At 42.8% G+C, this 72089-nt stretch overlaps 1 protein-coding gene and 1 long non-coding RNA gene across 3 annotated transcripts; one reads left to right on the top strand and one right to left on the bottom strand.

Annotated features, from left to right (window-relative positions):
• The first annotated feature begins 17706 nt into the window (after window positions 1–17706).
• On the top strand, window positions 17707–18669 carry LOC311594075 (ubiquitin-conjugating enzyme E2 N-like). The gene has a single exon (XM_084775469.1). The coding sequence runs from the start codon at window positions 17761–17763 to the stop codon at window positions 18145–18147; it is 387 nt and encodes a 128-aa protein (XP_084631595.1). The 5' UTR covers window positions 17707–17760; the 3' UTR covers window positions 18148–18669.
• A 5688-nt stretch (window positions 18670–24357) lies between these two features.
• On the bottom strand, window positions 24358–39025 carry LOC311594641. 2 transcript variants are annotated; one of them, XR_014778172.1, is made up of 5 exons: window positions 38809–39025; window positions 38564–38719; window positions 32922–33177; window positions 27305–27395; window positions 24358–24774 (listed from the first exon to the last, which is right to left on the bottom strand). It is a non-coding gene; the product is annotated as an uncharacterized lncRNA (long non-coding RNA). The 2 variants fall into 2 exon arrangements; XR_014778173.1 differs by lacking the exon at window positions 38564–38719.
• Window positions 39026–72089: the final 33064 nt, after the last annotated feature.

The following is a 72089-nucleotide window of genomic DNA, read 5'->3' as shown; positions in this document are numbered from 1 at the left end:
AGACCCTGGAGCCTTGCCTCTGCCTCCTGACTCGTGGGATTACGCCATGCCCTGGCCACATCTCAAATTTTCAGACAGATTAAGTTGGTGGTTTCTTGGTAACTGAATTGTCCGCTACTGTCCCATTGATTTTTTAAAAAAATGTGAGAACAAAATATAAACTATTTTAAAACCTAGTATTATTAGTATAATTACTCCTATTACTATAATAGAAACTATATGTGACTCAACCCAAATGAGCTCACTACAATGCTTTTAAAACAGGAAAGAGTGTTTTTAGTTTATTGATTTTGATGGATATTAGCTCAATCATAGTTGTATTGGCTTTCAAATTTCCACGTTTTTCTCTATTTTTTTTTCTGTCCTATTGTCTTCACTGGGCATTGAAGGGTTAAGATTTAATATTTAGATGAAATTGTTTATTTGTAACAAACAGTTCACTGGGCAAATATTTTCCTTATTTAACAAAGTCATATCAAGAACAACAACAACAAAAATTGCACAGAACCATTTGTGAATGCGGTGTTATATCCCATAAACATGATACTCCGGAGATGACACAAAATTCATCACAGGTAGAGAAAATACAATCTCTGCTTTGTGTGAATGCCACCCTCGAGCTCTCGGAGGCATTGTTTTCAATTCTCCTTACATTACTTTCGCCTTCGTGCTGAGACCTGATTTTCCCTCCTCAATACCAAGAATCTCAAACAGAATCTTAAGAACTTACTAGAGAAATTTCTCTTCCTCTGTTAGACCTGCTCCCCCCCCCCTTTTTTTTTTTCCTTTATCTCTTTTCACTCTTGGCATCAAGGGCAGAGCGAGGAAGTGGAGTGTACACAGTGTTGGGCAGTTACCTATGCTAGCCTAGTCAGGCTTGGCCATGCATATGAACTCACACAAGGGTGAGTTCAGTTTGCTAAGCTCACCCCCAATCTTTCTGACGCACTAGGTCAGGTGCTACACTCTATGGAGCCAACAACTTCCACGTTGTTGGAGGATTTAGTATGCTGGCTAATTTCTTTAAATAAACTTAACACAAGCTGAAGTCGCCTGAGAAGAGGGAACGTCAACGGAGAAAATGCCGCTATTAGGTTGGCCTAGAAGCAAGCCCGTGGGGCCTTTTCTTAACTGGTGATTGATGTGGAGGCTCATGGAGGGCAGTCCCATCACTGGGCAAATGGTCTCAGGGTATATGAGAAACCAAACCAGACAAGTTAGTGAGCAATATCCCTCCACGGTCTCTGCTTCAGTTCCTGCTTCAGGTTTCTGTGTTGAGTTCTAGCCTTGTCGTCTTCAGCAATGGAGCGTGGCATGGAAGTGTAAGCCAAATAAATCCTTCCCCTCTCCAAATTGATTTTGGTCATACGTTTGTTTGGGATTTTTTTTTCTTAATCACAATAATAGAAAAAGCAACTAGTACAGCCGGGTTCAAATGTAGACACTTCCCTTTATTAGCTGTGATGTAGGGGATTTCTGGCTAGTTGCCCAACCCTTGGTGTATTGCTTTGAAAGTTGAACTGTCCCATGTTATAAGACCAGCAGCGCACAGAAGAAGGGGAAGCAGGCTATCTGGACGAGGGCCCCCTCTGTCAGAGGTCTAGGGGAGGGGAATAGGGCAAAAGAGGGAAGGAGGGTGAGAACGGGAAGATGCAAGTGAGGGGATAACAATTGGGATGCAATCTGAATAAATTATGATAAAAAATAAATTAAAAAAAAAGACCTTTGCGAGGATGAAATAAAACATTTGTACATTACTTTAAGACCTATTATTACTATTATTGCATAAGAATTTGTAGATTTGCATCATCCCAAACAGGAGCTGAGAGAATTTCACATGGCCTTTCACAAGGGTGAATGCTGTTGTTTACCCCGAGTAAACAACACAGGCTCCAGCAACCAACATGGAACATGGATTGAAGAAGCAAGAAATCTGCTGTCCTCTAAATCTGCATCTGTGTAGTCAGCTCCTGGTTCCATGGGACCTGAGTGTGATTCCTACAGACCAGAAAATGAAGAAAACTTCCAGACTTAATGCAAGCTCTGTTGGAGGTCATGCATTGAAGGAACTACCACAGTGCCTTGGGGTCTCCAATGGAGTCATGGAAACAAAATCCAATACAGAGAATATAAGAGCAGTTTAGTAACACAAGCACATCACATGAGTAGCTGCCCCCACACCCAACTCCAGAGCCCAAACACCATATTCCTAGATGATCTAATTGAACGTCACCAGACTCCAAGGTGATTTCCAAGTGAACTTCTAAAGTGATCACAAAGCAAATGCTTCCAGGCAGTTGACAGCTGGAGTTCTTTTTCCTAGAGGTATTCTGTGGTTGACCTTCTATACTCTTTTTTTTTTTCTGTTACTTACCCATATAATCTTTAAATAACACATTCTGTGATTCCTTTTTAAGCAGAATGCTAACAAGAAGAAGGAGGAGGAAGAAGATGGAGAAAAGGAAGAAGGAGGAGGAGGAGGAGGAGGAGGAGGAGGAGGAGGAGGAGGAGGAGGAGGAGAAGAAGAAGAAGAAGAAGAAGAAGAAGAAGAAGAAGAAGAAGAAGAAGAAGAAGAAGAAGAAGAAGACCACTCAGGTTGCACGGGCAAGTGTTACAGAGCTCCGCATTCTTCTCTGGGTAATGGGACTCTTGATTCAGGCGAAGCATGACAGTACAGTGAGTTCTGCATTCATAAACACCAGATAAGCCCTAGCGATCTGTCCTGAGTAAGTGGAAGTTCCAGGCTTGCAAAACCTTGGAGTTAAATAGAAGCAAGAATCAGAGCAGAGTTGCTGATCTACTTGTCTAACCTGATACCAGGTCATGGGCCTGGAATGTGGCTCATGGTTCCATGCTGGACAGACTTTCCTCTGATACCTCATGTTGATTACCGATTATTCACCCAGTCCTTACCTATTACGTGAACTGCCACTTCACCTGTTCAGCTTGGCACTATGAACCACACAGAGAAACATGGTATCTTTGAGCAACAAGCCTGTTACCATGACAGTAAATGGTTGATTAAATAACGTCGTATTTGTGTAGTTTGTTGTTTTTTTTGTTTTGATTTTTAGGGTTTTGGGGGGAGTGGCAGGGGGTTCTTCTTCTATGCTGTGTTTTAGCAGATTAGGTGAATCCTAGCATAGGTATAACATTTTAAATTACTAGGAATGAAATACCTTTAAGGGCTTTTTAAAAAATATGGAAATCTTTCTTTAGTAGATACCTTATTATTCATTTTGTAACTACTTGTTTCCTCTCGGTGAGCATTAGCTTCTAATTTTTCTGCTTCATATCTTGTTTGCCTCCACTTCTGGGAACTTTTCCTCACTTTCTTTAATGGTTTCAGCCGTATGAAGCCCTGACTTCTTTCCAGTGTAAGGCACTACCAGCTTCCCTGGTGGCTTCCTGGTGATGGTGCAATGTCTCTCCCTGTCACCCTACCCTAGGCCTCACCTCCCAGAGTCCCACCCATCAATAAACAATCTCTGTCCTTTATTAATTCACAAAGGAACTTTAACATGAGTTCATGGGGGAGCGAACCTTACTTAAACTATAGAGACCCCTTTTTCCACCTTTCTCCTCCTAATTTATTTTCTTCTTTACTCGGACCTCCAGCTCATGAGTTTTAGCAGCCTCCATCTTCCTCCTCCTGGATTGTGTGTCTTTGTTTCTGTGCCAGCCTGAACTGACTGGTCAGTCACCTTCCCACTCTGTCCCTTCTGTCTCTCTTCAGGACACTTGCCCAGGTCTCTCACCTAATTCCTACACCTGTCTATCATCAGATCTGTACATAATTCACACTGGTCACGGCCTCCAGGGTATCAAGCGGACACTAACCCTCCGTGAGAGCTGGCTCGGCTTCTCTCCCTTTCTTTCCAGATTCTGCTCTATCCTTCCTTTTTCACTAAATACTCGTTACTTCTGTCCCTGGAAAAACATCAACTGTTGCTCTTAAAGTCTATCTCAAGGAACATGCAGAGAGAGATTCCTCCCGCCTTACCCAATCCACCCTCAGAGCTGTATCCCCGCACCCTCTGTAGGGGTTTTGGTGAGATGCACTATAAAACATCAGTCTTTGTATTTAGAAAGAAATCTGGGCTGACTTCCGAGTGTTATCGCTCACGTGATCTTGGGCAATGTAAACTGAATCTTTGCTGAGGCGGACTTTACTCCTCTGTTTCAGGAGAATGACGCTCTGCCTGGAGGGGTGTTGTGAGAAGTAAAATAGTACTAACTGCCATATAATAGCCGTGCCATAAATGCTATTTATTTTCTCTCCCCTGTGTCCTTAAGACAGATGATGACACTACTCATTTTACATCTTGTAAAGTGACAATTATAGCAAGCTGTCAGTAAAGTTACTGAATTCCCACGTGTTCATCAGGCGTTTTTTTGTTTTTTGTTTTTTGTTTTTTTTTTTTTTTGAGAGCTGCCACGCCAGGTACAAAACATTTTTTACTTGTTGTACATTTCCCCAAATGCCCATTTAAACTGAGTGTGTTAAAAAAGAACATCCTGTGTAGAGAATATTCTTTATGTAGTGAGCAAAGACAGCAGATCTCAGAGTGTCAAAAATCCTGCCTTGCCCATTGAAAATGACGTGTGACTGTGGCATTCCGTGTCTGTCTGGAATAGAAGAGACATTTTTTTTTCTTGACAAATTCAGTAATAATAATGATGTCTGAGGAGCTTCCCCTTCAGGGTATTGATTCAGTATCATGGCTCTCTCCGGCTGTAGGACTAATAGGAAATGTTTCACTCATTCTTCCTGTGTGTGTGTGTGTGAGGGGGGGGGTAATTTGTTTTCTTTTTTAAATATTTTTATTTTATTTTATTGGTTTTTTGAGACAGTATTTTTCTGTGCAGCCTTGGTTGTCCTGGACTCACTTTATAGACCAGGCTGGCCTCAAACTCACAGAAATCGCCTGCCTCTGCCTCCCAGAGTGCTGGAATTGCAAGTATGTGACACTGTGCCTAGCTAGGGGGCGATTCTTAATGAGAAAATCTAACTGCCTCCATCCAATTGTGTTGTTACAACAAAATACCTTTGGCAAATAAGAAAAGGACGAACTCTGGTGCCCTATATTTGACTACATCCCCTGGATGGGGAGGCCTCATGGCACTCAGAGGAAGGATAGCAGGCTACCAAGAAGAGACTTGATACCCTATGAACATATACAGGAGGAGGAGGTCCCCCTCTGTCACAGCCATAGGGGAGGGGAGTAAGGGGAAAATGGGAAGGAGGGAGGAATAGGAGGATACAAGGGATGGGATAACAATTTAGATGTAATATGAATAAATTAATAAAATATATATTTAAAAAAGAAAGAAAGAAAAGGAGCTTATTTGGTTGACAATTCTGGAAGCTGGGAAATCCAAAGAGTGTGACATGTGACATTGGTAGATAATGATGTCCACTTTCTGGCTGTGTTGCAGGATATTGTGTGTGTATGAGAGTGAGAGAGTGAGGGGGGAAGAGGGAGAGAGAGAGAGAGAGAGAGAGAGAGAGAGAGAGAGAGAGAGAGAGAGAGCGAGCCTTAACATACTCCAGCAATAATCCCTTCGTAAAGACATGACCTAAGCATTGCTCATTAGACCCCACTCTAAAAATTCTAAACACTTGGGATTCAACTGTGTTAGTGACCAAAATTCCAGCACATGCATTAAGGAGACAAACCATATCTAAACCATAAACCATATGATTTATACAACATTTTCCATAGTAAGAACACAGGAGGTAGAAACAGCGGAAAGTTAATCCTTAGCATCATTGCAGGTTTGGATACAATGTCCCCCCTACATCTGAGGCATTTGAATACTTGGCCCGCAGTTGAAAGCTCTTTGGGAATGATTAAGAGGTGAGGCCTTGTTAGAGAAAGTTTGCCATTTTGAAGTTTCAAAATATTTGTACCATTTCTAGTTAGCTTTCTGTGTTTCTTATGTGTGGTTTGAGATGTGACCTTTGAGCTACAGCTCCGTTGCTGTGCCTGCCTGCTGCCATAATCCTTGCATTAACAACGATGGGCTCTTATCCCTCTGGAACCATCAACCCATATTAAACTTGCCCTTCTATAAAGTGCTTTGGTCGTGGTGTTTTATCACGGCAATAGAAAAGTAATGAATACAGTATCAAAGGTATCATAGAATCAGCATTTAAATAAATGCTTTTTTAAAAAACATAAAGCTTCAAACTAAATATGTTTATCAAATATATCATGGTGTAGTGAAAAAGGACATGAAAATTGTTGCAGTAGAGAGGCCGTACTTCCTTTTTGACCTTTGCTTCCTATCAGCTGAAGAACCTCATGCAAGTTGGTCAGATCTTTTTTCTACTTTTCTAAAATGATCACACAACTCACAGATCCTGTGAGATCAGCATTCCTGTGGGTATGGCCACTGGAGCCATGACCAAATGTTAGCTTGGAGGGCAAACTTACAGAGAAATTTCTCCTGACAGACCCAGCTCACCTTGGAGATAGACAGTGAAGACAGACACTCACTGTCCTGTCATCACTGTGTGATCATTGTCATGTGTTACCTTGTGTAGGCCAGTGCAGTCTGGGTTTTACTCTGACTTTTTTTTTTTTAGATATGAGTAACATTTAAATCAGCAGACTGAACAAAGCAGATCTCCATCCAAAATACACATGAATCCTTGAAGCCTAAAGACAAAAGCCTAAAGACTTCCTTCACGCTGACTAGAGCTTCAGTGCCAGTTCATCTCGGTATCTAGTCTTGTCTTACAGAGTTTTTTTTAAAAAATAGTTTCATGTATGTTATCCCTGTCTCTGGCTGTCCGTTCATGGGTGTGTATGTTCATGAGTGTGCAAGTACTCATACATGAGGAGGTCAGAGGTTAACTTCAGTATTGTTTCTCAGGCTATCTCCTTGGCCTGAGACTCACTAATTAGGTTAGGCTAGCTGGATGTGAGTGCCAGGTCATCTACCTGGCCACGTTTCCACAGCACTGGAATATAAATCCTGGGCTATGAGGTCTGGCTTGCTGTGGGGGTTCTGGGGCTAAAGCTCAGGTCTTCATAGTTTTGAACACACATTTTTCTGATTGAGATATCCCCCCCATTGTGTTTGTGCAGATTTTACATGAGTCAATTCCTTAAAAATGGGGTATGTGTGTGTGTGCGCGCGCGCGTGCGTGTGTGTGTGTGTGTGTGTGTGTGTGTGTGTGTGTGAGAGAGAGAGAGAGAGAGAGAGAGAGAGAGAGAGAGAGAGAGAGAGAAAGAGAGACAGACAGACAGACAGACAGACAGAGACAAGGAGACAGGGAGACAGATAGACACAGACAGACAGACACAGACAGGGAAACAGGGAGACAGACAGACAGAGATTCCCCATTAGTAAGTTCTGCTTCTCTGGAGAGCTATAATATTCCCTTCCTTCTGCTACATGGCAACTGAATGCCAAGCATACTCATATTCATGCCTTCACTACAAGGCACATTGCCAGGCTCTCAATTAGTACTCACACCTAGTGAGCTGAAGAAGCACACTAGCTTACATCCATGCATCGACTTGTGTTCACTCATGGACCATTTGAGAGAACCCTAGTCCATACCGCTGCACTCAACAGCGATGCTGAACAAAGAAAGCCAGGTAGGCTTCTCACAAGTCAAACACGGGTACAACATAAAAGGCGCAGAAGTGGTGGGCCAACCTGGACCTGGGGAGCTAGGGTTTTTCAAGTGAAACAGACTGGGAGCCTCATGTAAGACTGGGAGGAAGGGGAAGGCATGGACTCAAGATCCATGGGGTGAAAAGAGGAGGAGATGAGAAGCCAGGAACGAAGTGTCTCCCACGAGGTGTCTGGGAACATGGGGGTGGAGACAGAATTTCTCATCCTCTTATCTGATGTTAACATTCCCACGTCACTATCATAAACAGCAGTTCTCTTGTTCTATGGGTAGAGAGAGAAGGAATGTGGGAAGAGCAAATCTTGGCTCTAGTCTTTGTAAACCAGAGCAGCAGAGCAGGTGGTAGAAGCTTCTTTGGCTGGCACTGCCTTTGCTTCAGTGCCCTGCTTTCTACTCTGCTTTGATGCCTGACAAATTCCTAAGGGTGGGGGAGGCAGAGGAGAGAGCCCAAAGAGCCCTGTCACGTCTTGGTGATAGTGGTTTCATTCTTGAGCTATCAGCTGGCTGACCAGGCCGGGTGGAGGCCCCTCTGAATGTGCAGCTGCACTTCATAAATGACCCAGAAGCAACCACTTCCTTTCTCAGTAACTACAAAGAGCTGGCAAATTCGTTGTGCTGTCACGGTGCGGTTCGGGAAGGGAGGGCCCAATTCAAAAGAGAGAGAGAGAGGTGGTGTGTTAATTGGTAAAAGTGAAAGTCCACTTTCTCCAAAAGCTCGAAGTGATCATGTTACTGTTTTCCTCAGAAGTGCCTCCCCCTGGCATGACAGCCAATGCCTCCTTTACAAGAAAAGCAAACCCTAGGAGTGCTGCCCTCTGTTAACTCGCCTGACATATGTCCCTCATGCTTGCTCGGCTGGATGCGGTTGACTTTGACTTCCTCCTGGCCTAAAGGGTGTCCATAAGCTACCTGGCCTCTCCCATCATTTTCTTCAATGTCTCTCCATGCTCTCCTCTTAGCTCTCTTTGGTTAAGGTACAGTCAATAGGATGTAATTCAGGGTAAACTTGCAACAAAGGGCTGAGTGTGTTGCTTGGTTTGGTCTTGACCTAGCATCCAGCTTATTACTGTTTAGGATGGGGCTAAGGCCAGGCCTTAGCCATCCAACCATCGGCATGCTCATCTGTGAAGAGACAGTCACCACCTCTTGAATCTCAGAGGATGCTACAAGATCAGATCTGGGACAGATGGCAACGCAACTGGCTGTTATTTATATATGAGCTCACTGCTAACCTGTAGACCTGCCAGTCTCATGGCGACCTCGTGATCCCTGGCAGCTTTGGAAATTCAGACCTCCAGCCATTTGCTACAGTTGATAGAGCTGGCGTTTTCATTAAGCCCAAATTTCATACTTTACTCTTCACTGTCATTTTGAAAATAGGACACAGGGAAAAAACATCCACTCCTCCCCCCACCCCACCCCCCATTGCCAGATTATGCAGTGTTACTAGCATTCCTAGCCAGAAAATAGTTTTGAAAGGTTAAAGTCACCTCTCAACTCACATAATTTTAAACTAGCGATACAAACGGACTTCGGGGATCTACTGTGTATTTCCTTTCTGACTTTAAAACATTTCAGTTGTTCATTTCACTTGGGTTTGGACAAGTATGGACAGCTGTGAGTCACCACCACGCGTGTAAGATTCCCACTGGGGAAGAAGGTGTTGCCTCAGAGCCTGAGCCAAATCCAAGCCCGCTCATTTCCAGAGCTCTCTGCTCTGCCTTATTGGATGTGCTTGCCATCTGCTGGGCTTCGCGCTTCACGTGAGACAGACGCTGTCGCTGTCCTGCATATCGCTCTCTTGCCACTGACTCGGGGCCTGACATCCGAAAATGTCCTGAGAGTGTCTCGACACTGAGCACTGCCTGTGTAATTGTGCCCTTTGTCTTTGTTCTGCACGGAAATGACTCACGGAGGTCATCAGTGTGAAGATGGAGCCATGCAGATGAAGCAGACGGTCATTGTCACCTGCATCTCTAACACCTCTGCAGTCCAGGTTATGTTCAGACCCCATATCTTCATCCAAAAATATCCTCTCTCTACCTTATTAAACAAACAAGTAAACAAACACCAAAGCAAGCGGCTTCTAGTGATGGGGTGGGATGGAGAATAAAAGTAAAGAGTTTAGAAGGAAAAGCCTGACCACCCTTATGATGGGGATGTTTTATTGTCAACTTCACTGGATTCATCACAGCCTTGGAGACACACTTCTCCAAGGCACATATCCCTGAGGGTGTTTTCAAAGAGTTGTAACTGGTGAGGAAGCTCTACCTTGCGTGGGTAACACCATCTTATGGACTGGGACTCCAGAGGAAATGGAGAAAAAAAAATCCTAAACCAAATGTTTACATTCATCTCTTCCGTTGATGGACTAGGCACATCGCACTCCCACACCAGACCTTTTCCACCATAATACGTATCTTCTTCCACCGCGAACCATGATTCAAAACAAGCCCTTTCTTCCTTAAGGTGCTTTTACCAGGCACCTTGTCACACCCGTGAGAAAGTAACTGAACCACCCTCAACAATAATCATGTAGGTACATTTACTTGGAAGTTCCTATCAGACTTGTACTTGGGTACTTCATCAGTCCCACCTGTGAAGTAGACATGAGTACCAGTAGTATTTGTGCAGAAAAACCTCAGAACTCTGACTCCTTGAAGTAACTTGCCAGAGCTGGCTGATGGAGGAGTTGGAATTCCATTACAAGTCTACGTCCAGAGTTGACCACCAGCCCATGGCTAGGTGAGGCTATGAGGATAAGATCCAAGCATCACTCATCTCTGTTTAACTCATAGCTAATTGGCCTAAAGTCATGTGCAACAAGTAGTGGCTATTCATACAGGAGGAGGCAGAATAAAAAACACCTGGACCGGGTCATTTTTGCTTGAAAAATGTCTCTGCATGAAAGGGAAAAACAGCTTAGAAGGGGACAAGTAATAACAGTGGTCTCAATCCCACAAAAGAATGAATCCTTCTGTATGTTTGGAATTCGCAGCATTAAGTTAAGAGTATTTTAAACTTGTTATGAGAAGCCAAAGTGTAGGAAGCAGCTGGAAGGATCCTTAAGGTCTTTTGTTCTGACTTGCTCTTTTCTTACAGGCTAAGCTGAAGAGGACCAGTTGAGGCAAATTCTTAAAATAGTACGTAAATAGGTGGTCCACAAGCAAAGCAATTACAAGACACAGTGTCTGGGCAGTGCCCCATCGTAGCTCTAGGCAGTGTCTGCACTCCAGTCTCCCGTCTAGCTCTTTCCTCCAAGCAGAGTGTCAGCTCCACCCTCAGAGTGTGGGCATGTGGCTTCCTCTTCTTCCAGCCTTCTCCAGAACGTCTATGTGCTATAATTAGATCCTTCTCCGAATGCCTTCTCATCTTCTTCCTGACATTGAAAGAAAACGGAAGGAAGTGAAAGCTAAGAAGAGAAAAGGAGTAAGCAGGCTTGTAACAGACAATGAAGCACATTTCCGGTGTAGCCTGTAGCTAGCATCTCAGACACCTTCAAGTTGATGGGGGACAAAACTATATCGCATGGTTAGTTGATACTTACAATATGTTTATTACCATGATGCATGCAGAACTGATTGCCAATGACCTAGCTCTTTAGAGGGCAGTGGGCATAGCATGGTGTGGCAGCAGAAACATCCCCACTCATCAGAATAAAGAAACATGGGTTAAATCCTAACATTCATGACTGGCATTAGCAGGAGTGCAGTACCCTATACTCATTCTTGCAAATGATTAAATAGGTCTGAAGGGGATGGAGTGATTACTTTTTTAAAAATGTTGAGAAATTCTCGATGAGAGATGTATTACATAGCATGTACTCAATGAACTAATGGTCAATTAACCAATGGTTCTTCAAAACAACAGAATAACCTTAGAGCACCTCACGTTGAATGGATCCCAAATCTTCACACTTGCCCAAAGATGTTTACCTTTTCTCTTTGCTGGTCCCACTCCCTAATCACCATGAGACTTTTAAGCACAACAGTCAGAGGATGGCGATCTTGGATTATACTCACTTCAACTACCAAGACCTGCATTTTTTTTTCTTTATAATGTGTCTTGCCTCTATTCCTGATTTTTCATTCATATAGCACAGCTGTGTGGACTAGGCTTGTGTGTTATCAGCTTCTAATATCTCCTGGGCAGTCCAGTTTATCTACCTGCCTAAATGTTTCTGCCTATCAACTGCCCCTCTCTCTCTGTGTCTCTGTGTCTCTGTCTCTGTCTCTGTCTCTGTCTCTCTCTCTCTCTCTGTCTCTCTGTCTCTGTCTCTGTCTCTGTCTCTCTCTCTCTCTGTCTCTCTCTGTCTCTGTCTCTCTCTCTCTCTGTCTCTCTCTCTCTCTCTCTCTCTCTCTCTCTCACACACACACACACACACACACACACACACACACACACACAGAGTATATTATAACCCCAATGTGACTCCATTTGGAAAGAGTTAGGAAGTAACTAAAGTTCAGTGAGGGCATAGGGCAGAGCCATAGCCTAAAAGGAACTTGTCTTCAGAGCACAAGGAAGACACACTACAGACCCTTTGGCCTACTGCTCATGTACAGAACAGAGGCAGCAGCTGAGGAGACTGAGAAAAGGCGGCCCAACCCAAAACCTGCATCTGAACTTCTACCTCTAGGGCTGTGAGAAATTAAACTTGTATTGTTGAAACCATCTGGCGATACTTTATGTCAGTCCTAACAGGCTAACAATAAAGAGACAATTCTGCACAGTATCATCAGGAATACTGGAAACACCAAACTGAACCCCGTGGTTGAAAAGCTTACAGGTTCTTTCACTTGTAAATCTTCAACTCTTTGACTTAGCATGTGAGGCCAGATTCAATGTCACTCTCATAGCCTCTTGGCTAGCCTGTGGCCCCTGGATATTATTTTAGACAGACATTCTGTTCCAGTGGCTTCAGGTCCTCAAAGCATAGCTGGTGTTTTCTGAAGCCATGGTAGAGCAGGAAGCCTACAGGGGAAATGCTATAGTTGCTGGATAAATGGTGACCCACATTTCAGGGGATGGCAGCATGGTGCAGACATGGCTATAACCTCTCTTTCTTCCTTATCAACAGTCTCCACAAATTTGGGGGGCCATGGCTGACATAACCCACAGTGAACGCCACGTCTACACTAAGCCTCCTCAAACTTTCCTCCCAGAGGGTAAAATGAGGTAAATATATCAGACTTTTCTGAGCTCTATGGTCTATGCTGCGATCCTGCCATTATAATGTGCGAGAAGTCATAGGCCATGCATAAACAAATGAGCTGTGCTCCAATAAAACCATATTTACAAAAACAGCCTTTGAGCTAGGTATGGCCTGTGGGGCATAGAGTGACAATCCCTGGGGAGCCATACCAGCATGCTGACGTGGCTGAAGCTCAGAAGCAAGCCCGGAACAGCTTTGTCGTTCGTGAATGAGAACACCGTTGATAAGCTCTTGCTACTTAAGTACAGGTTTCAGACCAGTAGAATCATGCCCCACCATCACCCCAGGAGATCACCAGGCGTGAAGACCCTTAGGCTCTGCATGGCCTTTCTAGCTAGGAAATGTGACTTCATGAGAAACTCCAGTGAGGAGGAAAAGCCTAAGATCCTGAGGAACAAGCCACTGTTGGGTGAACTTCTATTGCTTGATCCAGAAGGTTTCCCTACCTTAGGCTGGTAGAAAAGAACAGGCCACAGGCACGCTGATGCTTGGTGAGGCAGAGATGAACGGTCAGGCTTTTAGCCTATACCTCACTCTACCTTTCTAGGGAAATACTAAGCTATTAAAAGTTAGGATGAAAACATACTTCTAATGCTTTCTAGTCAGCTACGTAGACTCCCTGTGATTGGCTAGGGTGCCAAAGCAGCTTCCATGTGACATTTGCTCTCTGGTACATGTCCCAGAAGACTTCTTAATTCCTGGAACATTCTCCGGACTTAAAAATGTTTGCTGGGGCCTGGTGCAGCGGCACATACCTGTAATTCCAGCACTGTGGGGTGTCAGAGGCAGGTGGACCTTTGTGAGTTTGAGGCCAGCCTGGTCTACAAAGTGAGTACAGGACAGCCAAGGCTACACAGAGAAACCCTGTCTAGAAAAACAAACAAAACAAAAAACAAAAACAAAACAAAACAAAAAAAAACACCAAAAATGTTTGCTGGGTTGAAATTTTAGAATTATAATTTAGAAGCCAAGTCTAGAAAGTGACCCTCAGTTCCACCACCTCCCAGCTTAGTCCATTTACTTTCTCATTAATATTCATCTCTTGTGAAGGGCTACAAGCAACTTCAACATAAGCAACCATATTTTACAGTTTTTATATTCCTTCTGTAAAATGCAGATTATCTTTCATAAGAGAGTTTCTTTATAAAAATAAATTTAGGTTTAAATATGTGCTATTATTTAGTGCTTTTCTTGAAGTAATGTTTTATTAGTAGAATTTTGTTTGTTTGTTTGCTCAACACAGTGTCTCATTGTGCAGCCCAGGCTACCCTTTAACCTATGATACTCTTGTTTAAGTCAAGTGAATGCTAAAATTACAAATATCTCAAAAGAAAATGTTATTCACTAGGTGAACTAAAAATGATAGCAAAAAATATCCAACCAATTCCTTTGCATGTTGGGTTTCTTTATATTCTCGACAACAGGTTATGGAATGGTTGCATAAAGAAAAAGGAAAAAACATTTGCTCATAGGGCAACCCATATATCAAATTACCACATCCTCCTTTGGTACATTAGGAAGAGCTAAAACCCAAACAAACACCACCTCCGGCCACGTCATCCAGGTCTGTTGATCCTTCACACTTTAGCACATCCTAAGCCCTCTGTAAACAAGAACCCATTCCATCCCTACGAATGAGTAGACCATCACCCAAATGTGGTCAATATAAAAACAAGGCTCAGGCGTTGATGTTATCTTAAGACTGTGGCAACAGAGGGGAATTCAAACCCAAACATCTCATGAACTGATCATAAATGTCTCCATCAACAAAGCTTCGACATGTTGCCAGCCAACCTCTTTCCTGTATCCCCATTTTCAGGCATGGTCAGCTACAATTTCACATGATAAAAAAACTGGTCCTAGTTATTGAAACTCAAGAGTTATAAAGCTCTCATTCCATGGTCATGTTCAGTGGGTGACAGTTTCTATAGTAAAAGCTCTTTCTTAGTAGGAGTTAATAACTTCGTCTATCATTGTCAGCATCAGGGGACTCCTTCTGAAATCAAATTATAAGATTTCACTTTTACTTGGCAAGTATAGTTTTTCTTCCTCAGTTCACACTATAGTGAAGTCACTTGGAGGTTTGCCTGTAATTACATTTTGATCTACCCGATTTAAGATTTTTATTATCGTGCCTGTGATAACATCCAATCAGTAAAGTGAAAGCCCGAAGCTCTGTTTCAGTGTATTTGTGTACCGGATAGCCACTTGGGGTTATTGCAGGCCGATGCTGGGTGGTTTGTCTCTGGATAATTATCACATCTGCCCAGCTGTGATAATTCAGGTGCAGATTCAACTGCTATTTCCCTGTGGGTTCTAATCCTGATTCTTTGATTTCCTGAGACACTATCACCTCTAGATGCCCCGACCTGCAGGGTTCGACTAAAACTTGGGAGGGAGGTCACCTGTTGAGAATGCAAGACACAAAGAAGGAGAGCAAGTCTGATTGGTCAAACTCTCAATCTTTATTAGTCAGGCAGCAGCTTTTATAATTCAGAAGGTGGGGAAGCGTATTGCTATAGCAACGCAGCTACAGGCTTTTCTCAAAACACAGGGAATTCCATCCAGGCAGCGTTGTAATGTCCTGCCACACAGGGTATCTTGCTTTGTCTTCATCTAGATTCAGTCTAACTGTTGACTCACCACAGGGTCGCTTCATCCCTATCTGTCTTTAGCTGGTGATTCACAACAGGGTCGCTCCATCCCTATCTGTCTTTAGCTGCTGACTCACAACAGGGTCAGCTAGTTTCTGGTGAAAGGTAAGCTGTGGGAAAGACAGAGACTTAAAGGTGCAGACTTGGACAAGATGGCTGAACATTGGCCATATGGCCTTTTGTCCCCAACATCTGGAAACCTGCTGGTCGTCTCTAATGAAGGCTGTTTCTTCTCTAAGATGTCATAATTATAAGAAAAGAATTAGTTTATGTGTGCCTTAACATTTTATAAGTATCCCTACAGATTCCTCTCATAAAGTCTCACCAGAGGCTTTACCTATTTTAAGTGACAGGGAACTGACCAGGGATGCTCATAGAAGAGCACCTATGGCTCTGCTTCAAATAGCTGCAAGTAGAATTTTCAGTTGTTAGCGAAGACACCTTTGTAACTTGTCACTTGTGGTGTGTGAGCTCCTTTTAGAATGCAGTTCTTTCACGCCTTGTATGTATCTTTGATGGATCTTACCTCTTTCGCCCTTTGACATTGTTTCTGGTTCCTTCACTTTCTTCTTGCTCTCAAGTTCTTTCTTCTTCTAAAGGCAATCAATAGCCAAATCTTGTAATACACTTTCAAAATAAGTCTCAAATCTAATTCTATTTGGCTTTGTCGCTTTTGTCACCATCTAAGCCATCATAGTTTGTCTCATCGTATGAACGTCTCCCTCTGGAGAGACACTTGGTAATTACTGCACTGGTCACTTGAATACCTCTGCCTACGCCTGATCTGTCACCCACCTTTCATTGTGTAAGTCAAAGTGTGATATCCTATTCTATTGTTTAAATCCCCCAATGGCTTCCTGTTGATCTCAGAATAAAGTCTAAACAGGAGATCTGGCTCCTGTCCAGACTCACCAAGGCATCTCCTTGCACTTCAGACACACTGACCTTCCGATGTCCCTCTGATGTGCCAAGTTCTTTTCCATTTTCTGATTGTTAAAGCTTTGTGCATAAAATTAACCCTCTACTTACCATGGAGGTAAGGCTTTGCTCTCAGGTGTGCTACATTTTGACGCAGCACATTCTGCGTCATCTGATTGAGTCCAATGCCTCCAAAGCCAGTATGAAAGCATCTATTTTACTCTGTGTAGTGTTGGAGATATTATTAGCTCCCAACTCTAAGCCAAGCGCTCTGTCCTTGTCTTTGCAGCACTGGCCTGGCACATTGAAAGCCTTTTTTTCGACAAATTTGGTATGTATTCACTTACAAGTGTATATTAGCCATTATGTAAGATATAACAAGCTATAATCTGTAGATGAGGAGAGATTAGGCAAAAGAGAAGGGGTCTGGGTGGGCAGGGACACATGGATCTCCCTGGGAAAGGGAAATAGAGTAAGTTTTACAGGTGGACTGGGGGAGGGGAAGGATGTGAGCGGATGGGATAAAGGTTGGGGGAGTGGAGGAATTCTGTGGGCAAAGATGGCTGAAATGGGGGAGGGGGGTGGCATTTGGAGGTGGTATGGAAACCTAGTGCAGTGAAATTTTCCTGGGATTTATGAAGGTGATCTCAATGAAGACTCCTAGTAAGGGTATGAAGTCTCAACGGGCAGTCTCTTGGAGCCATGTAAGGCTTCCAGTGACAAGGCGGATGCTAAAACAAAGGGTTACTCTCTGCAAACTGAAAGCTGGGCCCCACTGCTGAGAACAACATCTACACAACTTATTGACCATGGAGAAGTCCAGCTGGTGCGTACACGGAGCCTTCACCCCTATCTTCTACCTCTTTCATGGCCTATAGTCTGTCCTGCTGGCAAAATATGCAAGGGCAACCAATGATGGCACAAAACTTGTGGGATTAGCCAAACAATGTCTGATTTGGCATAAGGCCCACTCCATGAAAAGGAACCCATATTCCATACTGCTTGGGTGACTGACCAAGAACTAGAGATTAGGTAGCCCGGAGACCCAGGGTAAAGCCAGACATTACTGGTCTGAGAAAAAAAATTCAATAAAATGATTCCTAGTGATATTCAGTTGTACTTGTAAATCAGTGCTTTATCCAGTCACCACCCAAGAGTCTTCCTCCAGCAGCATATGGGAACAGATGTAGGGACCCACTGGCAGACATTACACAGAGAGAGAATCTAAATTGGAGGTTTCCATCAAATCCTTCCTGTGACTCCGTGCGTGAGGCGAGCGGAACTGGAGACAAGAGCAGAGGCTGAACTCGGGATCTGACAAGATGGCCAGGCTGCCCCACAGAATCATCAAGGAAACCCAGCGTTTGCTGGCAGAACCAGTTCCTGGCATTAAAGCAGAACCAGCTGAGAGCAACGCACGTTATTTTCATGTGGTCATTGCTGGCCCCCAGGACTCTCCCTTTGAGGGAGGGACTTTTAAACTTGAACTATTCCTTCTAGAAGAATGCCCAGTGGCAGCACCTAAAGTATGTTTCATGACCAAAATTTATCATCCTAATGTAGACAAGTTGGGAAGAATATGTTTAGATATTTTGAAAGATAAGTGGTCCCCAGCACTGCAGATCCGCATAGCTCTGCTGTCAATCCAGGCTTTGTTAAGTACTCCTAATCCAGATGAACCATTAGCAAATGATGTAGCTGAGCAGTAGAAGACCAACGAAGCCCAAGCCATAGAAACAGTGAGAGCGTGGACTAGACTATATGCCATGAATAATACTTAAATTGATCAGATCATCAAGTGTATATCACTTCTGTTCTGCCAAGACTTCTTCCTTTTTTGTTTGTTTGTTTGTCTGCTTGTTTGCATTTAATGGACACAGTCTTAGAAACATTACAGAATAAAGTCCCAGGCATCTTCATCTTTGGTGATTACATGCACATTAGGAAACCTATGTCTTGTCCTGATTCACTGTTGTAAAACATGAGCAGAGGCTAGAGGTACGACCAGGTTGTTGTGAGATGCTGAAGAGCAGTGACTCTCTGCTTTGATCATTTCTCCATAGTGGTTTAGTACAAAGCACTGTGAATGAAGGTAGTTGTCAGGGTTAGCTGCCAGAGGTTTGAGTGTCTTTATTTTATTTCTTAGGGGGAAAGTAGTTTCATTTTATGGCTGCCTTTCCCCTTCCCCGTCTTAAGGGATCTATTTTCTGTGGCTAAATGTAGCTAACCAGATTTTTAGAACATGCTCTCTAGCCTAGTCTAACTTTAGATACTGTAGATGGACAAGCTTGACTGTCTGAACCAAAACAGTTCAGTAATAGTAAATAAACATCACAGCCCTCGCTAATAACACTGTGACTTTGCTGTCCAGTGTAGATGTCTGCCCTTCAATCCCCACCCTCCCACCCCCACCCCAAAGACAAAGAAGAAGAAAAAAAAAGCTTGTGACCATTTTGTATGGCTTGTCTGGAAACTTCTATAAATCTTATGCTTTAGTAAAATATTTTTTGTTATTCAAAAAAAAAATCCTTCTTGTACTGGATCACTTTGTGTGTCAACTTGACACAAGTTAGAGTCATCAGAGAGGAAGGACTTTCAGTTGAGAAAATGCCTCCATGAGATGCAGCTGTAAGGCATTTTCTCAGTCAGTGATCAATGGGGGAGAGCCCAGCTCATGGTGGGTGGGGCCATCCCTGGACTGGTGATCCTTGGTTCTGTAAGAAAGCAGGCTGACGGGGTGGAGGGGTGGCTCACAACCATCTATAATGAGATCTGGTGCCCTCTTCTAGCATGCAGGCACACATGCAGGCAAACACTATAAATAAATAAATAAATAAATAAATAGAAAGAAAAAGAAAACAGGCTGAACAAATCATAAGAAGCCAGTAAGCAGCACCCCAACCACGGTCTCTGCATTAGCTTCTGCGTCCAGGTTCCTGCCCTGTTTGAGTTCTTGTCCTGACTTCCTCCAATGATGGACTATGATCTGAAAGTGTAAGCCAAATAAACCCTTTCTTCCACAACTTGCTGTTTGATCATGGTGTTTCACCGAAGCAATAGAAACCCTGACTAAGACACCTACCCTCAGAGTTCAGGGGATTTTATGGGAAGTAAAACAGTTTTAAGAGTCAGAGAGGATGGAGCAGACCAGAGAACACAGCACTCTGAATCAACTAAGCAAGGCTTATGTGAGCTCACAAAGACTGAAGCAGCAAGCACAGGGCCTCCTTACATGGATCTATACCAGGTTCTTGACATGTCTATTATAGCTATTATCTTAGTATTTTTATAGGACTCTTATGAGAGCAAGTGGGTCTCTGACTATTTCTTACTCTTAGGACTCTTTTCCTGCTGTTGGGTTGCCATGTCCAACTTTGATACGAAAGTTGTTGCTTCATCTTATTATATTTTTATTTTGTCATGGTTGGTTGTTATCTCTTAGAAGCCTGGTCTTCTCTAGTGAGAGACAGAAAGGAAGTGGATATGGAAGGGAAGGAAAGTGGAAAGGAACCGGAAGTAGGAGGGGCATGACGGGAAACTGTAATCCGGATATATTGTATGAGAAAAGAGTCTATTTTCAATTAAAAAACTATACAATTATCAAAAAAAGAAAGGAATGAAGGAAGAAGAGGGAGAAGAAGAAGAAGAGAAAGAGAAAGAAAAAGGAAAAGAAAAGAAAAAGAAGAAAAGAAAGCTCTCTTTTCCTTGTACTGGCTTCCCGTTGCACTTTGCCTTGTCCCTGAGTGTGGTCAGGGTCCCGTGTGCACCCGTGTGCTATATAAACAGGATCTCTTGATTGTTTCAGGGCAGAAAGGTGGGGGGAGATTGCACACATTCCCTGCTTCCCTCAGTCTACAGTAGAAAAGGCAGGCTGAATTCTGAGACTTTTATATCCTGGCAGACTGGTCCTTTGTCACATGACACAGAGGAAGGCATTGTAGATCCCAAATTTGCATACCACGGTACTATTTGCATAATGACAATCCATAGTGAAAAACACTTTCAGTGCCCTTCCTACTTTGGAAAATATCAAACCCTTGATGCTATACTATTATTTCAAGTGAGCAAGATAACTATGTGGGATTGGAAAGTGACAGTCAGGCCCCTGAAGAAGGGACACTGCCAGCTGCTGCTTGCTGACCTAAGCTGTTGGGGAAAGTGGGAAGAAGCTGGGAGCTAAGCTGAGTCAAGCCTCGTTGCCTAGTTTAGAACTGCTATTGCCTGCCAACACAGCACAAAGGCCTGCAAAGGGAGGGTACAAGGACAAGGCCAGCACCCAGATTATCCCAGATGGGTTTATAGCAAAGTAGAGTTGAAGGTTTCCGGAAGAATTGTGGACTTCTGGAGATGTGTTCACAAGTCTCTAGGAGTCTATGAGTCCTAGTTTTATTCGCTGAATGTTTGTATAGTATTTAACAGGTTAGTATGCACAATATGGCTCTTAGCTTAGTTAGCCTTCATTTAAAAAAAAAAAAAGAGTATGAAATAGGGACCACAAGTGCTGTGTTTTCAATGATGAAGAAACTGAGGAAGAACAAGGCTGCTACATAAAGTGGAATTATGATTCAGCAGCTCTTATAAACCCAGGTCTGTAACAGTAGATTATGCTGAGACTCATGCGCATTTTGAAATCAGTCATCTTGGGGAACAGTGCCTTCCTCACTGTGGATTTCCTTTCATGCAAACACAGCAGAAGAAGAACACACAAAGCAACATGGATCCTCCTTGATTGAGTTCCGTACTTTGACCGAAATCACACACAACAGGTGTGGTGTGCCAGAGCTCAGCTCCTGGCCACCTTGACATGCCTTTACATAACTGAATTCCCCTTGGTAATCCCACCCCTTAATGTACCATGCAAACACTTGCCAAACACTAACCAATGGAGCTCTCTCAAAGCAAGCACCTAGGAAACCAGTTTCCCCACTTCTCTTGATTGCTGTCTTCATTTGCTTGAGCTCCTCCCTGCCAGGGAGGGCAGTCTGTTCTTGAGGCCACAGTCCTCAGGGACATTATCTGTGCTCTAAGGTCAGTGTCAGGTTGTCTGTTCAACAGGGTCAAATTCCACCTGGATTCTTGCTTTTCTTGTGCTGGCTATGGCGAAAAGGCAAATGACTTTCAATTTCCTCCTCCCACCTGCTTTGCTTTTTCCACTACAAGGTCTTGGTGACCCACTTGTAATCTGATTTTTTTTTTCTAACTTTGTTTTTGTAGGATGATTAACAAAAATGGCTGCTTTCCCCTTCTTCTAACTCTGGTCAAGGCTGTTTACTCAATATCTCAGCCCTTTGAACTTAAATGTGATTTCTAAGCCTTTCTCTACCAAAATGACTTTGTTGCACTTCACAAAAGACTGAAATCTTGCCACTGAAGTGTGTGCTCCAAGGCCAGCAGCTTCAGGATTACATGAAAATGCAAGTTTTTGTTTTCAGTTTTGTTTGTTTGTTACAGTCTCATGCAGCTTAGGCTGGCCTCAAACTCACCACATAGACAAGAGTGACCTTGAATTCTGATTCTCCTGTTGATGCGGAAGAAACTCAGGGATCCCTTTGTGTTTCTCACATGCCACTATGGAAATTAGGGCTTCCCTGTTGGAGTTCTTGGTCTTGTGAGTAAAATAATTTGAAAGCAGACTCTTAAGAAAGTTCACAGACAATTGTATTAGAGTTTGAGAAGGAACAACAGAGCAGGTAAAGCTGTGTATATTTTTTTTAAGATTTATTTATTATGTATACAGATTTTGTTATAGATGGTTGTGAGTCAACATGTGGTTGCTGGGAATTGAACTCATGACCTTTGGAAGAGCAGTCAGTGCTCTTACCCTCTGAGCCATCTCTCCAGCCCCAAAGCTGTGTATCTTAACAGTTGCCAAGAAACAGGAGACAGAGAAGAAAGAGAGAGCCACAGGGTCTGAGAAAGCACGCTGCTCAGCAATGGGATCAGGAGCAGTCACTAGACAGAAGCTGAAGGCAGCTTCAGAGAAAGAGTGAGAAAATCCAAAGTGTCAGAGAAAGAGCCTGGCCTTTAACAATTATCTGAGAGAAAAATAGATGAAAAGAAGGAAAAGATACTGTTTTGAATTAGGAGTCAGAATGGCAGCCAAACACCAGAGTGCTCTAGGATGGAAGATCTACCAATAGCTACATCAAGGGAGTAACTGCTGGAAGGATAGAGACATCATCTCAATAAATGGATATTCTATTTCTTTAGCATGCCTTCTGCTGAATCATCTTTCCTTAGAGTGGACATATGACCAGGCTATTAACAGGAGGCAATAGTATGTAATGTTTGGGGTACCTTAGAATGACAGGCTAGAGGCAAATTTGAATATTCTCTCTCTCTCTCTCTCTCTCTCTCTCTCTCTCTCTCTCTCTCTCTCTCTCTCTCTCTCTCTCATCTCATCTCACTGTGTAGCCCTGGGTGGCCTTGAACTCACAAAGGAATTCACAAAGATCCACCTGCTTCTATCTTGAGTTCCGGGATGAAAGGCTTGAGCCACCATGTCACTAAGCCCTCAGAAATTCTATTCTTTGAGCACGAGGAGTTAGCTTTCCCTTAACGGGCCTCCACAAAGCCCAGATATCTTCACTTTTTATGTAGTAATGTAAATCTTAAGGACATGTTTCCTTTTTAGTGAAACCAGAGAAACAGAAAGCCTGGTCCAAGTCCATGAGGGAGTGGTCCATCCTCAATGGCCCCCAAGCTTGCTAATCTGTCTAGTTACCTGACGGAGCATCTGTCTCCAGGGTGCTGGGATTACAGGCATGTTCATCAAGCCCGGTTCATGTGATGCTGACAGTCAAGTCCAGGTTTCCAAGCATGCTACCTGATTATTCTACCAATCACACTGCACCCCAGCCTGTACTTTGTTAAGGTTACAGAATTATCACCTGTGTTAGACTCCTTGGGTTCTCATTTGCATTAGATAACCTGTGTGGACTTTAAAACTTGAGAACAGTGAGATCAGTAATCTCAAGCTACATCCATGTCTATAAGTAATATCATTTGCTGACCTGAGATGTCTTTGCAATTGGCTCAATAATTTATGACCGTTTCCATTATCTTTTTTTTCTTGTAGCTCTGGTGTTTTCTAAGACGTCAAACATGCCAGCAAGAACAGGAAGAAAAATCTATTTGACAGACACTTTTGCCTTGAAAATATAAACCTCACCGTCTGTATATTCATACAAAAGAGAAACTGGTGTCATTAGACATTGCTGCTATCATTTGAGCTAACAGGCTCAAAAATCCCATCAGTTAGGCCTTCTTTGAACCTTCTATTTAAAATTCACCCTCATACACTTCTGCATTTTATTTTTGATGTTGTCGTGGGAATTTATTTCATAGCAGTATATGGCAGTGTCTAAGTCCACAGGCACGCAGGCTCTTACAAAAAAAAAATAAAGCTCACAAGTCAAATGAAGATGATCTAATCCTACTTTTATTAAGTCTACCCTGGGAGAGCAGTGGATACAATTTCACATGCTTAACATAGCACACGACATACCTGCAACCGTGTTAGACAGTTGTTCTTTCTCTGCCGCACCAGCCTGCCTTGGTCACCGGGAATGAAGTTGAACTTGATCCTCCAGCTTTTGCAGTAGACAAAAACAGTACATGAAACCAACCTAGGGCCATGTCTGTTACAGCCAATTAGCCTGCTGAGCTGCTAGGGTTCTATTTGTGTTCTATGAGCCAAGGTCCCTGGGTTTTATAATTTCACAAATGAGTTAATAAGATTAATAGTTTTGTGCATACCAGGTGTCCTGGCCCTGTTTGATCTTCTTAACATGTCTAACACAGTCCTGATTTACTTATAATATGATTAAATATGAGCCTTTTCCTTCTCAGTTGTTCTCTCCTGAAACAGAATGGAATGCTCGCCAACAATACGGCCAAGGCACACGATACCTGCTCACACACCATGCCCTCCACTTCTCTGTTTATTGTCTGTCTGATTTGTATGATTTACATGTAGAATAGTCTCCAAAACTCATATACTAGAAGTCTGGTCTTGAGTGCAGCAGTATTTAGAGTCAGGGTCTTGAACAGGGGGTGACTTACTGGTGAGGGTGCTGGCATCATGAATAGATTAAGCCTCCTTGGAGGAAGCACGTGACTGGAGGGATGTTCTGAAGGCTGCGTTTTGTCTCGGACCCCCTTCTCTCACTCTCTGCTCCCTGGCTGTCATTAGGTAAGCAGCTTTGTTCAGCTGGGTGCTGTCAGGGTGGTCAGTCTCACTGTGGTCCCAGAGCCAACTGGCCAGGCATTGAAGACAAATATTTTCTCCTTTAAGTTGGAAAAAGGTGATTCCTCTATTCATCTCATTAGAAGTGCTACAAATACAGGAATTTTCTGGTTATTTTCCACTTAGGTACGTTAGCTCATATATATGCACATAGTACAAAGTCAGTACTTAAAAAAAAAATAACTGAACAGAAAAATGAACAGAATTCTGAGGGGGGGGGAAAGCACCTGGTGTGTTTGGCACAAGAGCTAAAATGAGTGGAGTTTTGAAAAACCACAGGGATTAACAAATAGAATATTAATGTACATTAATGTACTAGGACATGAGAGACAGAGGCTTGGAACAGGAAAGGAAATTGACAGTGGCTTTGACCCTGGCCCAGATGGTTGCCGATCCCTTTGCAGGCTCAAGGACATCAGAACCTTGTCTCTGAAGCCAAAGAAATCATCTTATTTCTGGAAATGTTCACAAAGGTTTTTGTGCTCTCCAAGTGCCCTGTTCTTCTGCTAACATCACTCACAAACTGGCTTAAGTGATTTCCTTGAGGTATTTGTTTAGTGAATAAAACACATATCACTGAGATGTCAGAGAGATAGGGGAGACTGATACTGTTATGATTTCTGATACTGACCCCATAAGGTCCTTCTACCTGAAAGAGCCTGGAGAGTCTTGGGAACAATCAAACTTTAGACCATGTATCAGTCAGTTTGGCTGCTGTAACAAATAGCTTCTGTGGCTAAGACCAGAGAGTTTATTTCTCCCAATTCTAGAGGCTGTCTGGGAACTCAAAAGGCACCTGCTTATTTGGTTCCTAGCAGTGTATTTCTGCCTAGCTTGAAAACATCTGCCTTCTCAAAACATGCTTGCTTGTCATTTCTAGTGCTTGTGTGGAGACAGAGAGAAGGAGAGGATGAGGTAGAAAGTGGGGAGGTGGTGAGTGAGTGAGTAAGGGCGGGGGTGGGGAGAGAAAGTTGGGATTCCTATATGCTTCTCTTTTATAAGGCCGTCAGTCTTATGAGATGAGGCACCCAGCACAATGACCTCACTTAACTTTAATTGTCTCCTAATGAGCCAATCCTCCAAATTCAATCCTGCTGGGTTAGGGCTTCACCATTGACTGGAGGAGAGGCGGACAAAACTGAGTCCGCAGCAGGAGTGGGTTTTCCCACGCACAATCCTTCTCCTTTCTTTAATGTTATCAACTTTCAAGAACATTATACAGAAGTTAGGCATGGTTGTTCGCCCTGTAATCCTAGCATTTGAGAGGCTGGAGAAGGTAGATTGCTGCACGTTTGAGAGGTCAGTATGGGTGACACAGTGACATCATATCTCAAACCTCTCCAAATGGTATCTTTCATATATATATATATGAAACAACCCTCGTTTGTAACCTGCTGCTGCTCTTAGCCTGCTTCCCTCTTTAGTTTATCTGCCAGGGCCCCTTAAGAAATTTAAGTTTCTGCTCAGGATCTATTTGTTTAACCAGAGAGTAGATTTTTTTTTTCTCTCAGCTAAAATGTAAGACACAGAACATCATAAGCCTGGGCCACTCCTTGACTGGGGGCAGGGGCTGAGGCAGAAGGATTGTGGGTATGTGTGAATTACTATAAAGATAAATAAGTCTGGTTCCCCGCATTTGTTAGCCAAACTTTGATGCTTAACTCAGTTTCTATTTCATGCCACTCAGACCATTTACACATTCTACTCAGACAAATGACACTTTTGAGTAGTGATGGTTTTGTTGATGTTAAAGTACAGATAATGCTGAGGCTAAAAGCAGACAGTGCCTTCCGCAGCAGAGCTAAGCAACTTGTCCTTACTGTAACCCACAGAAGAGATGTTACCATTCGGACTCTGTCTACTCTGGTGTGCTCTGATCTAGCTTCATGCCATCCCATAATGCTTACGATGGCCTACAGAATTGATTTCTCGAAACTGTGACTTGTGGATTATGAAAGCCAGTTCTAGTGAGCCAAGCTCAAGCAGTTTTGGTTTCCTTTCTCTTAAGAAATATTTGGTGTCGCACATGGTAGCTCGCACCTGTAATTCTACCGTCTGGGAGGCTAAGACTGGGATACTACTGAGAGTTCAAGGCCAGCCTGGGCTACAAAGTGAGTGAGACACTGTCTAAAAACACCAAAGCAATTGGTTTGGTTTTTTGTTTGTTTGTTTGTTTTTGTTTCTTTGGTTGGTTGGGTTTTGTTTTTGCTTTTTTCCCCCTTTCTTATCTGTTTGTCAGCTGGGATCCTTGTGTTGTTTTTCTTTTCTTTTTTGGCTTGGTATCTTGAGTGACCAGGTTTGCTGCAAATTCGTGGTCCTCTTGCCTCGGTCTCCTGAGTGCTAGGATTTCAAGTGTGCATCACCATGCCTAGCCTGGCCAGGGCTTTTTGTTTTTAAAGACATACAACAGTGGAGTGTGTAGAGGAGACGGCTATGCTCTCTTGGAGATGGTCTATTGAAAGTTTTCTATCACAGCAGACATCTGAAGCTGGAGAGAATTGTGGGGACCAGGCCAGAAGCCTCCACTCTGGGATGTCCTGGTTAAACCTTTTGTGGTTTAAAGTTGAGAACCCTAATGTTTTTATATATATAAAAAAAAAAAAGTCACAAAAACTTACCTCTTTGCCCTTTTCGTCATGCCGTCCTGCACAGCACTGGTCTCCGACATGGTTTACCAACTATCTGCTTGCCGACGGGATCTTGATGTCCCTGCAAAGCCCAGATGGGTTTGTTTTGTTTTGTTTTGCTGAGTTCCCTGGTTGCTCTTCCCAGGTCTCAGTAGCATGGTTGATTTATTGATTGTGGTTTGAGGTCACTAAGAAGCTTATTCTAGAGGAAGATGGAGAGAGAGAAAAAACACACACACACACAAAAACAAAAAAAAAACAAAATTCAATTGCCCACGTCAAACTGCTAAGGAAGCTGACTGTTGTCAGTGGTCCTAAGAAGCGAGTTTGAAGCCACTAGTTGGCGAGGCGGAGTCACGTGCTGCCATCTACTGGTAATTCTGTGAAACAGGTTTAAGCTTTTTAATGCCACTTGTTTTAAAACCATCTTGGGGGAGTGGAGGAGAACGAAGATTCATTTCGCTTGCTCTCTCAAGTTCTGCTTCCCAAGCAGCCTGAGCCTAGTTAAAGCCACTGGATGGGAATGACCTGTCTTTAACCCGGATGAAGCTCCTCAATATGGGAGACCAACGGGAAGGGGGAATTCCCACGCCGCCTCACTACTGTCCAAGCCGACACACTTCCCCTTTAGGATAGTTTGAGGACAGAAGGGCCTGTCTGCATGTCTGAGGGCTTTCAAAGGACACTCTGTTCTTACCCCTCAGATCTCTGATTGCTTCATGGACCTTCTGAGGTCATGTGCAGGGGGCAGCACTCACACCAAACAAAACAGCCTGCCGCTTCTAAAGGCTCCAGAATCTGGGTGAATTGTCAGTGAGGGAAACAGGGCACTGCATTCCAACCGCTTCCATTCTCAAAACTTATTCACAAAAATAAGCTGATGCCTAATATAAAGTTAACAGAACTCTATTTCTTAAATGTTTACACTGGAAAGAAACGATCACTTAATGACAAATGCAATTTCATTTAGTTAGGCATTTTATACTTGTGAGAATTAACTTAAAGATACTATTCAAATGGAATGAATAGCCGCGATTCTGTGGCCCACTGTGTGTGTTTGTGTGTTTGTGTGTGTATAGATAGATACACCGACCCTGCATTCTACTGGATGCTAATACATAATTGAACAATGTATAATGAAGACTAAAACATTTTGCCCGAAAAACACACATAGTGGGAATGGTAATAAATACCTAGGAAAAAGCACGCAGGGTAAGGAGGGAAGAAGACACCTGTGTGGTGTGGAGGAGCAGGTCACCATTTTGTTTTGGGTGGTCAGGGTGTGCCTCAGGAAAGCCACACAGAGCCTCCATGTGTGTGGAGGAGTTAGCTTTGCAGGGTCTGAGGAGGGATATACTAGGTATGGGGGTGAGGAAGAGCCTGTGCAAAGGCTCAGTGGAAGGCTGAGTCTGGAAAGATAACCCAGGCCAGTATTCAAGGTAATGCAGAAAGACAGAGTGGGCATCTCCTTGTGAGTTCCACTGAGAAATCTGGCTCCCCACTCCCCCACCTTCCACCCCCTCCCCCCACCAGCGATGAGACTTACGCCAGGGCTTCATGCAGGGCGGGCAAGCAAATCTACCACCGAGATACACCCCGGCTTTGGCTTTTAGTCTTAAGTGCAAGGAGGAGTCACTACTAAGTCTTGAACCAAGGAATCCTGTCATTTTGCACAGCCCTTACAAACTTACTTCAGCTATATTTTTAGACTAGACAGTAGGCAAGTAGGAAAGGTACAAAAGACTTGAATTTATTCAGGCTAGGGATACCATTAGCTTGTCCTGAGTTTACGATGGATGGAAGTGATCAGAAACAATGAGATTTTTGGATATCAAAATTTAAGGACAGATTCATGAGAGCTATGAAGAGGGGCAGACTGGGGCACAGAAATCCTGAAGTTTCCATCCTGAGCACTGGCAGAATAAGGGCACCATCTGGGTCTGGGAGATGGCACTGACATGCTAGGGGCAGAAAGCAGTGAATTCTGTCAGTCTTCCTGGAGGACACTTGGTCTGAGTGTGTAACCTCATTTGCATATGCAGCCAAGAGTTTGCATTTTCAGCCTTTCTGACCACAGGCCTCCTCAGTTAGGGCTTCTAGATAAATGCTGTGGTACATGCCTGTGATACCCACACTTTGTAGGATGAGAGATCCTGAATTCAGATGTTAGCCTGGGGATTGTTCTAGCAGCCTTGTTGATGCTCAAGTCCCTTGTATAAAATGGCATACAAGTTGTCCATGACCTACACACTTATTTCTTCTCGTTACTTTTCGCCAGCTTGGGATAACTCATTCTTCACGTGGTTGAGTGTGGCTTGTAAAATCCATGGACACAGGGCAGGTTCTGAGCTGGGTGCTGTATGCTTGGAGTGTGTGCTTCTCTTAACTTCTCCTTCCTTCTCCTTCAGGGAAGCCCCAGACACCCTCACAGAAGCTGGTTTCCACCAAGTGCTCATGATGAAGAAGAGCTGGGACTCTCCTGCTTGCCACCTCCCCAGGTACTGTCCCCAGGCCACAGGAGACCTGCCTGGGAACTGAGCTGCTTGTGTTTCAGTTCATTAACTTCAGAGCCCTTCAGAGAGAGAGAGAGAGAGAGAGAGAGAGAGAGAACAGGTCTGCCGATGTAACTTAGACTCTACCTCTTTCTTTCCTTTTCTGCCTCAATTTTTTTTTGTCCCCTTATTTTTTATACCTGTTCTTATTGCCTTTTTCACGTGTGTGTGGTGTGTGTTCTTTTTTACAGTACTGGAGTTGAGTTAGAAGCCAATATCTCATGTGACCTAGGCAGCTGTTTTGCAGCCAAACTCTACTCCCAGCTCTCTTAAGCATCCTCTTACTTTTAGTTTTCACTCTAGTCTCAACTGTACTCTACTTCCAGATTTTATTTTTCTACTCCAGTACCACTGACCTTTGGACTAGATTATTTTTATTTGGGGAGGGGCTGTCCTATGTATTTTAAGATGATTGTGTTTTAGAGAAAACAGCAAACAGAAAAACCAACATGCATCACAAAACATGAAAAAATCTGTAGCTAAAGAGAGGTAGAAATCGCTACTTTCTACCCAGTAGAGAAATTGGGACCCAAAAGAAGTTTACCAGTATGCCTGGCCTTCCTCCCTGTCAACCTTTCAGGGTTGTGACAACCAAGAGACTTCCAGACATCATTAAATGTCCCTGGGTGACCACACCTCCCCAACTCACACATGTTCTGCACTGTGGGCATAGTGTACAATTACATTTGGCAGGCGCTCTTTGGTGTACTCCTCTATAGGGACTCATTCCTGTCTCCCCTGAGTCTCCCCACTCCTTCCACAATTTCTCTGTGGTCCTTTTTGGCTTGATGGAAGGGAGGGGGCGCCCTGCTTCTTGCTAAACACTTCATCTGGTACCTCCACACTGCCCCATAGGCACCAGCCCTCTCCCAGATCTCAGGTTTACAGTGGGAAAAGACACCTGCTTCTCTATAGACCATCTGAACTCATCATGTGATTGTCTTCTTGCTGTCTTGCTTCAGTACTTTCCTTGTTAACTTAAGAAATATTGTTTTGTTGATGGTAAAACTGATGATGGAAAACTTAAAAAAAAAAGTTGTTAGATGCCAAAATAATCTTTGGCAGAAAATCCTGGGAAACTCCCAGGTTAGTGGGAAAATTACTGGTTTTGTATGATACTATAAACGGTCACTAATCCTAAGAGGAGACTGGCTCGCTGGATTGCAAAGGGGGGAGAATGAGAAAAACAAAATTTGTTATGAAACATTATCCAAATGATGTGATTATACGGTGGTGGAAGTGGAGCTCAGTTGTCCACATTATAATCAGAGAAAGAAAGTCAGGGCTCCTTAAGAATTCACCTAACATGACCCTTTACTGGGAAAACAACAAGGTGACAGAAACAGCATAAAAATCTGGGTTTACATTCAGATACCCAAGTTCTCTATTTGATAATTATTGACATTCCACTTGAAATATTACAAAATGAGAAACAAAGTAAACAAGGGCAAGTATAGAACTTTTTCCTAAGTAAAAACCAATAAAGTTTAAAGAAATGTCATTTATTCTGGCCTGAGATTCGTATTTTAACTCATACCTTCCCTTTCTTTCTTTCTTTCTTTCTTTCTTTCTTTCTTTCTTTTTCTTTAGTGTGTGTGTTTGTGTGTGTTTGTGTATGTGTATGTGTGTGGGGTGTGTGTGTGTGTGTGTGCATGTGTGTATGAGTATGGTTATAAAACATCATTCCATCAAGAAATAAAAATTCTAGGTGTATTTGGAGTTGCAGGGCTCTTAATGCCCTCTTTGGCATGAAAAAGCAATTTATCACCACTGCCTCTTTTATAAAGGGAATACAATCCTATGAACAAGTTCAATAGAACATGGAGTAAGAGGATTGCTCTGGTACTTAAACCACAAGGCAGGATACACCAGCCCGTTGGGGGTAGGGAGCAACACTCATGAATAATTTTCATAAAAATGGCAGCCCAACACGCAGACTGGGGGAGTCTCTGAAATCTCTCTCTCCATCCCTTTCCACTTCCTCTTCTATCAGGGAATCAGAACTTCCAGGAGTCCTTGGGTATAACTCCTGCTAGGAGACATCTCTGGGTTACTAAGGTAGGTTTATCTGCTCTGAGCCTGACTCCAGGTATATCTGAGTGAAGTGGATAAGGACGCAAAGCTGAGACCTCAACAGTCTTCCTAGCTGTGACTCACCAACAAGCGAAATGACTTGAGATATTGTTTCTCCCGTACTCTGAAGTTCTGTGCCCCAGTCATCACAGAGCTAGACTGAATGCAGCCGACCCAATGGCCCATTCATCACCACCATGCACCACTCATTCCTGCCTCAAAAAATGGGAAGCCGGGGGTAACTAGGAAAGTGTCATAGAGTTTGGGTCTTTATCAACACGTCCTGCTGTACCACTTTGACCAGACTCTTCAAATTTCACATCCTCACTTCAATTCTAAGGCTACTCTAAGATTCCCCCAGCTTCCTTGAGCCCCAGAGTTGCCTGTAGAGCATGGGTCCTACAAAGCCAATCAGGCCTTCTGTCGAAGGGGTTTGAAAGAGAAAGGTAATGGGGGAGGGCCACCTCAGCGATCTGGAAGCGTTTTCAAAGGGAATGGAAACTGAAAAAGGAAACAGCTGTGCAGCATCCTTGCGTTTGTACATCCTCCTTCTCACGTGGGATTACTTCTGCCCTCTCCTAGATGCGTATGGGACCAGACACTGCCTCCTCAGGGTAGACTAGTCCAGTTGCTACAACTGGTTAAGGAGGAAACTGTCCATACATACTATGTAGCTTCAGATAGTCTTCCCTGAGCTCACCTGGAAAAATCGCAAGGCTAGGAGGCAGAAGAGAGAAGAAATGGCACTGAAAAGGTTTAAACTGCTCCCTGAGAGGGTGTTTTCCCTGTTCCCATGTGCTTTCCATTAGCACATGGCAAGTGCATTGTTTTCCTTTCTCAGGAAAGGAAACAGCTTCTTGGAGAAGTTAAATGACCAGGCAGTCCTCTCTCTCTCTCTCTCTCTCTCTCTCTCTCTCTCTCTCTCTCTCTCTCTCTCACACACACACACACACACACACACATATATACACACACACACACACCTTATGGGAGAAAACTGTATTTTCCCAAGACTTGGCTTTAGTACCATTGACCACCTGACGTTTTGGAGGAAACACCACCAACTGGAAGTGTGGCCTCAGAGCCATGACTAACACAGGGAGAGATATAGTACATAGATTGTGGCAGAGTCTAGGCACAGTCACTATTAATGTCCTGAGAAGCATCTGTTGGTGCCAGGCTTCCTCTTGGCCTCTTTAATGTCATCAACCTGAAGGCTATGCTGGACAGCAGACACACCTGGGAGCAAAAAAAAAAAAAAAAAAAAAAAAAAAAAAAAGTTTTGTATTCCATTAAAGACAAAACCCTCAAACTTTACGCTTCGGGCTTTAATTCTCCATCCCAGACAATGAGCGGTCGGACATGATGAACTTGTGTGTCTGACAACTTCTAAAGCTGGAAACTTGAAAACTGCTTGGTGACATCTTCATTCAGAATTATCTTTCATTCATTTTTTTCCTTTTATATCAATAATATTAACTGATATTGATATGCTGCATGTTTAGATATAGGAAAGGAAATATACCTAGTAAGGTAAAAACACATCTACTACAAGAGGGAATTATCAAATCTTAGGGACCTAACATGTCAGCTTTGCCTGGCTCAGGAAAGCCTCTGACTGCTGCCTTGGAGAGCTGAAGACTGCTTTCATTTCTGAGGAATTCTGGGGAAAATCCAGAGCTCCTTTCTGATTTGAAAACAATGGCTTATAGAGATAAACTCTTGGCTATGCAATCTAAGAACTCAAGAAGGCCATGAGTGTCCCCAGGGTGGGGTCCAGGCCTGATTAGCATTCCTTAGAAGCCTTGGCCTGCTGGCTGCCTCCAGCTGACACGGAATTCTGAATTCTGAACGGAGGGGCCTGTGGCCTCCTGCCTGCTCAGCCCCACTTGGAAGATCAGTGTAGAACTTCCTGTCAGCAAGGATTCCATGAGTTGTCAGTGTTGCAGCCACACCCTGAGCAGAATAGGCACTCTTAGGTATGGGGGGTATCTTCTTCCTTTGCCAAGGAGTCAAGGAGAGGGAGCCAGGGATGCCTAGCCTCCAGCTGTACTAAATCCCTTTTTCCCCCAGAACAGGAAACAGACCTTAAAAGTTCAATCAATATTTCAAAGTTACACAGTTGCTTAGTGGCAAAGCCAAGGCAAGGGGCCAAGTTTCACTTATTTATTCAACACATAGTAATCAACTTCTACTCTGTGTTCAGGATGTCAACCCTAAGTACCAACAGGAGTGGCTCTCAGGAAAATTGTGTACCTTCAGGAATGAATGACAAAGGGTAGTCGTTTGGGATGTACACTGATGACAAGTCTTAGATACATCAGGAGAGGCTGAGATGAGGGAAACTTTTTAAAGACCTAAGAGAGAAATCTACATAAACTGCACCAAACAGAGGTTCATTGGTCACTGAAGTGTGGTGCAAGGAACTGGGAGTCAGGGTTGAGCAAACAACATAGCCAGGCAAGTATCTATCTGTACTTTGTAGCTTGGAAGAATTTCCTGTAATGAGCCTTGTTCCAGAAATCAGCACAGAGTAAGCAAGATAGTTCAGGCGAAGGCAGACGCAGTACGTACACTGCGAAGGAATTTCTTGTGGGTTTTAGAAAGTCCTTGATGGTTCATAACCCCAACTCTGTTTATTTTGGGTCTGACCAGAGTGACTTCATCTTGGTATTGGCCGCTTTCATATTCAATTTTCAGAAGGGAAAGAGCAAGGAGCAAAACTGTTTTCAAAGGAGAGATGCTTCTGAGGGTAAGCTCATCTTCCAAGTTGTATTCTGTCACTAGACTCTTAAGACAAAGTCCTTTCTCAGTTCATGAAGGAAGTAGGTAAATACGAAATTAGCATTCCTCTTGCCAGGATTGGATTCCAGGGAGGTCAGGTGATCCAGTCTGTAGTCAAGCAAATGTGAAGGGGCATTTGTTCTATGGCTTGGATATGCTTTTTTTTTTTTTTAAATCTCTAGAATGTTGTCTTATATTGGTGTGCTATTCACAGCAGAGGGATGTAGCCTGTTGATGGGCCGAGGCTACAGGGGAAGAAAGTCGGGAAATTACCTATGTCCTTGACATCACAAAGCCACTGAGAAACCAAACTTGGAGGCCCTGCAACAGCCCATCTTGACACACGATCTGATAAAATGATCTTGCTGATCAAGTCAGTTGAGTCAGGTTTTGTAATGTTTGTAGCAGAAAGCATCACTCAAAGAGATTAGACGTCTTAATAACAGGTTGTTATTAGTGTTTCCATCCAATGGCTTCTGATTTTTCCCCTTAGGAGAGTGTTTGGCAGGAATGAGAGAGATGGAAAACCGGAACTCAGCTCCTTAGGCATCTTTGGGAATGCTAAGACCATAGCAGGGCCAATCATTCAATAGCTGACTTTTCTATAGCTGTGTTCAGTAGCCCTAAGACAGCAATGGAGAAGGTAGGTCACAGCAATCTACAGGGTGTGGGGCTTTCCAAAGATGTGCTTTCCCATCTCTGATCCATTATGTTGCTTTCAATATGTCAACTTATCCTAAGTTTAATGGGTCTATGAAATACAGAATATTTCACAGGCTCCTGTGAAAAAAACCAAAAATGTTCTCTGCCTTCCAAATTGATCTAAATATATTCAGGGAACCTCATTGTGAACACATGGCTTTAGAACATTAAATGACCTTCAGTCGAGACTGGAAATGGCTAGCACATCTTTAAAGAGTTGAAAGCTAGTAAGATAGACAGATAGACAAACAGAAAGATAGATAGATATTTTTAAAACAAATATATATATATATGTTTCATACTTCAGTTTAAGTCTGTTCCCTACATGTGTGCAGTGCCCATGGGGGCCAGAAGAGGGTGTCAGTTCCCCTGGAACTGGAATCACAAATGGTTGTGAGCTGCTATGTGAGTTCTGAGAATCCAGCCCAGGTTGTCTGAACAGCCAGTGCTCCGAACTGCTGAACCATCCATCCTCCAGGCTCAAGATTCACTTTCTTTTTTCTCTTCTCTCTCTCCCTCCTCCCCTCTTTCTTGTTCTCTCTGTCTCTGTGAGAGAGAGGAGAGGAGGAAAGAAGAAAAAGAAGAAGAAGAAGAAGAACAAGAACAAGAACAAGAAGAAGAACAAGAACAAGAACAAGAAGAACAAGAACAAGAAGAAGAACAAGAAGAACAAGAACAAGAACAAGAAGAACAAGAACAAGAAGAAGAACAAGAACAAGAAGAAGGAGGAGGAAGAGGAGGAAGAGGAAGAAGAGGAAGAGGAGGAAAGGAAGGAAGGAAGAAAGGAAGAAAGAAAGAAAGAAAGAGTGGAAAAGGGCCATGACATGGGAAGCAATTTTAAGGTAGGGTTGAGAGAGAGAATAATGGAATACATGTGACAGAAAGGGTAGAAAGCTAGTTCAGAAACACAAGAGAAAAGCTTAAGTCAACTCCACCTTACAACTATGTTTTCCTAGAATTACTCCTGGTGCCAAAATCTATCTTAGTCAAGGTTCCTTGTGTGTGTTGTGTAGAAGCACACCCGTGTGTATAGGCCAGAGATCAGTACTGGATGCCTTCCTTATTCACTTTCCACTTTACTTTTTTTTTTTTTTTTGAGACAAGACTCTTAATGGACTTGGAGCTCATCAGTTCAGCTAAGATGGCCAATAAGCCCCAGGGATCTCTTATTGCTGCCTTCTGGACACTGGGATCACAAGTTCACACCACAGCTTTTCATGTGGGTGCTGGGGAACTGGATTCCGATGCTCACGCTCCTGCAGTGTACACTTTACTTATTAAGAAGTCACAATAACCTCCAGTTAGCAATCGAGAGAGAGAGAAAGAGAGAGGGGGGTCTGGTGTCTATGGGCTGAGGAAGAAGAAAATCAGTAGCGCAGGTCAGGCTTAGTCTGAAGGCCTGAGAACCAGGGGATCCAGTGGTGCAGGTTCTGTTTAGTTGAAGGTCTAAGAATCAATATTTCTAGTGTCCAAAGGTGGAAGAAATCAATGGCAGGGCCCAAACTGATGAACAAACTCCGACTTGATGCACTTTTTTTGTTCTATCCCAGCTGTCAGCCAATTGGATGGCGCCAGCTCTCATTGGTGAAGGCAACCGCCATCTTTATTTTAGTATAAATTAGCATTCAAACACTAATTCTCTCTGGAAACACCCTCAGAGGCACACTAAAATATAATCTTTTACCACCTATATAGGCATTTCTTAGCCCAGCTAAACTAGTAAACAAAATGAATCATCATATCCTCAATGGTTTGTGAACAAATGTAGAACATGTACTTCTATCTGGGGTATTTTCTTTTTAAGGTAGAAATTCAGAGAACATGGGGTCCAGATGCTTAAGCATCCAGATAAAACAGAAAATAGAATAGGAAGAGGCCTGGAATTCTAGACTATAAGGACACCTTAGAAACATCACTGTCCACATTCATGGCATTTCTCTTCCATCACTCCCATGAAGCATTTCTAGGAAGGGTTAAGGCATTAGGTCCTGTTTTCTATGTAGTGTATTTCTTGAGATGTTACACTGGTAACAGGACAAAAAATAAAGAAGATGGATATATTCAGAGATAAAAGCCAGCATTCTCTCTGGACATGAGTCTCTTATCTGTTGCTAATATTGGAAAATCTGCATGCATTATGTCATAATTAGAAGTTGGCACTATTGCATGCCTTTAATCCCAGCATTTGGGAGGCAAAGGCAGGCGGATCATTGTGAGTTCGAGGCCAGTCTGGTCTACAAAGTGAGTCCAGGACAGCCAAGGCTACACAGAGAAACCCTGTCTGGAAAATCTAAAGAAAAAGAAGAAGAAAAGAAGAAGAAGAAGAAGAAGAAGAAGAAGAAGAAGAAGAAGAAGAAGAAGAAGAAGAAGAAGAAGAGGGAGGCAGCACTGCATAACCCCAGGAATTATATGGATTATATATATTTTTTTTTATTAATTTATTCATATTACACCTCAATTGTTATCCCATACCTTGTATCCTCCCACTCCTCCCTCCCTCCCGCTTTCCCCCTACTCCCCTCCTCTATGACTGTGACTGAGTGGGACCTCCTCTCCCTGTATATGCTCATAGGGTATCAAGGCTCTTCTTGGTAGCCTGGGTTCTTCTAGTGAGAAGAAGCAAAATGAAATGTGCCAAGCTCCGAGACCATCTGCTCCTGCACCCACCCTCTTCCACAGTCTATTTTCTATGACACTCCTGTGTTGAAATCAGTATCCCTGCTACCATTTTCTCTCCCAGTCTGTTTCCTGAGTCACCCTTTCAACAAATCACTGACCACTCCCCTCTCCCCTCCCCCCACCCCCCCACCCCTCACCCCCCTCACCCCCTACCCCGCCTTTGCTAAATGTCCCCACTGAGTTTGCACATCTGAGCAGAAGCTTCCTGTACAAGAGGCCCAGTGCAAACACCCAGGCAACATTAGTGACTTCATGACCGGCATCAAACTCAATGGGGAGAGAATAATGCACACTGAGCAATCCATCCCACATGACTGTTCCTCAATGTTTTCTTTTTTTTCCCCCCCAATCCTAAAACCATACAAAGAAGAAATGTGTTTCCTACTGTTTCATTGTCAAAGGCTTTTATAATTTAAAGTGTTTATGTGTAGTAGCACCCCAGTGTCCTGAAGGCACTCACCTAGGGTGAAGGAAAGCTGACAAGTGACTCAAGGTACCTGACAGCACACTCAGCTGGCACCAAGGCCCTAGGTGTGTTCCGCATTGGCTCCCAGGCACTCCCTTTGCTGCCTTACGTCTTGAAGGGGACTTTCTCAGACTTTTTTTTTTCTTTAACCTGCACAGAGATGCTGACATTATTCCCATGACCTTTCTCCTCCAGTCATTTCCAAGTTACTTTCCATTGCTGTGGGATGCTGTGCTTACCGTCCAACCCACATCTGTTCTGGTCACCACTTGGCATCAGGCAGTGGGGAGTTCCGTGCATTTCCTACAGGCCTCTGATGTTCTTCCCTGTCAGCTCAACCCATGCAGCCGGGGAAACCAAACGGTCACCCAGCTGTGACATTTGACCGTCTATCTGCTGGTGCTATTTGCCTTCCTCCAACTTCAGTTTTTACCCATATAAATATCTTCTCATTTGCAGAGATTCTAACCATCACAAAGTCTGTCTGAGAGCCTGTGTAGCTAATAGAACCAGGAATATACTGTGTTGTAACATTCCGTTGTTGATGTGCCCAGAGAAGGCATGGGTGGGTCTTGGCAGCCTGCTACTATGGAAGAAAGCTATAAGTTGGCACTCACGTTGAAGACATTAAATCTGTATGGAGGCACTTGGCCAGTGACAAAGGCATTCCATTGGGAATTCAAATTGTTAAAGTACTGGGAATTCAAATTGTTAACATAGACCAGACCTGGGTACCAGTGGCTTGGGGAACGTAGAGATGATGACATTTATATTTGTAAATTTGAAGGCTTATTTCTGAATTCTTCACTACATTTGAAGTCTGCCAGGTGCTTTCTTGGACTGGCATCATAGTACATTGAGTAGTCAATAGCAGTCTATGAAACTTTGCTTAAAGATTAAAGAGTGGGAGCTCCTGTCTTAAAGACTTTCAACAGAGTCTATCTGAGTCTATCTGAGTCTATCTGAAATCTGACCTTTTAGACAGCAATGGTGGTAGATGCCTGTAAGCACATATGAGGCTGAGGCAGTAGGTTCACCCAATGTTAGAGGCCAGCATGGGTTCTAGGACAGCTGAACCACAGAATATTTTATTTCAAAATAAAATCAGAAAGAGAGAGAGAGAGAGAGAGAACTTAATCTTTTGAAAGATATGGTGTAGCCGGGTGGTGGTGACGCACACCTTTAATCTCAGCACTCGGAAGGCAGAGGCAGGCAAATCGCTGCGAATTCGAGCCCAGCCTGGTCTACAAAGTGAGTCCAGGGCGTTCAAGGCTACACAGAGAAACAACACAAACAAAACAAAACAAAACAAAGAAAGATGTGGTGGTGAACACTTGGTTCTAACTCTTGGAAGGCTAACGCAGGAGGATTCTGAGTTCAAGTCTATAGAGAGAGACCCTGTCTCAAAGCAACTGAAACAAAATAAAATCATGTCTTTCATCAGAGACTAGTTTCCCTTAGCACTGAAATATGCTACACTTCTCTTGGATCAGCAAGGACATACAAGTATGAGTGAGTCAACAATCTCTACATGTAAAAACATATTAGAGTCAGTGGGTAAGATCTGGAGAAGGCTTACTTGGCATAAGCTTGAAGGGACAGATGAGGTAGAGTTTAGCAATGGGGACCTGTGCCCTGTCTTGTGTTTCCTGCTTCCTTCCTGGCATGTAAGAGATGCACGTTTGGACCAGAAACTGGACCAGCAGATAAGTTTAATTTCAAGCCTCTTAGGATGGATAGTCTCTGCTTAGATCAAATTTACCTTGAAGAAGACACAGCAGCAGGTGGGAGATAAACCAGAGAATTATGATAGAGGAAATAGCTTGTGTAGCGACAAGTGTTTATTGCTGACAGCTACCTCCATTTGAGGTAGGAAGGATGGACGGTGTGTAAATACATGCCCTTGGTGTGGATGGCTTATTCTCTCTCTCTCTCTCTCTCTCTCTCTCTCTCTCTCTCTCTCTCTCTGTGTGTGTGTGTGTGTGTGTGTGTGTGTGTGTGTGTGTGTGTGTTGTGTGTGTGTGTGTAGATGAGCTTGCTTGTGTTAGGCTCGCTTGTGAGTTGCATGTTTTTGTATGTGTGTGCAGTATATGCGGATATACATGGAAATATATGTGTGTGCAGGTGTGGAGGCCAGATGTCAATATCAGTTATCTTCTACAGCTTCCAACCGTATATTTTAAGATAAGGTCTCTCACTGAACCTGGAGCACACCAATGGCTAGATTGCCATGTCAGCAAGGCACCAGGATCTGCCTGTCTCAAACACCCACCCACCGGCACTGGGATAACAGGCATTTGTCACTACACCTGAAGGTGGTGGGATCCAAACTCACATCCTTGCGCTTGTGTAGCTAAAGCCTTGCCTTTTGAGCTACTTTCCCAGGACCATGGGTGTATATATATATTTTTTAATGGAGGAAATAAGCAACATCAAAGACGAATTTGGAAGGAGAAAGGCATTTCCACTCAGCCTTGACTCTGAGAAAGAAGGGCCATAGCTGTTTATGAGGAGCCTGAATCAAAGCAATCAAGCTCAGATTTGTTCCTTGACATTTCAGGCACTGCTGAAAGAACTCTGTTTTTTGTCTCCCTGTGGGGGAGTTGTTCCCCCCCCCCCCAGCTTCCTCTGGGATGAGTTCTAAGCCTCGTGATGTCGAAGATGAGATGCCAAAGATGGGAGACTAAACCGAGAATAGTAAGTGCAGACGCTTGAGAGTGTTCGGGTATTTTCTAGATAATGTTTTAGAGTTGGTTTTCAACACCTGACCAGATAGAGGAAATGACTTAGGTTTTGACCCAGATTGCAAAAGTAGCAATGAAGCACAAGGCGGTGCCACTGGGGGATTTCTATGATGCTGACAGAGCTGGATTCATCCAAGCTAAAATTGGAAGCCTGGGGAATTCTTGACCCACCTGGCCAGTCACTGACTTTCTCAAAGGAACAAAAGCTTCTGAAAGGAACGTCTTGCCCTGAGTGAACTGGGGAAAGCAAGTGAAAGCATGTTGGAGAGTTGAAGACAGGGAGGGGAAAATGAGGAGGAAAATGATTAACTTTCCCTGACTGTCGCCACATGTTCCTCAAGGCACTTGACATGCATCTCTCACTTACTGAATTCAGTGTCTCTGTGGGCAATGTGGCATAGCTTCGCTCAGCTAATAAGTAGCTGGTCTTCAGCCATCTGGATCTTTTGAGGCTTTGGGCAAAGTCATGACTCTGCCATGACTATTTGACTTCCTTGAGGACTTTGAGAAGAAATACCCATATCCTCCAAAGAACGCCAGACATTTAAACTAGCCCTGAGAAGACACTTGAGATAGCTCAACTAGCGCTACATACATCCATGTCTCCAAATTAACAAAACAAAACAAACCAGATGACTTGAAAAGCTCTGAGTAAGGAACTCTGCAAACAACCTTTCACCATGATCACAGCTAGAGAAACCATCCACGATACTGACCCAGCTCTTGATGGATTCAGCCCAGACTTCAGAAAGCCTCACAAAATTATGGGGATGGGGGGAGCAGGGAAGCTCATAATTATGGGCAAATATGCAAACGACGGTATATTCAAGACTTGGAATACTGCTGGTTTGTACAAACTAAGGCCTGTGAAAAATGTGTGAGAAGTGGGGAGCCTGTGATGTGGTCAAAACAGAGAGCAAGGTGAGACCAACACAGACCTATGTGTAGGCTCAGGAGACCAGAAGAAAGGTGAACTCCTACTCCATTGTTTGGTTATTTTGTCCCTATCAATAAAAATATTCTTTTTGTTTTTGTTTTGTTTATTGTCTTTTTTTTTTTTTTAAGAGAAAATTTCACTCAGGTGGCCACGCACAGGTTGGCCTCGGACTCATGATCCTGAGTGCTGAGATTACAGGTAATACTGCCATGCCTGTCTACTAAGAATAACCTTTAGAGTTCCAATGTCAGATAAAACTTGGTAAAAAAAAAAAAAAAAAAGACTTTTAAAATCCACTTGCTTTAAGCCCCTTGGCTTAAATAATGATCTACCCGAAGAAAGTGACTCAAAGGGTCAAAAAGCTACTGTGACATGGAAGAACTGTAGAGGCTCCAAAAGGGTGGAGTTTTGTGTATGATGCTTTGATTTCTTTTCTTTTTTTTTTTCTTTTCTTTTTATATTCTTTTTTGAGGAAGGTGAAGTCTACAAGCTACCATCTGGCAAGCCCAACATCAGTACAAATGATGAATCGGCTTAGCTTCCTCAATAAACCATGAGTGACCCATTCCTTTTGCCAGTGTAGTTCTAAAGACTAATGGAGAGCTACAGGCAGAATATGTTGATGATCTACAGTATATTTTGTGGTAAGAAAGAAATTTGAGGCTAAAACGTAATCAATGAGCCAGCCAATGCACTGGTAACTGATAAGGGCCAATATCCAAAGAAATACTACTGGTGAAGCCAGGCCATTCTGCAGAGAGATGCCTCTGTCACAGTTCTGCCCTGCTGAAGTGTCTGTCTTGTTGGCTCTGAGCTGACCGGGCTTACCTGTTTGCTCACTTTGCCTTCTTTCTATGTTTGTTTGTTGTTGAGATAGAGACTCAGGAAGCCAGGCTGACTATGTGGATGAAGATGGTCTTAGACCCTTGATTCTTCTTCTGCCTCCAACTCCCAAGTGCTGAGATTATCAGCGCGCATCACCACTTCGGATTCTGAGCTGACTTTTTAAATGAACTGTCTCAGTGATTTGAGACTGAGAAGCATGACTGAAGCACTGGATGCCAGATTTAGAGTTCAGCGAGAACTTGACAGACTAGAACAAACACTTGAATCCCACAAAGACACATGGAATATGAACCGCATGAAGCTTAGGCTTATGTTACAAAATGAGCTTCATGGATGGTCATGTAAACTGTGGCTGCGTTGTTAATGGACTATTTAATCTGGATCAACAAATTTAATTAGTCTCTTCAATACGCTTAGGTTATAGGTCATCTCAAAAATGGGTTCTCAAGTCTGGGGACACATTTCCTAAGGAGCAGGGACAACTAAGAACATGGTCCAAGGAGAGGAATGAAGATAGAAAATTAAAGGCAGTTAAACAAAATGTAGAAGATATGCCTGAAAGAGGAAAACAGGATAAGGAATCGAGCTGCATCTAAAGCCTATAATCAGAATAAGTCTAGTGAGGCAATCCAAAGTTATGTCCTTATCTCAGGCCCCTGTAGAGAAAAAGTAAGGCGAGAGAGAGAGAGAGAGAGAGAGAGAGAGAGAGAGAGAGAGAGAGGGAATATGAACATTTCAGACATTATAGGTACCTAGCTCAAAGGGGTGCTGCCTCAGCAAATCTCTCACTGCTGGTCTTCACATATGAGACAAGCAATCATTTTTTGAGCAAGAGGAGACTCTTGACTAAAATCACATCATTCATAAATGGCTAGCAATCTCATTTTTCTTGAACACTGCTTAGGAGGGAAAGATAACTACCTACGGGTATTGCTTAAATATTGATTAAAAGATTATGGACTTTTTCTTTCACTTGTTTTGTGAATAAAGGTTTTAGGTCATTGCTATCCTGCTTTTGAGTGTTTGAAACTCTACCTTGGGTGAACTCCAAAGTGAATAATCCCTCCCTCCTCCTTCTGCCCTGAGTTTGCATTAATCATTTCTCCAGACTATAGCAGTTGTTACAGAAATGAAATGGCCTTTTACTTTTATGCTCTGTCCAGTGCAGTCATCCTTCTGGCCACAGTATTCCTTCTTAAACATGCATTTTATGAAGCCCCTGCCATCCTCAAGACCTTTTATGACTTTTTTTTTTTTGGCAATATATTTAAGGGATGGGACAGGACTGAAGGGAAACAAAGGACCATACTATACCCAAAGGACTTTAAAAAGCTTGGCCACCCAAGGAAATACTGGCCCTTAGCATGGTATTTATCTACATAAACACCAAACTTTTTATGTGCCTAATATAAATCCTTAATTTTTTTTTTTTTACATTTTTTTCACTGAAGAATCACCTTGCTTTGCCAGCATCTACAGACAATCTAAAGTCAGCATTCCCTGTCTTTGTGATCAAAAGTACACATGGAAACACTGGTTGGACTCATGGCTTTGATTGCTAGCTTAGAAAGCTATATTACATCTTCACAGCACTGAGCAGACTATATGTTCCATTGGTAGAAAAGCTCTTCACTCAATCCTTGATTAGCTGCAAACTGATGAAGGCAGACATAAATCTAATTTACCAACGAGAATTTCACCTGTGTATACAACCGCCAGAGAGCCATGTCTTAAGGTCATGCCACAGAGTCTAAAAGGGACCAGAGTATGGAAGCAGTTGTTGATAAAAGGAAGTTAAGAAAAAAAATATCTTTTGGAAAATTGTTTCTAAGTTGCACTTCTACATGCATGCATTTGCATGTGTATGTGTGAGTGCATGTTGGTGTGCGGGTGTGAGTAGAAGACAAAAGGGAGCTTTGGGCGTCAACCTCTGAGAGGTCTCTCACTGGCTCACCATTTAGGCTCAACTTGCCAGCTAGTGAGCACCAGGGAGCCTCCTGTCTTCACCTCCCCAGCGCTGAGATTACAATGGCATGTACCATGCCAGGCATATTTACGTGGTTTCTGGGTATCAACGTCAAGTCCTTGAACTTTCAAGGCGAGTGCTTTGCCGACCATGTCATCCTGTAAATATCCCGGTTCTTATTGTGTCTGAACAACAGCTTTATTCTACAACAACAATAAAACTACACTGGGGTTTGCGCATGTGCTCTCTCTCTCTCCCTCCCTCCCCCCCCCCTCTTTCTCCCCACTCACATTTTCTCTACAGGTGGCTGAGATGAGAACATAGGTTTGGATTACCTCCCGTGGAATGCGAGGCAAAAGAAACCTGTATAGAAGGCGGGGGAGAAAGAATAAAATGCGTGACTTAATGAAGCCGAGGGAAGTTTTGGAAGGAAAATCTGGAACTTTCCAAGCTTTGTTACTGCCCTGTCCCAGTCCCAAGGTCTGCCTGCCTCTTTATTCATAGTGTTCTTGAATCATTTCTCTATTGTTAAAATATCCACTTGTTGACAGCAGAAAAAGAAAGTAAAAGAGAAACCAAACAGCAGATATGATCATTATCTGATCACCCGTCAAGCTCTTGCTACTTTTATGACAACTTCCCTGATCACATCAGCCAAAGAGAGATTGTCTCTCCCTTCCTGTAAGCGCCTGCTGCGGCCTCCGTTCTCACTTCACTCACCTCACTTACTGTTCTTGCACCATGAGTTGTACTCACCCACTTCTGAGTGAAAACATGCTTTTAAAACTCATTCCTAGTTCCCATTGCACCGAGCAAAGCAGAAAGCAGATAAGGACCTTCAGTAAATAGTTATTAGCCTGACTAGGGTTCAGGCGCAGCTGTTCAAGTTCACTAGTGATGGATGGAGTGATTGAAGTAACCTTGGCTTTAATAAAATAGAACCTAGCCACGCAGGAACACAAAATTAAAGCAAGATATTAAATCTATCGGTAGGCATAAATCTAGCTTTAAGTGACACCCCCTCCTCAAGACTGCGCAAGCCAGGATTATAGCCATCTCAAGAAGTTATTGTGCCTGAACTGTTTAACAAATATAGTTTCCGAGTATAGGGTGTATGCTATGTAATTTGGTTATATAGTGCCCTAAATTTCATATGTTAACAATGATCACCCAAAGGATGTTGTAGGAGTTCACTTTGGAGGGCATCTGCTGTGGTGGACATTGCTGTGAGAGCAATCTAGGGGCTGTCACTCAGGTCTGGCTTAGTATGAAGCAAGGGTGTGCTTTGACTTCTTAAATAGGCCAATTTAATAGTAGACTGTTTGTCAAAGAGCCACATAGACTCTCAGTTGAGTATTTGGGTAATCCAGAAGGCCAATCAATCGCAGGGTGCTGAACCTTAGCTACCACAATCGTCCTTTAACCCTTTGGCCCCATTAATGACCCCTGCAAAGCAGGAAAATTACAAAGAACTGACGTACAATGTAGCGACTTCTTTTCTTGTTTGACAATGCTGCACTATCAAACAGCAGAGTTGACAGGGATACTAGGAGATTAACACCTACAATGGGAGAGCACTCCTGGATCTGCTGTCAAATAAAAATGTGCCTGCCTTTTCTATGGGGGTGAGGGGTGGGGGGTGAGGGGAGTGAGCAAGCATGAAGGAATTCCTTCTATCTTTTTCCTTTGAAGCATTATTGTGATTTTAATTTTAATTTAATTTAATTTCTTTCTTTCTTTCTTTCTTTATTTTGGTTTTTCAAGACAAGGTCTCTCTGTGTTGCCTTGGCTGTCCTGGACTCACTTTGTAGACCAGTCTGGCCTTGAACTCACATCAATCCACCTGCCTCTGCATCCCAAGTGCTGAGATTAAAGGCATGCGCCACCACGCCCGGCATTATTGTGATTTTTAATTCGCACATATGAGTGCAGAAGGTGTCAGGTCCCCTGGAACTGGGAGCCACCTAATGTGAGTTCTGGAAATCAAGCTGAAACCCCCTGAAAGAACAGCTCATACTCTTAATCACTAAGACTTCTCTCCAGCTGCTGTTTCCATTTTTTTCAGGGAATAAAGATTATAACTTTAGAAGGACATATACGTTTCCAGAGCATCAATTCAAGGTAGGTAGTGGACACTGTAGATTTTATATCCGTGGCACATTTAACATGACCATAGACAATCTTATTCTGTGTGGGAAATTTGTTGCTCTATCTGTATTCATCATTTTAAAATCACATATAAGCACCACATGGCCCTGAGAAATGAGCTGGTATTGTTTTGCCTGCCAGTCAGGGAATAACGTGCATGAAGAGACCATGTTTGTGATTAAGTGCTGATAACTATGAATTGCTGAATCAGTTTCCCCAAGAATCCTGGAAGTGAACAGTTATGATTTGACTATGGCTTGCTCGCAGGGCAGTTGGAGATCACTGTATTCTGAGCCTTTTTTGCAGCTGAGTCATGCTGGGAATTAGGGCTGTCATTGGTTCCCTCTTGATATCTCCACTTGATCGGCTCTCAACTGTGAAGTCTGCGGGTCCTGTCCCCTTCTAGACCTCGGCAGCAGGAAGCTTCTGCTTTTCCTCTTAAGCACGCTCCCTTCGCTTTCCTCTTGAGCACGCTCCCTTCACGTCACAAAGCTGACGGTGTATTACTGGCATGTCAGTCACCCACAGGGACTCTGTGACTATCATTTTACAAATTTCCCACAGACCCTCAGGGCACCACTACTCATAACATTAGAACCACTTGTCACCTGCTCAGGTTTATCAGATGAAGAACAATTAGTCACTTTTTTTTTCCCTTTGTAGTGAGCTTGCGACTTTGCACCTGTGAGGAAAGCCCTCTACCACTGAACTACATCCCCAGCCCCAATAAAGACCTTTTTAACAACACTCTTTACAACCATTATTTTGTAATAATTCCAAACTTCTGAGAAAATAACGAGACACGCAGAAAGTTTATGTCTAAACTTTACCTCCATTCTCAAGCATTTAGCATTTTGATTTATTTATTTTTTTTTATCATCCTGTCTTTCTCTGCTTGCATCTGTGTTCCACACTTTTTCTAAATCACTTGAGGGGTTGTCCTTTTACGCTTCCTTTTACCACTTCGCAGGGTGAGAATTTCCTAAGACTAAGAGCGTTTTTCTTAGGCAACCACGTGGAACGATGATCAACCGTGGGACAGTTCCCATTGACGAAACAGCCCAGGCTCTTCTTGCTTTCCCGTGATCCTGGTGGAGTGACCCGTGGTTTTATCCTCTCCCTCCCCTCCCAACGCCGGGCCGTGCACCTAGCTGCCCTGTCTATTTCATCTCCGTTGCTCTGTAACTGTTTCTTCATCTTCTCTTTGCCTCTGACAGTGGAGGCAATGGCTTTCTACGGGGTACATTTAGATCTGCTGGTGTGCCCTAGTACATCCCTGGCCAGAAAAACACATCAGATGGTGTGACCTTCTCAGGCGTCCCTGGCACAAGACGGCCGAATGGTCGTCTTTCACGACAGTAACCCTGACCACAGGATCGCACTTACCCATTCTCCTCACCCTGGCATTTCTGTGCTGCCCTTTGAAAATGGTAAGCAGCCAGTGGGGAGACTCCCTGAGCCCAGGCAAGACCCTGCTCTTCACCACATTGCTCCTCTCCGCCTGAGTCTAGTCAAGCTTTGCTGCAGTGCCTGTGCCACTTTTTACCTCCACCCACTCTTTCCACAAAAAGCAAAAGTGTTCACCATGAGAAAGGACTCTCTCCCCGCCCTCCCCTTCAGATTCCCTCCCCTTTCATTTTTCGGCCAATCTACTATTAATATGAATTTATGTATTGTAAATGTACTCTATAGGTTTAGAAACTGTTCCTATCATTATTTTTTTAAATGATTAAATAACATCAGAAGATCTAGCAAGTTGTAAACCCCTTTGAAATGGCTCCTGCGTGCTTTGTATATGCTTCCACAATTTCAAAGCCCATCTCATGTTCCGGTTCAACAAGATGCTCCAGATTTATCGTGTGTCGTTACCGATCCTAGTGGCTACCAAGGACCTCTATTTTCTTCTCATGAGGAATGTTATTTCGAAATTAAAATCTGAGCGCTACATATGCTCACTGCTACCTAAGTGTCTTTTTCTCTAGACCCCAACAGAGGACAGAACTTAGAAAAAAAATATGCACAGATCAAGTGCAAACGTATACACATGAGGGAATGTCCTTCTACATAGAAAGTAGAAGCCATTGTCCTTCCCTGCCTCGTTTTTCAATTTTCCCTTCTTCTACTGTGAGAAGCCTGACTTTTAATAACAGAAGGACACTGGCATATTCTTTCCATCTGATAACAAGTGGATTTCGAATCACTCTATTACATACATCAATGAAAAAAAAAGTACTACGCAGTTTACTAGTGAGGTTTCATTGTTAAAACATGCCTAAAGTTACTTGAATTTGCTATAGACCCCTAACCTCCACTTCAGTGCAAACATATCTATTTCCAAAACGTGTCCTCAGAAAAGGGTCAGTGTCTCCAATCACCTCTATCTGCTTCCCACCACTCTGTAGACAAATGACTTCCGGGGTTAATTTTTCCTGTGGGTTTTTGGCAGGGGAGTGGATAAGTAGATTTATGATTCCTTAGCTCATTGTCTTGCTTACAGAAAAATAAAATGTTGTGGACTCTCCTTTGTGTAAGTTGTTTTTAAAAAAAAGCTTTATTGCAGATCTATTCTTGAAGCTGTATGGTACCCTTGTTTGAATGAAGTATACCCAAGCTTTCAGATAGTTCTGATTTTTTTATATTATTTTTTAAAAAGGCTGAAGTTTAAAAACTGGGTGTGTAGTTTCCCCCTAGTGTGGTTTTATTGCTAATTTATTTATAGTGAGGTTTGTTTATTTATTTTCACATTCTGAAGGGAAATGTTCAGCATAGACTCATAGGAAGAGAAGTCTTGGTTGTTAGGTGTGAGAAAGGATGCCCTGCATAGGTGTGTCCCATTTCTTATTCCTGCTGTGTGTAAATGGGCACACATCCCTCCAGCCTTACCAATGCTGTTATCAAGCTTCTAAATACTTCCCAGTCTGATGAGTAAGAAGTGGCTTCTTCATCTAGTTACAATTTTATGAATGAAACTGTGCATCTTTATCTATGATTTGCATCTCCTTTTGGGAATGGGTTGTGTCTTTGGCCATTTTAAAACTTTTAAAATCATGTCTCTTTGTCTGTAATATGCACCTTAAATCATTTCTCTTAATTTGTTATTTTACTTCTTATAATCTTGCCGTTAGATTTTGTAATTAGGTTTATGAAATGTTTGCTCTCTTGCATCCAAAATTTGTGCTGCAGGGTGGAAGCCGTTAGCCAACACTCAAGATTTTAGAATCACCCTCCCTGAGTTTCTTCTGGTACTTGTCAAGTTGACAGACTTCTTAATCCACCTGAAATTTATCTTTGTAAGTTTCAGAAGTGCACATATTTATCTCATTGCCCCACTGTGTTTACTGGAAAAATTTGTCCCAATAAAACACATCATTTTCTACAATGAATACCTGTTTCATAGTAAAAACTAAATTAAAATTAGCTCCATCCTACTCAACACACACACACACACACACACACACACACACACACACACAAGAGGGGAAAGCCCATATTAAAATCCTTCTTCAAAAATTGTGCATTAAAAAGAAATAATGCCACCCACTGTAGTTTGATAAGATTAACTATCATTTATTAAAAGAAGAAACTAAATAGTGGACACTGTTTCTTCATCTGACAACAAGCTCCATCTTTGGCTGAAAGACTCAGATGCTGTTGACCATACTCTAGATTTTCTGTCGCTGGACTTTGTATTCCACCTGCTCGTGTGCCAATCATATACGTTGTATCCGAGGCAGAGGCTGCACTAAGCTTGCAGGCCAGGGTTGGACTCGGCCTTCCCCCACCACCCTCCATCTCACCTCTCTGCTCTTTCTCAGGGGTTTCCTGGCAAGTGTAGTTTTCCATATGAACATTAATGTTCATTTATGGAGTTTTGTGGTTTGAGGTGAGAAGGAACTTGTTTCATTGGAATTTCATCAAATCTGCAGGTTTAGTTCATTAGATCCCTTGGAACTGGAGTCACAGGTAGCTGAGCCACTCAACATGGGTTCTGGGAGCAAAAACTTGGGTCCTCTGGAAGAACAGCCTATGTTCTTTTTTTTTTTTTTAAGATTTACTTATTTATTATTATGTATACAGTGCTCTGCTTGCATGTACTCCTGCAAGCCAGAAGAGGGCGCCATATCACATTACAGATGGTTGTGAGCCACCATGTGGTTGCTGGGAATTGAACTCAGGACCTTTAGGAAGAGCAGGTGGCGCTCTTAACCACTGAGCCATCTCTCCAGTCCCAGCATATGTTCTTAAATTTGAGCCATCACGTCTCCAACCCTTTGTTTTCTTATAACCTTTGTTTTCTTATTTTTAATCCTCAAATAGCTAATCTCTTAGTGCCATTTAAATGGAGGGTTTTTTTTTTCAATTATGTTTTCTAGCTGGCCTTTATCTGTGTATATGAAATCCACAGACTCTTTTCACTTGATATTTTAAAATATAATTTTATTGCTTATAATATGTAATCCTGATATTTTAATGCTTTGACATTTACAAAGTATTTGTGCAATAGACTGTTTTTTTGTTAATGCATACAACAATTTAACAAACCACAAGACCTCCTCATAAAATATATTGCTTCAATGAGGCAACCTATAATTAGGCTATTAATTGCATGCTGTAAATGTAACCAGGTTTTAAACATAGCATGTTTTTAAATGGGGTTTAGAATTATCTACTTCAGTGGTGTCAAATTTTAATTTCAAGCATATAATTAAAAAGGCTTACACTCAGGGATGCTTCAGCCCAGGTTCCGTTCAGGCTGCGAGGCTGGGCATTTTAACAGTAAAACTCCCTTGCTAATTCTCAGTAGACACCATCTGAGGGGCATCCACACTGGTGTTTGTTTTCTGGGTGGAAAAAGGGAGGGAGAGGTGTATCCTTCTGTCTGCGTAAGTGACATTCTCATTGCTATGACCAAATGCCTGAGAAAAGCAACTTCTGGGAGGGAATTTTTATTTTGGCTCACTGCTTCGCATGGCTTCGGTCCATCAGAGACAGGTGGAACAGCGTGGTGAGGGTCAGTAATGGAGGATGCTTACACCATTCTGGGTCAAGAAGCAAAAGGACGGGAGCGAGCCTTCCCAAACCCAGGCCTAGGATGCACTTGCACTGGAAGGGCCCCACTCCCTAAAGACCAGCAGACAGATAAGCTTCCAGGGCTTGAGGCAGCGGGCAGGAACATTTTTCGCCTTTACAGTTCTGTCCAGTGACTCCCATTTCTTCAGCAGACCGACACCTTCTATGCTATGCCAGCTAAATTATGAATGCATGTAACAGACAAGTCCACAAAAACCCATAAAGGTTTTAGACAAATTACTCTATAGCTCTATTCACATCGTGTACATCTATTTATGAAATACAGTACTGAGTTCAAGTGTACGTAGATAATGCCAGTTGTGTGCGAGACAGACCACATTTATAACAGCGGCAGGCAGCAGCCTCATGTCGTGGTGCCGCCACATACTTCAATGCCATTATTTTCTCATCTGTTTGATTTGTCCTCACATTCTTTTGTTCATCACGACCCAGAAGCCCATAGAACCCACTGCTCACATTACCAGTAAGAGGCTCACTGAGTGGCTGAGCTGGAAGCAAAACCGGAAGTTATACCCCAGGGGTTAAGTCGGTGGTTTGCTTTGCTCGCCGGTTAGGGTCCCAGTCCACCTGAGCTGCGACCCTGGGAGAACAAGAGCAAAATGACATCTGTCGAAACATCTGCTTCACTGAAGGCAGTGACACCAGCCAAGTTCCAGAAGAACCAGTATCAGCTATGGAGACAGTACCAGTGACCTGCGTGGAGGACAAACAGTGAAGATGTTTCCTCTAGTGAAATGACCCTGATGAGAGCAAAAGGTTTGTTTGTAATGTTCAGTGAAGAGGTTAGGTAGAACTACGGCAGTTGTATTTGGTGCTAGCTCTGGGTGCTTTCAATGACCTCAGAATTATTTACTCTACAATCTGAAATTGAGTGGTGCATTGTTCATCCAGGCATGTGGTACTTGCGGCTTTAACATTTGGGTTTGTGTGAATACATTCTGTGCAATGACACATGGCACAATGACAACATGGCAAAGTTCTGTAGCTGCACATTTCTTAGAAAGGCCACCCTCTTGCTAAGGGACACATGGCTGTGGGCATGCAAGTTAATCAGTCACAGGCAGTGTTTAGTACAGACAAGGATGTAAAGACTCTGGATGGGCTCCTTTCATGCTCCTTCTGGGAGGCTTCAGGGATGCACAGTACATGTTGATTTCACTTGCCTTGCATGATGGGCTGAGAAGCATAGTCCACAGCATTATAAGGGACCAATGTGGCTATGACACCTCAGCTTTTCTGTACGACTGTCTTCCACATGGGTCACTTAACACCTTATTTGAAAGTTTTATAGGTAAAGCTGAAGAGACGCTCAGTGGCTATTTAACAGGCCTTGCTGCTCTTTGAGAGGACCTAGGTTCAGTTCCCAGGACCCATGGGGTGCTCCAGGAGACCCTGATATCCTCTTCCGGCCTCTTTGTATATGCACATAGTATGCAGACAAAATACCTAACACATGAGGAGTCATAAATAAATAAACGTTTTATCAGCTATCAGCTCTCTGTCTTTCTCTCTCTGCCTCTCTTTGTTTCCACTGTTCCCCACCCCGTGTGTGTGTGTGTGTGTGTGTGTGTGTGTGTGTGTGTGTGTGTAAGTATGTTTCTGATCATTACATTGGGAGCTTTGTTTGTTTACGCTAGGTAAATACACTGAAACTGATAGGCTACAACTGATATGCTACAGATAAACTAATCCTCCAGGAAATAAAAAGCTCCTGGTGAGCATGAGTCTGAATCAGAAGAGTGGGAGGAATTGGAGGGAGGAAAGGGAAGGGGAGTGGGGAGGATGTAAATACACTATTCACATATGATATCCTTATAACTAAATACATACGTTTTTAAAAGAAAAAAAAAGCCCTTGGGGTTTATTTTTAGGTCTATTCCTTTTCAAGGTGTAGAAATCGCAAATTAATAAAAGCTACAACTTTAGTTAGACTATTACTGAGAGCTGACTGTCTATTTGACAGAAGCTAAAGACATCTCAATACTTCAGTTTTAACATCCATATGGCTGTATCATACAGATCCCATCAACTGACGCACTGCACAGTAACCATGCCTGGTGCTCGGAGATACTGTGCAAAGAGTCAACACCAAATCTTGATCCCAGTTTGAAAAGATTAATTCAAAAACCTCTATCATATTCCTAATGGAACAATAGCACCCAAACAACCCCCTAATTTAAATATTAAGTGGACTCAAGAGAATCTTAGAATTGTCGTATTTGTTCATTCATTTATTTATTCAATATGTACAAAACCTCAGTCCTTTATCAGAAAATATTCTAGATGTTAAAGACACTGAGGTGAGCAATGCAGATAGTCTTCCCAGAGCTGACAGTGTATATAAGATCATGCTTGTTTCATTTGCTTAAAATAGAATGTCTTAGTTTATGTGTGGCAAAGAAGTCTTACAGGACGACTTCTCATAAGCATACAGACAAAACGTGTGCATAGTAACTTCTCGGTCAGCTGGAAAGAAACTCTAGTGTGTAATGGCCCCTGCTGCTAGGCTCCACACTCTGTCATACAATGATTTTCAGGCAATTACTTCCATCTTCAAATACTTTTCTCTCTGTGTTCGGTTTATTTACAATTTAAAATTCATTTAATTTTTTATTTTATATTTATGAATTCTTTGCCTGGAAGTTTGGGAGTGTACCAGGCCCATGCCTGGCATCCATAGAAGTCAGAAGAGGCTGTTGGAAACTCTGAAACTGAACAATTATGTGGGCACTGGGAACTAAACCTGGGTTCAGTTTAAAAGAAAGAAAGAAAAAAAGAAAGAAAGAAAGGAAGGAAGGAAGGAAGGAAGGAAGGAAGGAAGGAAGGAACCAGCCCCCTTAAGGACCCCCATTAAGACCAAAGTCTGGAAAAATGTAAAAGTCAGCCTACTCAGTCCTCCCTTAAAGACCCCCATTAAGGCCAAAGCATGTAAATTTCTAGAGGGTCCAGCTTAAACCAAGGACAGACAGATATCAGATCACTGTGTGTGTGTGGCAGGGACAGGAAAAACCTTGAAGAATCCAACTTGATTCAAGGTCTCAGTCTGTGCTCAGGGTCCAGCTGGACTCAAGGACAACCAGCTGTGTTTAAAATTTCCATTACTGCTCCCCAACTAAAAAAGTTCCTAAACGCCCCCTGTGACTGCTTCAACCAATCTTTTGCATAGGTTAACTTGCCTCTCCACCCATTATCCAACCACCAAACGCCAAGACTTGTAACTCCCTGCTTGCAGCTTTTCTGCCCACAATCACATACTGTAAAACCTATTTCTTTGTCTAAAACCTATAAAAGGCCTGTGCCTCTGCTTCTCGGAGTCTGCAGCTTGAAAGCTGGACAGACCCCATTGCGATGGCTCAATAAATTCCTATTCCTATGCATTTGCATCGACAATGGACTCCGTCTCTTAGTGGGGACTCCGGGAATAGACTAGAGATCTCTCTAGAAGTCTCAGTCTTACAAAAAGAAGAAAGACATTTGTAGAGACACAACGAACACGGCTGGCTGGTGTTGTTTGGAAGTGTAGGTGTTGCCTATCTAGCTCAGTAGAAGGCAGAAGAACTTTCCAATCTCAAGTGTAAACCATTGGGACTTTTGAGCTGCCTTGGCCATTAGAATTACACACTGCACATTTGAACACAATGAAAGTGATGGATAAAGATCTGTTGTGGTAGTCTTTGCCTCTGAGAAAGGGAAGACTTGGTTTGAACAAGTTGGGGATCAATGTATCGCTAAGAATCCCAGTCTCAGAGCTGTCAGAGCAGCAAGAACCTGACAGGACAATAAAAGGACACACCTGCAGCCACTGCTTCCTATCAGTCAGGCCCCACACTCAAAGACATCAATTATATTTTTTAAAAAAAGAGTTTCAAATCCAAGGACATCACATAACCATGCAGGAAGCAATGGAAAGTGCAGGAACCAGGATTTTGTACCCATTGACACAAGGCAATGAGACCGGCTAAGAAGATAACCTACCTTGTGAGTAGTTTCCTTCTCCCTGATATGATACAGGTGTCATTTTTGATTGATTTCCAACCAACACTCTGCTTTCATCTCCTCCTTCCCTGTTTGACAGGATCCTCAGGCTACATGTAAAGGATACCAAATAAAGTAGTCTACACAAAGAAGGCATTCATTAAAAATGTATGAACACATATGTGAGAGCCCATGGACAAGGTGACGCCCTCCCCTTCTTCACCTTCTGGAAGATCCAGAAACTTTAACAAACACAAGTTCTTGGCCATGAACATCACTCAAACACTAATACTTTAGCTCTGAATTTCAAACTCTTGAGAAGAAAAATCCAAATGACCTAGTCAACATTTCCCTCACACACAAAGTTTGTCTTTGCCTCGAGTCCCACACTTCCATGGATGCTGCAAGTGACAAACCTACTAAAATAATAAATAATATATTTTTTGAAAATATATCGGGTGCCTATCAATTTGTTGTCCACACAATTCTTGGTATAACACAACTATAAACCTAACTCCTCAGAGAAACATTTTCTCACACATCCTGTCATAGGGTCTGGAGTGAAAGTAGCCAAGTTTGGACTCTGTGGGGTATTCTGCCATTGAGGAAAACATCGCTCCAGAGTACAAGGAAGATTTAAGTCATACTTATGGATTAAGAGGAAAGTACATTAACTACCTTGTCACTCTAAACCACTTACACAGAGTGATCATTCTTTGTATTGGCAACTAGTTGGACACTGAATGCTAAAACTGCAAATAGTTTTCACTAAAATTCAACTCTAATTTTGTTTAGAATGATAGCTGCTAATTTGAGAGTTTCACTTAAGGTGTCCACTGGGTTAACATATTAGTTCACTAACTGGAGCTAATAAGATGGCTTAGTGGGTTAAAAAAAAAAAGAGCTCGCCAAGCAAACCCGAGGACCTGAGTCGCAGAAACCACAGTGTTAGGACAGAGACAATGACAAGAATGAGCGCTGTGCTTAACTGGTATTTGTGGCTCAGACGTGGACTTGCATGATGTGGAAGTTTAATAAATTGAATAATATACTCTTGCTATTGTTGGTTTTAAAATAATGGTGTTGACATTTTTGAAAGAAGAAAAGCAAAACAAAAAAAATACTATATTGATACCACTATAAGGGACCGTGGAAGTCTTGTGATAGTGACACTTAAATTTTAAATCCCTTGAAATACAATTCTACAATCACCAGTAATTATGTTTATATCCATCACAACGATTAAATATGACATGTAAATTTCATTGTTCATTCTGAATCTAAGTCTTGTTTTAAGAATCCTATTGACAATTTCCATCTCTGCTTCAGGAGAGGAAAGATGACCCAAATTGAAACTAACACAAACCAAAAACTATGATTCAGCAAGCATCTTCTAACACGGCATTACTGTCAACTCAATACAAACTTACTAAAATCTGAGTCATAGAAGTTTAATTACTAATTTGACTAAAATAGGAGGAAAGAAAGCCGTGGGATAACGTGTGCCAACAGGCTCAGCAATCTGCCACTAATGTCTTGTTCATCCGGTGTTGAACCATTGGCTGAAGGCATTGGCATGCCTAACGTTTTCGAGTTAAATTTCTTCTTCTTTTCTCACACACAGTCATTAATCCATAAAATCTTACCTTATATACATATATAAGTGTTATTATTGAAAGATATATCTGTTGTAGTATACTGTGCCCACAGAAAAAGGTGTCCTGAAATTGAAATAATCACCAGAGAAGCAACTCAGTAGTCTGGGAGCGTTTTCCAGAGGAGCTGGTGCTTTAAGACACTCTGATAGGTTTTCAGCTTCCTTATCAGTCTCATTCTGTGCTGAAAACCTTGATGTGCCCATTCATTTATCCATGTTGTTTACTTTGCCTGAAACGCTCTTGTCCATGTGCTCAGCCTGGGAAAGTTTCTGTCTTACAAGTTCAAGTTGGGGTCAGCTCCTAGGAAGCTCCCTTGTCCTCCTTCCCACGGGGTGGGAACCCCCTCAGCCCATGAGACTCCTTTACTAAATCACTTCTCGTGGCAGGTGAGTGTCTGGGTGCTGGTCCTTACCAAAAGAACAGCATCTCTTCAAGAGAAGGACCTTGCTGTTTCCAACGTCTAGCTCGGAGCCTTAGGCACAGAAGGCTCTCAGATGCACACTGAATGAGCAAATGAGTTTCTAAACTGATGAAACATCTGACAAATTTAGTCCCTAATACTCACATCACATGCTGTCATGTGCACCACATACTGTCAGCACTGAGTTATACTGGTCAGTATTGCTTTTTAAAATCTGAATGTATGGAAAGAGCTTACAGAGCCTGCAGAGATGGCTCTGCAGTGAAGAGCACTTTCTCTATCAGAAGATCTAGGTGTGGTTCCCAGCACCAACATAGCCGGGCGGTGGTGGCGCACACCTTTAATCTCAGCACTTGGGAGGCAGAGGCAGGTGGATCTCTGTGAGTTCGAGGCCAGCCTGGTCTACAAAGTGAGTCCAGGACAGCCAAGGCTACACACAGAAAGACCCTGTCTCGAAAAACCAAAAACCAAAAACCAAAACAAAACAAAACCCCAAAAAACAAAATGAAAACAAAAACAAACTCCCAAAAAACCCCAAACCAACCAACCAAACAAAAAAATCCCAGCACCAACATAGTGGCCCACAACCATACACAACTCCAGTTCCAGGGAATCTGATGCCCTCTTCTGACCTTCTCAAATACCACAAATACACACAGTGTACACACATACATGCAGATAAACACTCATAACACATAAAATAAATAAAGCTTTTTTTAAATAAAGAGCTTTGCAAGACTATTGATATTGAAATGTAAAATGATTAATGTAATTTTAGTAATAGTCACATGAAAAGAAGTTACAAATCAAGGGATTTATATAATGTTTTAAAGTTCAGAGAGTCTTTTTATTAATAATTGGGTTTTAAAATAATAAATATAGCATGATCTTTATAACAAATGTAAACACAGAGACATGAGGTAAAAATATGAAGATCCCCTTTCTCCTAGTTACACAGTTGGAACAGCACTTACTCCAAAGTATGATGGATTTTCTTGTTCAGACATTTTTATGAATTAAAAAAATAATTTTGGCAGGGTGTGGTGGTGCCTACATTTAATCCCAAAACTCAAGGAGGCAGAGGTAGGTGGATCTCTGTGAATTTAAGGCCAGCCTGGTCTACAGAGTGAGTTCCAAGACAGTCAATGCTACACAGAGAAAAGACCTATGTAACTTTTCCCTTCCATTTGCAATTAAATAAAGATTTCATCATTTTATAAGATATTATTTATATTGTTATGCAATTTGCTTTTGCCAGTTAAAAATACAATTGGAAGGCTGGGAAAGTGCTTAGTGGAAAGACCCAAGTCCTGATTCCCAGCTTCCAGGTAAAAGTTGGGCATAGTGGCACACATTTTAAATTTTAGATTATTCATTGTAAATATTTAATGAATGTTCTGTTTGTATGTATGTGTGTATGTGTGCTGCATGCAGGTCTAGTGTCTGCAAAGATGAGAAGAGGATGTCAAATCCCCTGGAACTGGAGTTACAGATAGTTTAAATCGCCATGTCGGTGTAGGAACTGAACCCAAGTCTCCTGCAAAAGCAGTAAGTGCTGGTACATCTCTCCAGGCCCACTGTTCACATTTTCCACTCTAGTGCTAGAAAACAGATACAGGAGAATATCTGGGGGCAGCCGGCTTAGCTCAATCGACTAATGCAAAACCCTGCCTCAAAAACTAAGGTGGGAAAAGACAGGGGAAGACACTCAAAATCAACCTCCAGTCTACACACACACACACACACACACACACACAGAGAGAGAGAGAGAGAGAGAGAGAGAGAGAGAGAGAGGGAGGGAGGGAGGGAGGGAGGGAGGGAGGGAGGGAGAGAGAGAGAGAGAGAACTTGTAAAGACACATTTAAATACCATGTGTAAGGGCATTTTCAGGGTTGGTTTTCAATATATAATTATGGCATTTAACAAAACCAGCACTGTATTATTTCCATAGAGAATCTCTGTCTGCCTCTGTAGGTGAGCTCCTGAAATGTGGGCGTGGTCTCGGGATGCTTGCTTATCTTGTTGCCACTGTGAAGTCGTCACTTGGGAAGTCCAGGTTTATCCAGCTTATCCATGGACAGAAACTGCCCTGGGGGATTTCATCTCTACCTCATTTGGAAATTTTAGAAAATTATGTAGGAATTACATCAAGAAAAGCTTTTGATTTGAGACTCAATCAAGAGTCATTATTAGCTTTTCCAAACCTTCTTTAAGAGGAGTGTGTGTACATATAAGCATCCACTTTGTAAAAAGGAGCTGCAGGGCTGAAAACACCATTTCATGTTCAGTCGGTTTGGCAAAGGGTTAACCCACAATAAACAAGCCTCCCTGTTGCTAAGTAAATAGGAGATAGTCAAATTTCCTCACGAGTTGTTTTTAGCATTTTATCTTGACTCACTTAAGGAGGAAGATAGCTGTGTGGTGCAAACCTTCAAAGTAGCAAGCAGGCAAGGTTGGAACCTACTACAATAAATAATTACTCAGAACTGGTGCAAATGCTGTGCACTGCTCTGTGGTTCCCAGGGCTCTTAGGACGAAGCCTACCAGTGTAAATCAACAGAACTGCTCTACAGTCAGGCTCCGTAGCTTTCTTGAAACTTGATGCTAAGTGTTGGCTATTCACACCAATTCAAGGGTAGGGAAAGCCTTCCCTGATGTGGACTCCCTTTGTAAACTTTGTAAGCCCTCAAGGCAGGAAAGTGGCCAGGCCCTAACCAGAGCAACTCCAGTAGCCAGGCTCCACCCATCTCAGACCTTCCCTAAGGTCCCTAAAGGTCATTTTCTAAGGGCTGTAACTGTCATTCCCAGCCCTGAGGCCGGAGTGTACCCAGACCCTGCCCTACAAGAAAAATCCCACCAATCCCTTAGCAAGAAAACCCATCAATCCCTGAGCTCCTCAAGCTCAGGACCTGAAATCTCACCACTGCTCAACCTGAAAAGCTCTGTTCAGGAAAGCTCTGCCCCCCTAAGAAATCCTAGACAAGCCCTGCCTACTGTTCAGGTCCCTGATGTCTGCAGAGGTGGCTGCTCCTGGATTTGTCCCTCCAAAGCCTGGATTCATCCTTTCCAATAAATCTTTTTTTTATGAGAATTTCTGCCCAGTGTGATTCTCTAATTAGAAGAAGCCAAGAAGGATAGAAATGAAACGGGGCTGAAGCTCCTGTGCTCCTAAGCTCAGCTGGGAGCAGGGCTGGGGCTCCTGTGCTCCTAAGCTCAGCTGGGGATCCCCTCCCCTGGGACACTGTTCCACCTCAGAGCTGTGTGGTTCCCCACTCTCAAGTCCCAGGGTACTTTTCCATCCAAGGAGGAATGCCAACACTAAGTATGGTTCTTTGGGCTCTCTTTTCCATTTGCTTGCTTTTCTCTTCTAAGAGTAAGAGATTGAACTATGTGATCTAGTTCTAAAATTATAATTTAACCAAACTATGACTTCAGCCCAAATTATAAATCTTACTCCAACTATGGTTTAGGGTCAGGTGCGAGATGGTTCTCTTAACAATTTAGAACTAATGTGTGGCTTTTATTCCTCTCTCAGAGGTAAACTATGAAAGCCACACTGAACGGGGCATAAAAAAAAAAAAAAAGAAAAGAAGAAAACTGTTAGTATGTAAAAAGGGTTTTTGCCACCCCCTACCTTCTTTGCTCTATACAACAGACAATAAAGACATAGCGAGTGACACTAGAATAAAGAGAGGAGTCGAGGCCAAAACCAGGTCATGGTGCCAGGCCATCCAGCCTCAAAGGTCCCAAACACTGGAATCACCAAGGACCTTGCGCTGGTGGACTATGACATGCTCAGTCTGCCCAGGTTGTCATTCCCTGAGGAAATAAAGACATATATAGACATCCACTAAGGTGGCATAGCATCATGGCAGCAGCAGAGCTTCTGGGACTAGCACTTCTCATAAGGGCACGGCCAGCTCTCAGGTGGCTACAAACCTTTTCTTTGGGAAGTACTACTTTCTTAGAGAAATGTTTTTTTTTTTTTCCTTTACTGCTATTGGCCATCAAGGACTTGTAGACTTGAAATACCATGAGGACAAATGACTCTGACACTCTGAAGGAACTCCAATTTCTGGCTCAAATGGAGAGTTTTGGATAAGAGGGAATTAGACGTCACTTGCTACTGTGTGGTTTTCAGAGAAGCAAAGCATAGCTTCTGTATCATGGTGCAGAAGCTGAAGTTGAGCCTTTGCAACCTTTTCTGTCCTTAGCCTTTTGAAGTACCGCTTTGTTTAACATTTACCTCAGTTTGGTTCCATCCTTCCGTCCATAAACCCTACAGTGTCATCTCTTTGGAAATGGCTTGATAAGCTTGTTCCTTCAGTCTTCACTTCTGTTCCTCTCAGGTTTAGGCCACCTGGCGGATCCAGTGGGTCCATCACAGAAGACCATGCTCTGAGTGACAGTCATAATTCTCCTTATCATTTAATGCTGTAGCTTCAAGAACATTAATTCTTGCTTATAGTAGATCTTTCTCATGAAATGGATCCACTATTGGTTAATAATAATAATAATAATAACATTATTATTATTATTATTATTATTATTATTATTATTATTATTATTATTATTATTATAGTTTTAAGCCTGCAAAAGTACCAAGGGTGGCATAGCTATATTCACCTGGTGGTCATCATATATGATAACTACAGAAAAAACATCTTGTGTGAGTAGGCACATGTATACACACACACACACACACACACACACACACACACACACACACACACGCATCTTTATTGAGTGCTTTGTTTCTTGGAAATGCTGGGAGACTGTGGTAGCAGCTCATGTGAGATTTGGCTTGTATGCTTCACTCAGCTATCAAACTAGAAAGCTCAGAAATCAGGGCTGTTTGGATCCAACTCATCCATAAAGCAGAATGTACTCAGCTTAGGTCATAATGGTGAATAGTGTTTAAAATTTCTGAGGTGGGGAAAAACATAACTCTCAAAATGGCTTTGCATAGAGTGCATTCTGGGAGTGGAGCCCTGTTCAATTTGGCTAACAGGAAAAAGAGGACAGTACAGTGAAGTGTTGTTGCTGTTCACAAAGAGGGCAGTGGTATATTGTAACGGCTGGAATGTAGCCTGAAAGGGCTGAGAACTCTGGATGGTCACGCTAAGCATCTGGGCTGGGAATGAGAAATTGAGCACGGTGGCACCAGCCTGTGGTCCCTTGGGAGAAAGAGGCAAGAGGATCAGGAGTTCAAGACCAGTCTCCACTACATAATGAGACAGAGGCTTGCCTGGCCTACTTGTGATCTTATCAAAATAAAAGAGAACAAAAAACTATAGTAAGCATAGGCATCATTTGCTTTATCTTCTGTCTTGATGAAAGAAAATAGCAGATAACCACACTGCTTTGTTCAGTTCCTAGCATTTTATACTTTGTGCTCACTCCTTTGCTTGTGTTTCATCAGCTGCCTGCCTGTACTACCTTGTTTTGTGTGGGAATGTGCAGTTTTCTCTCTGGGCATCCAGGTCACATTAGGCCTTACATCAACTCAGTGTGTTCTTCTTTTATTGGCCCAATACACAGTTTCATCATCAGTTTCTCAGTTACCTTTCTCGAGACAAAACAGCATCTCAGGCCTACCAGAAACTCCATATCCCAACACTGCAGCTGTCACATAGGTGGTGACCATCTTTATCTTACTCTTTTCTTAATGGTCAACCTTGCGTACTGGGGCCAAGGTGACCATATGCGTTCTCTTTCAGTAAGAAATCCCTCAGCTCTGAAATTTCCCTTAGGTTTTTCTCTCCTCATTGTCTAGAATACTCACTAGCTCCACCTAGTGGCCAGCATATTTTCTCGGGCACCTGGTTGCCCTAAACAAAATAAGAGAGACAAGCTCTAAAACTAAAAACACATGCTACTTTTTATGGCTAATATCCACTTATAAGTGAGTACATACCATGCGGTCTTTCTGGGCCTGGGTTACCTCACTCGGGATGTTATTTTCTAGTTCCATCCATTTGTCTACAAATTGCATGATGTCTTTGTTTTTGATAGCTGAGTAGTATTCCATTGTGTAAATGTACCACAGTTTCTTTTATCCATTCTTCAGTTGAGGGACATCTAGGTTGTTTCCAGTTTCTGGCTATTACAAATAAAGCTGCTATGAATGTAGTTGAGCAAATGTCCTTGTTGTATGGTAGAACATCTTTCAGGTATATGCCCAGGAGTGGCATATCTGGGTCTTGAGGTAGATCTATTCCCAATTTTCTGAGAAAGCACCAGATTGATTGCCCCAGTGGCTGTACAAGTCTGCACTCCCACCAGCAATGGAGGAGCGTTCCCTTGCTCCACACCCTCCTCAGTATGTGCTGTCACTTGAGTTTTTGATCTTAACCATTCTGAGGAGCACAAGATGGACTCTCAGGGTCGTTTTTATTTGCATTTCTCTGATGACTAAGGACGTTGAACATTTCTTTAGGTGCTTCTCGCCACTAGAGATTCCTCTGTTGAGAATTCTGTTTAGCTATGTACTCCATTTTTAAAATTGAGTTATTTGGTTTGTCGGTGTTGAATTTCTTGGTTTCTTTACATATTTTGGGTATTAGCTCTCTGTCAGATGTAGGGTTGGTGAAGCTCTCTTCCCAATCTGTAGGCTGTTGTTTTGCCGTTCACCTTGCAGGAGCTTTTCAGTTTCATGAGGTCCCGTGCATTAATTGTTGATCCGAGTGCCTGAGCTGTTGGTGTTGTGTTCAGATAGTTTCTCCCTCTACCAATGCATTCAAGAGGCTATTAGCCATAAAGTACAGGATAACCGTGCTATACTCCACAGACCCAAAGAAGCCAAGGAGGGCCCAAGGGAGGATGCTCAAGTCTCACTCAGAAGAGGAAATAAAATAGACATCTGAAGTAGATGGAAGGAGGGAACGGGGTGGGAGAGAGGGTGGGGAGGGTAACAGGAATGGGAGTCAGGTGTGGGAAGGGGAGGTTGGGGAGGACTGGGAGAAAGAACAGAAATTGGTGGTGGGCCATCTCTGGGACAGGGAGGCTCCCTGGAGTGTGGGGAACTGACCCTAGCTGAGACTCCTAGCAGTGATGGGGGGGGGGAGGGGAATATGGAACCTGAAGCTGCCTTCCCCTGTAGCCAGGTGGGACTTCCGATGGAGGGAGAGGGACACCAATGCACCCATAAAACCTCCCACCCCAAATTTGTCTTGCCTACAAGAAGTGTAAGGATTAAGATGGAGCAGAGATTATGGGAGTGGCCAACCAATGGCTGGCCCAACTTGAGACCCACCCCATGGGAGAGAGCCAACCTCTGATACCATTAAGGACACTTTGCTATGCTTGCAGACAGGAGCCTAGCATAGATGTCTTCTGAGAGGCTTCATCCAACAGCTGATGGGAACAGATGCAAAGACCAACAGCCAAACAATAGGCCAAGCTCAGGGAGTTTTGTGACCAGAGCAGGAGGAAAGATTGGAGGAGCCAGAGGGGTCATGGACACCACAAGAAGACCTACAGAGTAAACTAATCTGGGCCCACAGAGGCTCACAGAGACTGAACCACCAACCAAAAAGCATGCATAGGCTGGACCTTACAGCCCCTATACATATGTAGCAGATGTGCAGCTTGGTCATCATGTTGGTTCCCTAACAATAGGAGTAGGGGCTGTTCCTGACACCACTGCCTGCCTTAGACCTCTTTCCCCTAGCTGGGCTTCCATGCTTAGTCCTGCTGCCACTGGAGGTGCCAGGGTGGGTTGGTACCCTTTAGAAGCCTCCCCTTCTCTAAGAAAGAGAGGAGAAAATGGGGGAGGGGTATGTGCTGGTGGGAATGGGAGGAGAAGAGGGAGGGGGCTGGGATCAGGCTGTAAAGTGATTAAACACCTAAATAAATGGAGGGAAAATAAGAACACAAGTAGCTCTTCTGTTAAAAAAAAAAAAAGCTACAAAACCCTAGAAGTATTTTAGAAAAAAAGTGAATTACCTGCACAAAATGAGTATCAAAGTTATCAATTTAACAAATACCTGTTAAACTCCCTGGAGTTAAGAATCTACTCTGAGCCATTCTGAGTTAATAGGATCTAGTACAAATGAGGATAATCTCATAATATACTTTCGTAGCATGACAGACAGGTCAAACTCAGCCAGTTCTTCTGAAGGCTACACGACTGAAAGAAAACGCACAGATAACCAAAGATGTTAGTTAATATAGCTGAAACAAAGCCTTTCCTCAAACACTGAGACACTTAATGGCTGAAAGCCTTTTCATACTTTTAGAAACAAATGGTCGTAGGACAGAACTCAAAGGCTGAAAGGAAAGACCCTTCTCCCTCTTTGACTTTGGCAATTTAACAAAGAGATCTGTGGGAATTTCACGGGCTCCATGTGATGTCTGCCTTTCTATGATCACTGAGGGAAGCGTGCGAAACCCTCTCCTGTCCTTTTCGTCCTTTTCCTCCCTTCCTCCTTGTTCACTTACAGCAATGCAGACTCCTTAGAGCAGAAATCCTATTCAGATCCAGAATCAACAACACATGAAAGACAGGTGCATTCTGGACTATACAGATGGTACTAGAAGGCTTACAGCCACGGAGTACACATTAGACCCCCAGTTGTTATGACCTCCAGGGTACTGCCCAAACCTTATCACACCAGAATTTAGTTGTATTGTCTACTTTCAAGTGATGAGTAATTACTTGGCTGAGGACCACAAAAAAATCTTTTGTGGTAATATAAAGACTTTCCTCATAAAGCATCTTTATTTAATTTTAAACTTAAACTTGTATGTATAGATGTTTTGTTTGTGTGTATGTCTGTACATGGTGTGGGTGTGTGTGTGTGTGTGTGTGTGTGTGTGTGTGTGTGTGTGTGTGTGTGTGTGTGTGTGTGCCTGATGCCCCACAGACCAGAAAAGAGCACTGGCTCCTCTACAACTAGAGTTACAGATAGTTGTGAGCCACCATGTGCATGCTGATAATCAAACCCTGGTCCTTAGGAAAAGCTGCCAGTGTTCTTAACCACTGAACCATCTCTTCAGCACCCTGAGATATCTTTGATAGGATCCAGTCTGCATATTTAATACTATAATAGTTAAAAAAAGTCAGCTACACAAAAAGATTTTGCCTTCAACTGTTTTCTTCCAGAGTTTGCCTACCTTAGCTATAGATAGTATTTCTCCCAGGTACACTACGATGGTGCATTATGATGCATCATTGTTGGGGACTGTTGTAGGGTGCTTCCCAAACAAAGGCTCACTCAAACAAACCCATTTCTTTATACTTTATCCAACCTTGTTTGTTTAGTTTTGTTTGTACAAACCCCTAAAACTGGGGCTCTCAATGGAAAGTGGACTTAGAAACTACAACATTCAAAGAGGCATCAAATTAACCTGGAAACCTTTAAAAGGCCAATGTGTCTCTGTCACAACACTTTATTTGGTGATATATTTTCACTTGCCTTAAACCCTGAGTGATTGTTTAATCATATCTTAGGGCTGGAGAGAGGGCTCAGTGGATAAAGGACCTGCTGCACAAGCATAAGGACACGAGTTCAAATCCACTGTACTCAAACAAAAGGTTGGGAATGGTGACACTCCTGTAACTCTATAAATGAGAGACAGACAGAGGTTATGCCCAGGTGTCTAGCCAGTTGGTGAACTCCAGGTTCAGTGAGAGATCCTATCTCAAAAAATAAGGTGGCGAATGATTGGTGAAGATATATCAATATATGCCTGTAGCCTTCACGCACGCCCTTATGGGCACCTGTACACAGGAATGCACACAAATCTACACATATGCACACATAGACATATACATGGGTACATACACACCCCAACATGATACACTGGACATCTGGCATGATAGTAAGTTATAACAAAGAGAGTGAACTGGACTCTGAGTTCATCTGGTTTCTTGGATTACCACCTTATCACACCTGCATAGTGCTTTTCCTCACACAAATGCACATATATGCACACACACACTTACATGTATATATAGGCAGATGCACATATATACACATACACATATGCAAACAAAATAAACAAATCAATTTTAAAATCTCTTAAATGTCTGGGTTTTGAATATCATCACGGTGTTGGATAGATCTCTGCAAAGAGCTTTAATTGTCAGCATTGGATGAAAGAAGTGGTCAGAATTCTTCTGTCCATGTCCTGGGTGAGGTTCCAGAGACACTGACTGTTATCTAAGCTTTCTGGGTGGTTCTCATGTGCATTCAGGGCCAAGACCCTCTGAGATGTGTGCCCCAGCTCTGAACTCAGAACCTCCAATGTGGAGAGAGCTTCCAGGGGCGCCAAGGAAGTTTATATCTGCTGTTCTAGACACTACAGTCCTGCCAAGGCAACCAAAGGCAAATCTGGGATGTATCTGAGCTTCTATGTGGTTCATAACCCACCAGCATCTATGTTGTCTTCCTATGAATTTCCTCTGAGTTACACTGTCCTGAGTCTGTACACCTGGAGTCAATTTATGAACCTATGTCCACAGGTTTGTTTGGTTTTGTTTTGCTGTTGTATTTTGTGTTATTTGCTGAGTGTAACTGCTTTAGGAGCAGTATTAAATAAAGCAAGAGTTGAACACTACGCAAGTGCTTAGCCTGGGTTAAGTGCATTGCTTTTAAACTGCGGACAGGATAACAACATTATTCCCATTTTATAGGTAAGGAATTTGAGGCTTTAGAGTAGATTACATCTATTCTCCTAGTCTGTAAAAATAATTTTAGTACTCCTACTCTATGATTGGTCTAAATTCCGTCTATATGCGCACACTCCCACCTATGTTAGCTTTTCGTCAGCACTCGCAGATACAGTTTGTGCATTACATAATTCATACAGCTATCAAAATAGAAAAGCGAAGGAAGTCTCAGTACTGAATCCCAGCACTAAAGCTCTCCACTCAGATGCTATAGCCAGCGTGTAGGACATATCAATCAGGATGGACACCGTTTCTCCCTTTGTTATGATGTCATGGGACTCTTGGTCATCACCATGTTCAAATATGCATTTACTGTTTCTGCTTCTCCAAAAAGTCCCTCAAGGGATGCGCTGAACTCAGTACAGAAGCACTGGCTTTCATAAGTCAGGTGCTGGCTCCAGAAATGACCTCATCTTTCTTGGGTCACCATGTCACCATGTTGTGACCATCCTTTCAAACTATGGTCCTAGAGTTTTGTCTCGTACTAAGAGCAGTATTTTTGATATATTAAGTCGCAGAGTCTAACTCACTATGTATTCCACACTGCTTTCTTTTTTGGATAGCTTCCATACTGTCTACTTCTGGCCAACAATAATTTTTTGGCATGTGTGAAAGCTCAGGGTTTTTGTTTTTTAACCCTAATTTGCCTCATTCATAAAAGAACAGACCACCTTTGATCACATCCGTGTGATCAATTTCATCTCTCTCAAGAATCCTTAACAAGCCTTGGGCTTCCACTGACTGGCCTTTCTCTAAGCAGCCTTGTCTGAGACTGTGAGGTGGGAGGGTGCTCTGCTTGTCCCTGACTCTTTGTCAACATTACATCACCTGCCCCAGGCAGTGGGCAAATCATTTCCTTGTTCTTCTAACTCAAATAAAACTCAAAACCCCTCTTGTAATTTCCCTTCATATTTTCCTAATATTTAGTTTTGCATCCCTTTCAAGTCTCGGCTCATTCTGGGCGGTAGCCTTTCTGACACCTTAAGCTCATAATTGTATGCTGAGTGGAGTTTTGGCCCGTAGCTCTGAACACACAGCTAGCTAAAACGTTAGGTATAAATTCCACCACCAAAAGGAAATGTGTTATCTCCTCCATCTCTCTCCTTTTGTGAATGGGCCTTGAGACCACCTCATACTGAGTTAAAAATTCGCTATACATAAAATCACTCTTCTCAGAACTTCTTCTCAACACAAAGAGTCGCCCTCCTTTTGTTTCAAGTGCAGGGGAGCAAGTCCTCTTTGTTCTTCCCAAAGCTAGACAGTGGTCAGGGTCATGAGTCGCATCACAGACCCTGATTTGTGTTGAAGGCTTTTTGTAGTTTTCTCAGCTATCCTCAGATAAGCTGAACAAGGCAGTGGTCTCTCTGCTGCTCCAAAGTCTGATTGGAAAAGCCACCATGACTTTCTCATCCTCAGGATGAGAGAAGACCTCAGGCAGGCTGACATCAGTAGCTCTGCATTCCAGGAACCCTGAGCAACAGGAGGAAACAGTACAGGCCACTGTGGTTTGTCAAACTCAGGAAAAGACTTCTCATGTTACAAGGAGGAGTTTTATTCTAGAAGACCAGTCATAATCACTACTATTTCTGACTCTCTCTTACTAACAGCCAAACCCAAAGACTTTGGGAGAGTGGGTCATCTCAGGTTCACTTTGTAAGCCAAATAATTGGAGACCACAGAGGAATTGGGGATGGTAAATATAAAGTCCCAGACTGATAACTTAAGCAGACTCTCCAGACTCCATTCTCCAAACACAAGAGCAAGCATTTGTACACCACAATCAACAGGAGTCCTTTTTTGGGTGAACAATCAATCGGCCCTAAGCCACATGCTCTTGGCACCATAGTCACCTATAGAATTTTTTCTCCCGTCTGTTTTCCACCCCATGCCACACTCTTTAGAATGGATTCCTGTGTGTTTCTAAGATCCCCTGTGGTCACCCAAAGAAGGAGTAAGCTCCATTCTGTCCTCCTACTCTGAGGGCAGCCACGTGACTAAACACACTTTCTCAGGTAGCTTGGTCTTTGATTGAGGGATCAGGCATTCTTTTGTAAAGTTCAAAAACTTTACTGAAGCAGAGGGCATATGCGAAAAGTGCAGGTTTATAAATATATTGCTCAATAAAATTTCATCAGCTGACCTATCACTTGACCATAGCTCCCAAACAAGAACTTCCAATGCCTTCAGCACCCTCTCCTACCCTCAAGGAGTGTGATCACTACCCTAATGTGCGCATTTGTTTGGCCTGTTTGTGAGCTCTGGGTCTCAGATTCATGCAATTCACATGCTTGTGTCTTGGTGCTTTTTGTCAACACCATCTCATCCAAGCTGCTGTGAGTAACAGTGTGATATTATTTTGTTATTGCTGGATTACCTTCCATGCGTGACTGTTCTGGGTGGCTTTGTCTCTTCTATTGATATACAATGGCAATTTCTAGTTTGGGTCTATTAAAAATAACTCTTCTATGCATCTGCTTGCCTTCCCATGACCATACATATCCATTTCTGTTGCAGAAATACTTGGAAGTGAATTGCCAGATAGGTAGGATATATGGATGTTCAGCTTTTAGAAACATTGATTGTTTTTCCATTTCTTCATATTACTGAAGAAATTACTCTTTTTTTTTTTTTTTGCCTTCAAATGTCTTTTTAACAAGACTAAAACCCCATACATGTTGGTCTCATACGTTTATAGAAAAAAGACAAACTTCTATAAGCTCAATGGCAAGAAATTAGCCAGCCCTGAACCATTCTTTAGATCCCCCCGAGGGGGTCACTAAAGCCCAGCTTCTTAAACTTAAATTCATGGTTCCACATGGGTTGTGCAACTGGGTATGAGAGTTGCAAACATTTAGCAGTAATAATGGCTTTTTCAGTGTTCAACGATCAAAATTTAATTCTAATGCACACATATAATAAATCCTGGGCCAAGCACCTATTTTACACTGTGTGACTTCACTGCAGCTTTCATATGGAACACACTTGCCATCTCACCATGCAGCAGCCACACCTTCTGCCTGAAACAGCTTGGGACAGATGAAGGACTATAGCGTGGAGAA

This window comes from Acomys minous (genome assembly GCF_964271855.1).
Source record: "Acomys minous genome assembly, chromosome: 3".
Classification (NCBI taxonomy): Eukaryota; Metazoa; Chordata; class Mammalia; order Rodentia; family Muridae; genus Acomys; species Acomys minous.
This window is presented reverse-complemented; position numbering and strand designations above follow the sequence as displayed.

Bases quoted from the DNA above. Each gene is read 5' to 3' on its own strand.
- LOC311594075 (XM_084775469.1), top strand. From the start codon at position 17,761: ATGGCCAGGCTGCCCCACAGAATCATCAAGGAAACCCAGCGTTTGCTG.